Here is a 72,089-nt window from a genome sequence, read left to right as displayed (position 1 = left end):
CCTTCTCCTCCTTTCTTCTCTCCCATACTAAAATTAGCTAACAACATGAACGCAATTCTAATTTCAAACTACACATGTATTAGTATCGATAAAATAAAATCACAAAACCGAGACGAAACAAGATTCATAAGTTGATTTAGGGAGAAACTGAAACACACATAATGAAAAATTGAAACCAATGGATGTCTATTACACAGAGGTTCAGAAATGAGGCAGAGAGAGACAGAGAGAGAGTAGAAAAGGGAGAACATATAAAAATGTGGAACTCTAAACTTAGTAAGAAAAGAACCTAACATTACAATGTTCCGTTACGAGAAATCCAACAAAAATATAGAAATAACGTTTGTTTTTATACATTTTTTCAGGACTATTCCAATATATAGAGGATGTTTGAAACATTAATTAAGTCACTTTCAAAAAGGATAATATACTCAATTTCCAGTAGAACTGTAGATCTCACACACACATCTAAGATGATGTCAACAGTTTAACACATGGTTTGTTCTCGCGTGTTTCGGTTGTAAATTCGGTAGTGTTCATTGGACGTACTGATGCAAACTACATTCTAATAGGTAGCGTAGGTCATATCTTCCATTCCAGACTACTAATGCAAAGTGAACAAAAAAAAAAAAAAAAAAAGAGAAAAGAAAAAGGAAGGAAGAAAGAAAGATAAAATTGAATGAGTGCTATTTTACTGGTAAATTTTTATCAGAAATATGGTATATTAAAAGCCCAAACCGTATCATAATGAAAAGTTACAAATGTTCAAATGGAAAATTGGATGTTCATTATAGATGTAGCAGACCTTGCATGTTTCAAATTTCAACGTGAATAAATCACATTGAATTATAAGATGGAAACAAATTTGTGCCGAACTAGTATAAATAAAATTTTGTTTTCAAATAACCAAAGACGTTGCCATTTTCTAGTCTTTTCCAAAGATTTATCTGTACCGAACATGCAGCATCACTTTCATCTCTTGCGAATATAACGTTGTAATTTGCACAGAAAGAATGAAAACGCTAGAGCTCAAACGGATCATAGTCTCAGTCGGATGATGTTGGTTAGCTTATGGACCACCACTGAGTCGAAGATTCAAACCCGTAGTGACCCGGTAATTCGACTGATACTCGATAACCCAGATGATAAAAAATATATTTTGCTTATTCCCATTCGTTTAAACAGCATTTCTTTCAGAGATGACCAGGACTGGAGATGTTATCCCCAGAGCACGAAAAACTCGACGCTGAAGTTGCCAGTTAATTACATTCTCCAGACCAGGTCTATCGGTCTCTTGCTCCGTTTTAACTTTGGAATACGCACACGCACATGAAGTGCGTGTGTACGTGAGAGAGAGGAGGGAGAAGTGAAAGATGGAACGATAGGATAGGGAAACATCAAGAAACAGAGAGAGAGAGAGAGAGAGAGAGAGAGAGAGACACGAATATAAATATGAAACATACTTATCATTACAGGGTGTGATGAAGAACGCACACACTGTTTATTCGAATTCTCGCCAGTGATGCTTTGTAAGTTCTCCAACAGAAGATAAATATCTGTTTGCAGCCATTATTTTATGCAAAAAAGTTATATTACCTTGTGGGGAATCGAACCCAGGTTTTCCGATTGGAAGTCTGTTACTTTACCACTACACCACTCAAACTTCGTTCAAGAAATGCTGTAATATTCCTTTCCGAGAACGATAACACGAAAACTGTTTACTGCAGATCAATGAAGTGTTTCGAATATCCTGGTAAATCCCTTGCCCTTTCCCAACTAACATTCGTAAATTGTCTGTATCATGATAAAGGTGTTTGCTTCCACATTCTTAAGCATTGCAAGTATAATATGAGAAATCGATTCTTTCTTGCTACTTTGTAAAAAATGCAAACTTGGCGTGAACAGGAGTCGAACCTATGCTGGACAGCTGTATTAATCGCAACTCCATTACGTTACCGCTACACTACCATGCCACCTGAAGCTAGACGTCAATTATTACTTACTTTAGCCTTGATTAATAAAACGATCAAGCTTCTTCCTGTAAGGTTATTTGCACCTAAGTGCACAATGAAATTCATTTATTCGACGACCTAGAGAGAAATTAGTACACACTAATAAAGAAAACCGCATTCAATCCAGAAAAAAAAATACAGAAATGAAATCATATTATGCAGTAATTTCGCCGTGCAAATTCAAAAGTACGCCAATAATAATAATAATAATAATAATAATAACCTATATTGTAAAATTGAAAGGGACTGTGACTTATAGTCTTCGACCACCCGACCGATCTCGATCAAATATTCTCATGTGGTTCGGATTCAACGTTAATCAGTAGGCCCACGTCTCATATAGCCTCGCTGCTGAACGGGACGTTAAACTCAAAATCAAATCAAAATCAACGTTAATCAGTAGGTCCACGTCTCACATAGCCTCGCTGTTGAAAGGGACGCTAAACTAAAATCAACTCAACTCGATCAAATATTCAACATTGATAATGCTCGTACCTGGGAGTATTTTTATCTATTCGTTTTGATGGTGTTACTTAAGGCAGAGGGAGGATGGAAAAATATAATAAAAATAAAGAAAACTTAATAAGTCTTGAATCAAACGACCGAACTGGATGAAAGTTTCAACATAGAATATGTTTGTGCAGTGGAATGCTTTTAATCATTTCACTTTGATGGTGGAATGTAGGGCAGGGGAGGACGGAGAGTTATACAAAAATCAATGTAAATTAAAATAAAAGTGACTATGTTAATGAGTTAATAAGTCTTGAACCACCGAACACATCTGCATCAAATTTTCAACATGGATGAAGTTCGTTCCTGGAGTGGTTTTCATTTTATCACTTTGACGGTAAAACTTAGGTGAGTGGAGGGAAGGGGAAAGATATATAAAAATAAATAAAACTTTATAAGTCTTGAACCACACGACCTTTCTCGATCAACTTTTTAACATAGATGAGGTTCGGGCCTGATATGGTTTTTATTATTTCACTTTGACGCTAGAAATTAGAGAAGGGGAATGCGAAAGGGATATATATATATATATATATATATATATATATATATATATATATATATATATATATATATATATATATATATATATATATATATAAAATTTAATAACTCTTGAACCACCGTACCAATCTCGATAAAATTTTTAACCTAGATGAAGTACGAACCCGAGATGGTTTTCCTCATATCATTTTGATGGTGTAACTAATTGAAGGGGAGGGATAGTAACATTTAAAAGAGAACGAAAAATGACCGATATTAGTATCGAATCTATAATTTTTGGAGTCGCTGAGATGAACAGTGACACATCTGATGCCGTTTAAATCCAAATTCAGCCCGCAACATGGAGGAGGGGCAGACATATAAAAATGATCAAATAACCAATATCATTGTGGAATTCATAGTTTTCCGGGTGGCTGAGATGAACAATGGCACTGAAGATGCCGTGCTCCGCAACATGGGAAGGGGAGAGGATACATAAAACTAACCGAAAATGACCGATATCAAAGAGCGCTTTAGTAATAGTAAAAAGTGACTGAATAACGGAGCATATTATTATTTTTTTCTAAATTTAGCCCAGCAAAGCGGCCAATTGATGCTGGTAATAATAATAATAATAATAATAATAATAATAATAATAATAATAATAATAATTATTATTATTATTATTATTATTATTATTATTATTATTATTATTATTATTATTATTATTATTATTATTATTCGCGTACGTTTGAACTTGCAGGGCGAAATTACTGCATAATATGTTTTTATTTCTGTAATTTTTCCTGGATTGTATGTTGTTTCCTTTATTAGTGGGCACTAATTTCTCTCTAGGTCGTCGAATAAATGAATTTCATTGTGCACTTAGGTGCAAATAACCTTACAGGAAGAAGCTTGATCGTTTTATTAATCAAGTCTAAAGTAAGTAATAATTGACGTCTAGCTTCAGGTGGCATGGTAGTGTAGCGGTAACGTAATGGAGTTGCGATTAATACAGCTGTCCAGCATAGGTTCGAATCCTGTTCACGCCAAGCTTGCATGTTTTACAAAGGAGCAAGAAAGAATCGATTTCTCATATTATACTTGCAATGCTTAAGAATGTGGAAGCAAACACCTTTATCATGATACAGACAATTTACGAATGTTAGTTGGGAAAGGGCAAGGGATTTACCAGGATATTCGAAACACTTCATTGATCTGCAGTAAACAGTTTTCGTGTCATCGTTCTCGGAAAGGAATATTACAGCATTTGTTGAACGAAGTTTGGGTGGTGTAGTGGTAAAGTAACAGACTTCCAACCGGAAAACCTGGGTTTGATTCCCCACAAGGTAATATAACTTTTTCGCATAAAATAATGGCTGCAAACAGATATTTATCTTCTGTTGGAGAACTTACAAAGCATCACTGGCGAGAATTCGAATAAACAGTGTGTGCGTTCTTCATCATACACTGTAATGATAAGTATGTTTCATATTTATATTTGTCTCTCTCTCTCTCCCTGTTGTGGCCCCGCGTAGCGTAGTTGCTAACGCTCTCGCCTTTGGTGCGAGCGGTCCCGGGTTCGATTCCCGGTGGGGGCACTCGGTCGAAAAAGTGTAACAGCTTTTTTAGACCAGCCACCGTGAATGAGATTTTCCTGGGTTTTCCTCATTCACACCAGGCAAATGCCGGGGTGGTACCTAACTTATAGGTCCCCGGCCGCTTCCTTCCTTCACTTTCCCCGGATTGTGTGCTCGCCGAGGGACGTCATCCCTCAAATCGTGAAGGGCTAAATGGCTTTATATGCCGAAAGCCCAGAAATCCAAAATCCTAAATCCTAATCCTCTCTCTCTGTTTTTGACGTTTCCTTATCCTATCGTTGCACCTTTCGCTTCTCCCTCCTCTCTCTCACGTACACACACACTTCATGTGCGTGTGCGTGTTCCAAAGTTAAAACGGAGCAAGAGACCGATAGACCTGGTCTGGAGAATGTAATTAACTGGCAACTTCAGCGTCGAGTTTTTCGTGCTCTGGGGATAACATCTCCAGTCCTGGTCATCTCTGAAAGAAATGCTGTTTAAACGAATGGGAATAAGCAAAATATATTTTTTATCATCTGGGTTATCGAGTATCAGTCGAATTACCGGGTCACTACGGGTTTGAATCTTCGACTCAGTGGTGGTCCATAAGCTAACCAACATCATCCGACTGAGACTATGATCCGTTTGAGCTCTAGCGTTTTCATTCTTTCTGTGCAAATTATAACGTTATATCCGCAAGAGATGAAAGTGATGCTGCATGTTCGGAACAGATAAATCTTCGGAAAAGACTAGAAAATGGCAACCTCTTTGGTTATTTGAAAACAAAATTTTATTTATACTAGTTCGGCACAAATTTGTTTCCATCTTATAATTCAATGTGATTTATTCACGTTGAAATTTGAAACATGCAAGGTCTGCTACATCTATAAGGAACATCCAATTTTCCATTTGAACATTTGTAACTTTTCATTGTGATACGGTTTGGGCTTTTAATATACCATATTTCTGGTAAAAATTTACCAGTAAAATAGCACTCATTCAATTTTATCTTTCTTTCTTCCTTCCTTTTTCTTTTCTCTCTTTTTTTTTTTTTTTTTTTTTGTTCACTTTGCATTAGTAGTCTGGAATGGAAGATATGACCTACGCTACCTATTAGAATGTAGTTTGCATCAGTACGTCCAATGAACACTACCAAATTTACAACCGAAACACGCGGAAACAAAGCATGTGTTAAACTGTTGAAATTATATTAGATGTGTCTGTGAGATCTACAGTTCTACTGGAAATTGAGTATATTATCCTTTTTGAAAGTGACTTAATTAATGTTTCAAACATCCTCTATATATTGGAATAGTCCTGAAAAAATGTATAAAAACAAACGTTATTTCTATATTTTTGTTGGATTTCTCGTAACGGAACATTGTAATGTTAGGTTCTTTTCTTACTAAGTTTAGAGTTCCACATTTTTATATGTTCTCCCTTTTCTACTCTCTCTCTGTCTCTCTCTGCCTCATTTCTGAACCTCTGTGTAATAGACATCCATTGGTTTCAATTTTTCATTATGTGTGTTTCAGTTTCTCCCTAAATCAACTTATGAATCTTGTTTCGTCTCGGTTTTGTTATATCATTTTATCGATACTAATACATGTGTAGTTTGAAATTAGAATTGCGTTCATGTTGTTAGCTAATTTTAGTATTGGAGAGAAGAAAAGAGGAGAGAGAGGGGTCTCTTTATCAGACACGATTATTGGATAAGAAGGTGTATATTGGGTGGCCTAGCTGCACGGCGTTAGGTATCGCAATTTTTTTGATGCGGAGTGTACATGTTTCATGAACCGTCTCAAAATTTCAACGTACGTAGGAGCATTCAATGTTGTTCCCTCAGGTAGAAATTCCTTGTGGATTATGTCATTACTGACAAAAATAAAGGTGATTAGCATCACTTTTATGCATCATTCTTCTGCTTTGACCTTTTTCCGACGAGGTGATGCAGGAGAACGCCATTCCATGCCTTGGTGTTTTGTTTCCGGATCGTACCTCACACATCAGGATTCATCCTCAGCAACAATACAGTTCTAGAAATTTGGATTTTCATCCACCATAGCGATAAAATCCTGTGAGGCAAGTACACGTGCGTAACGTGTCATGAGTCAAGTAATGTGGCACGAGTCGACAACACGTTTTCCTTTTCCCTAAGTCATTGTTGAGGATAAATCTCGGAGATTCACGGCTAATGTTCAATTCCAAAGCAATCATTCGCACGTTAATCGGTGCTAGTTCGTGATTAATGTCCTCTCCTTCCCAATGTTTTCGTCTGTGCGAGAGCTTGACGGCCTTCCGCTACGGGGGTTATCATAAACACTATCCCGCCCTTCTCGAAAAAGGTCGAACGACTCATAAACACACTTCAAGCATACTGTTTGATTTTCATAAACCTGTACCAGCATATCATGGGTTTCTTTCGGTGTCTTGCCAAACTTAAAACAAAACTTCAAATTGATCCTTTGTTCGTTCATGTTAATGTTATCAGTTTTAATGTTATCGGACAGACTAAGACTCACTTGATATAACGCGTCTCACACAGATCACAGTTGACTCACAACTGAACAACAGTGGGTCCACAATGGCGGCATCTGTCGCTACTCGTGTGCAGTTTCCTTACTCCAGTATTGCAAGGTCGAGCAGAGCGACTTCATTCACCGAACTTTATTGCCAGAGGTTGTATTTATTTTGAGGGAGGCAAGTTTTCCTAAAAATATTTATTTTCTACTTTTGAGTCATAATTAAGTACATCTTTATGGAGGCATGTCGTCATTTTATTTTTAAAAAAATATTAGTTACAAAATTAAGTACAAAATTATTGATTTCCTCGAAACTACGCATGAACTTTTATTCTGACTACATCATTTTGTTCTACCCGAATGGATCTATCGCTTGGTAGATGTGGGATCTTTAGACGTCTTTTTTCCGTTAAACGCTGACATAATATTGGATACTTCATATCTCTGAACAACATATCCTATTCCGTTATGCAACCAAAAATGCTTTGGAGTTTGCATGTGCAGTATAACATCCAGGGGATCTCCATAAATTACGTTTCAGATTATGAAAGGCTGATAAAGTTTAACCCTTTATTTACTAACGGTACAGAAAATAAATCATTATGGGAAAGGACTCGTACGTTGTGCTCGAAAGGTACTCCTTGGAAACATTGCAAATCGACTAATAACTGGCAACATGATGTAGAAGAAAAATATTTCCTGCTAAAGCCATTTTGTTTCAGATAGGCAAAAGGGCCGAGTCGCTATTTTCACTTTCCAGTGTTTGAGAGACCTGCTAACTTAACCTAATAAAGTTAGGTGCTTGGATATATTTTTTTAAAATTTTTATCTACACGCTTGGTATGTGTTCATTGTTAAGTTTCGGAATTCCTTGAATGTTGTGTGCGATAGAGCTAATTGCTTTTTTTTTTTTTTTTTTTTTTTTTTTTTTACTTACTGTTAGAAGTACCGTCCTGCTGGTAAGGTAGGCCCTATAATTTATGGTTCTTTTTATTTCTTTTCTGATTTGTTAAAGGAAGAATGGAAAATACCCTTCTCCACGAACTGTATTTGAAACTTCTTTGAATAATTGAAGCAAATATATATCTGACTCAGATGTAACCAGTGGCGCACTTAGGTATAAGTAAGGGATCATTTCTCTTCGTATTTTTTTAAAACACATAATGTTTGAAAGATGGATACCAAACATGTAACGTGAGGGCTTTCAGTAAATGAAAGTAAATATTCATATTATTTAGTCATAAATTGATGCATGTGATAGAGCATAGAGGGTTGAATAGGACATTCTTCTGCCATATTTTATTATAGGCCTTTTTTCTAGTCATCAAATGGATCCAGCAGTATGAATGAAATTTGCCATTATTTTTGCGCCAACTTTGCACCGCTGGACCCATCTGATGAATTGTGTGAATTTTTAATACATTTGGAAATTTAGTAATTGTAACCTGAAGCAGTGTTGCGGTGCACCATACATTATCAACTTATTGTGAAAAATGGAAGAAACAACTTAGGCATAAGAAAAGAGTATCTATAAAGGTATGGAGCAATTTTTCTCAGAAAATTCCTTATTACTAATATTGAAAAAGCAGAGAAACAAATACCAAGCGTTACTCAGTATAAAATATTTCAGTCAATTGTTAACAATGGCATGAAATATATGAAATGAAATGAAATCTTTGAGTTTTACGTCCCACGGTTATGCCGGTTAGGCTAAAGGAGACGGTGATTATGAGAAATGAATGAAAGGGTGGAATGAAGAAAGTGGGAGGAAACGGGAGAACCCCGAGAAAACCCACGCACACGGTGTTTGTCCACCACAAAGTTCACTTGGCGAGGGGCATGAAATATATGTCGTATTCTTTGTATGAAATAAAAATTACGTGTGGAAGCAAGCGGAAGGGAGGAGGGCAAGTGGGAATGTCTAGCAGTATTTGGATGTCCAGAAGCTAAATAAATTTACTTGCACGATATTTATGTAATTTCTGTAGGGTCGAAATTAATATTGATGTTCGGCATTATTGCTTTCGGTACTTGGCTTCTTTGGCCTGTTAGTAACGTTCAAATTTATTTCTGAGTGCTAATAAAGATCAAAAGTTCATTTACAATGTCATAATTTAAGAAATACAAAAAAGTAATGTTTATAACAATATTTGGAAAATTTGATATTTCTACCCTGACAGTACTTTTGAGTCAAAGTGACTTTCAAAAATTCAGGACTGACTTTTTTGCAAATATTACGCCAAAATATTTCATTCATTAAAACAATAAAATTAATGCATTTTTAACATGCACAAAAAGGCAGATTTCTTTGTGGTTAACTGTCTACGACCATAAAAAACTTTGAACGGAATTGATTATAATGGATTAGAGCGAACCACTTAAGAGTAACGAATGCTTTTATAGTCTTAAACACTTTTATTCATTTCATTCACAAAAAACTCGTATTTCTTTTGTAATTTTTAAATCGCTCCTTCAGGTAGACTACAGTGTCAAAAGACACCGACTCTTAGCAAGCATGTAGAAAAAGATACAAACAAAATTTCATGATAGAAAATATATTTAATTATCAATGATAAGTAGAAAATGAATTATTTTAAAACATGCTTTCTTTATTTAAAAAATCAATGTCGCGCCGTGGGGAGGGGCTAGCGGGACGACTACCCCGGGCGCTGTAGTAAAGGGGCGCAAATTCAGGAAGAAAATGCATGTGCACATATATAAAATGGAAGGAAAAAAATAATAAAAAGTGCTCAAAATCAAGGAAAACAGAGTTTATTTTTGAAAATTTTCTTATGGTGGCGTTTTGCAGCTGGTCTCACTGTCGATCTCACTCATATGTCCGGGGGCGCCGTCGTATAATGTCGCCCCGGGCGCTAATTTCCTATAGCATTGTATTGAAAAAATAACAAAAATCATACTAAAAAGTGAAAAAAAATAATTATGTTTTCAAGAAAATTATCTATATACATATATAAATGAAAATGACTGTTTGTGATTTCATATCTCTTGAACTACCTGAAGAATCTCGACCAAATTTTTAACATAGATGAGATTCGGGCCTGGCATTTATTTTTGATGGTACAACTTGGAGATGGGAGATATATATATAAAATGAACGAAAATGACCGACACTAGTGTCGAATCCATAGTCTTTGGGATTCCTAAGTTGATTGGTGACAGTTTTAGTGCTCTTTATGTCTAAAATGAAACGTATTCTCTTCGTGTGAAGAACGGGCATTTACTAGTTTCTTATAAAAATCTATTTATGCATGACTATAATGAAAACCAGGAGGAGCGCTCTCATATACAATGAATTTATATTTTCCTCAGTTCTGATGTAATATTATATGTAAGCATGCCTTAATTTATATCAGTAATAAAAAAATATTATAAGAGTAATGTTATAAACTTTTTCCTCCGACTAGCAAATGTTAGCTGCCACCCAAAGAGGGTTACGCCCTCTATAAGGGACACTGGCGTCTCTGGCATGTAAAATTTGGGGGGACATCGAAGAAAGTGATTAAAATGGTGCTACCTAGCCCAACATATTTAATATTTTGTACTTCAAAATATTGGGGGGACGCAACCCCCTCGTCCCCCGCCAGAGACGCCTATGAACATCTTATAATATCACATCAGCTGTTGTCATGCATAAATAGAAAAAAAATCATAAGTAATTTCCTTGGAAACATATTTTTTTTACTTTCTAATATAATTTGTTTTATTTTCTTTGTTAATTTTTAAAAGAAATCATTTTTAAAAAATCTTTTTCACGTTGAAATGTTCGGGAGTACATTGCTCCGATCTTTTCTTGCGCAAGCCGCTACTGGAATGCGGAAAGGCAAACTATTTGTGGGAGAACAGAAATTTATATCCCCTTGTGAGTGAAGACAATAAACAAAGTTCTAAAATTTGCAATCAGATTTTGTAGATTTTGAAACCAGGTACAGCTGATTCAACAGCAGTAACTGAATGGCGGCAGAATGGCGTACTTACAGTATATGGGAACGGAATAGGAAGAACACAATTTATTTTTCTTACCTAGAAATGTAGGTGTGCCTAGCGTCCAACCCCCTTGCACGGCATCTTTTTTCATTGTTAAATCGAAGTTTTCTCTTGAAAGTAAAAATAAAACAGTTCTTTAAAAATAAAAACGTCTGACGGATTCCTTTGTTCATTCATGATCTCTCGGAACGAGCATCTCATTAAGATATTTTGGAACTCGGAAATTGCCTGTTGCATGTGACTTCCTGTAGGAATCTGGTCATAAACGAATATTACCCTTCAATTGATTATACTCGGCACTTGCCAGTTGTTTCTAAGAACCAATATCAAGTTGCGCACATTGTTCTGCGAATACCTTGAACGCTGTGACCTCGATTGGAACGGCGCGGCGCGGCGAGTATGTATGGAACCGATGGACAGGCGGCGTTGTGTGTGTGACGTCCTTAGTTGCTTTCCACCTTAGTCTGTGGCTGGCTGGAAGTTGACGAACTGCTTTGGCGGAGGTGTGAGGTGCTAAGGCATTGGATCGTAAGAATGAAAGAAGGTGTCTGGAATGCAACGGGGAGTTAAGTTGTTGATGGATTAAGATTATACCAGTTTCTCATGCATTTGTGGATGTGCTTTTGGCTCTCAGTGGACGTTTTTGAGAGTAATAACAATTGGATTTTGACAGAAGTGCGAACTAACTCAACAGAATGGTTATCAGTGCCTCGAAAAATCAGTGAACTTGGTTAAATTTGTTTTTGTAGAGACAATTTTAGAATGGCTGGGCGGGGAAGAGGAGGTTTTAAAGTATGGAGACTACAGCAAGAAATATTTTATGTGCTACTGGGGTCATTGATGTGTGCGATAGGGGTGTGGGCTGAAAATTCGTCAATGGACATTAGCTGCGCTTCAGTTCGCTACACGTATCGGGATAAAGGATTTAATGTAGGGAAGATTCCAAAGGATCCTGTTTCAGGTGAGGAAGATTTAAATGATTTTATAAATCACGAAATTCAATGTTTGAAAATATTCATTCATGGTATTAGTAAAAACGTTCATACATTGTATTCGTAATTAAAGATACCGGTAATAATATTTATATTAAGGTTTTGAGTGCTGGGACTGATTATTGCATAATCTACAGTAGGTATTTACATTTTAATAAAAATAAATCACTAGGATCGTAATTTCGTGTAAAGTATGCAATATATACACTGTTTAAACAATAAAGAACTAGGATGTATTTTAATACTTTTAAGTTAATATTTTAGACTAACTTTAGAATGAATTTATGTATTCTTACCAAAAGGAAAGGATATGAATTACTCAGCGGAGAAAAATGTTATTTTTCTTTTATCCCGAGGCTTTCCGCTGATGTACAGTATGACAATATACTGACACAATGGAAATTTGCAGGTGGCTATAATTAAAATACGTCAAAAGAAATGAACGTAAATAACACAAAGCATATTTAAGGGCAAGATTTTACTTTAGGTAGTTTATCCGATGGTTCGATTCCTTAAGACACTTAAGACCTAACCTAGCCCAATTTTTCATTGCTGAATATTTATCTGCTTTAATAGCTATGAAATTACCGAAAATAGTCATTATAATAAATGAATTACCTAAAGTAAAGTCTTGCCAATTTAAGTTAGTATTTAAAGCGCTATGGTCCAACAACCTCATATTTTCTAATCTGACCGAATTGTTATTGATACGACTCCTTTTCCTTGGGCGTCCTAACCCTCTGTGATAACTACATTCACTCACTTTACCGTGCTATTCTCTACTGGCATTAATGGTACATTGGACAAAAGTGCACTTTGAACAGAACATGGTAATAGTTAAGAACAGCTACTTCTCATCTCCCGTGCACGAGGATACATCTTACTGTTGCACTACCTAAACACACTAAGTACAAGGGCAAGGACTCAGTCTATTACCTACTTTTTAACATCCTAAATAGTCAATGAATAATTCCTGAAAGTATGGCGTTTCTCGTCCTTCCCTAAATGGGAAGTACGGCTCCTAAACTATAACCCAGAACATCCATAGGAACAGATTCAGAATAAATAGCAATACGATGAATTACCGTCTATTTTTTTTTTTTTTTTTAATAGGTTCAAACTTCCCTAACCCTAAGCTAACCCGACTAGGGTTGCCAACTGTTTGATTTTTCACCGGCCTAGCCGGACATATTGCTGTTATTTTCATTAAAGCCGGTGACCGGTACAAACTTCTTGCCAGCCCTTTCATGACCAGTTTTTGTTTCAAATTTGTATGTAGTTCGGAACAATTTCACATAGTTCGAAGTATAAATTTAAAAAGTAACTTTCATTCTGTAAATCCAATACTGTCACCTTTCACCATCTATCAACGATTAATATATTTTGTTCATCAGTTTAGATAATCTTAAAGAGATGACAGGGACTGTACCAGGCAAAATTTGACATTTACTTGTAAGGAATTTTATACATTTATTGAGAGTAGAAAAGTACTTTTTAAAGCAATTTGCTGTAGTTGAAGTATAAAGAATAAATTTCATTTTCCAGATCCAAAATTGTCACGTAAAGATTAATGTACTTTGTTAATTTGTTTCGATAATTTTAACGAAGTGGCAGTTACTGGTAAATACAATAAAATGATCAATACCGATTCAGTTTCTCATTTATAGCACAATGTATCTATTAAGCTTATTAGTGAATGTACTAAGGGTATTCAGAATACAGGTCCTAATACACTTGTGTTCATGGTAGTATATTTCCTTCCCATAGGTGGATCCGATCACATTTAGACGTATATCATAGGGAATTTGAGGGGCTACCAGTTTATTTTCGAGAGTTGACAACGCTAAACCCGACCCTACCCTACTTATCTCTACTTTACCTTATGTGAACAATGTCACCACATCCTGTGACAAAATTACTTGTTCTGCTCAAAGTGCACTCTTACCGTATATTCATTTGTTTCATCGGGAAATTCACTGTATCAACCCTAGAAAGTGATTCTTGAAGAAGTTGCGATGCTCAGTGCAGATTCACTTTAGGAGGTCTTTGTGTATAAATACCGGGTTCGGACATAGGCCGTAAAATCTACAGTGCAAAACCCACAAACTAGCGTATGCTAGATGGTCAGAGAAAGCATGGATGCTATATAGCCGATTCAGTGCAGAGCGAAGCTGATAACTGCACGGGGGTTTCCGTACGGAGCCGGCGCGTCAATGTCTATGAGGGTGCGTCTCAAGGATATTTGAAATACACTGTACTTATTATCTTACTAGATTGTGTATCTGTAAGACAGCTTTCTCGTTACGGATCGTATTTTAAAAGAGTACATTGACTTAGGCATTGACTGCATCAAGGCTTTGTTACAATGATCTATTACAGTGCTCTGAGACAAATTTTGCACGTAGTAACTTATGCCTCAATAGTCGCTAACACACACACTTTCTGTGCCCCTACTCCGGGGTTCGATTTCTAGTAAGATAGTAAACCTTGGATAAAAGCCGGAGTAGTGGCTCAGGTACCACTTCAGAGTAAGGTCTCTCTGATATCTCAGTGGTAAGAAATGAAACATTGATCTTCGATCAGTACACAAGAAGCTTTATAAATGTTGTTAGTGTTATTAATAGTCGGTTTCTTTAGTTGTAATGCCTCTTCTTTTGCACCGAGGGTATATAACTGATGAATGTGCAGCTTAACATAGGGTTTTAGCCACTTTAGTTCTCACCGAGGATAAACTCTTGCGCTGATGGTACGAATATTTTATTAACATCGAATTTCGTCATTCACTGAATAAGGTGAAAAATGTCGAACTTGAATAACCTTCCAGGACTGGCGCTGTAGTAACAAACGCTAGAACAGACGCGTTGTACTTTTTGCAGCACTTAAATTTTGGTTAAATTGCTTTTTAATTCGTATTGTAATGTATTTGTTCTACCTTTATTGACATTGACATTGTTATCTGGCTTATATAATTATGTTTTACTTTACTTGATAAGATACAGTGAGTCCCGATAATCCGGACATCTGGCTAATTCGAACAGGTCCGGGAGGAAAATTTATTTACTTTTATTTTGTTTTTATGGCGAAAATACACAGTTTTAGGAAATTAATAACTAAAAGGATCAAAATGGGTTCATGTTTTCGTAGTAAACAAAGTTAAATTTTGTTTAGAGACAGTTTTTTCTTTAATATCTGTATTTAACAGGGTTCCCACTCACCTGGAAAACCTGGAATAGTCAGGGAATCCAGCTTTGCACTAAAAAGTCAGGGAATTTCATATCTTATTGTTTAAATTTCATTAAGCTACAGCAGGCATTTCTCATGTAATGACAAATACTTGAAAGACATGGCAACTCTTGCTACTGGAGCCAGTGGTTTAATATTTCCACTTTTAAAAAAATATAGTAGGGTATTTCCTGGGTTAATTAACAGGGTCATGAATGTGTTTGACTTTTGCATTTCTAATGCATACTATACTATCATAAATTCATTGGCAACATTATTGACTAGAAAATGTACATAAATAGCGTAAGGTTATTTTATTTATTTATTTTTTTTTTTTTCTTTTAAGTTACCATATTTCACTTTTTGCTTTATCCGGCTATTTGGTAGGGGACAATTCATAATTTAAAAAAAGTTTTGTCTCTTTTCCTTCATGCGCAAATTCTATTTTTCTATGCACCGGTACAAATATGTGCTACAAAACGATGTACCTGGGAATTTCTGAGAAGTGACCTGGAAAACCTGGAAAAGTCAGGGAATTTGATGTTGGAAAATGAGTGGGAACCCTGTTTAAGCCTTAACCCACTTTACGATAATTACACAAAGTTTGAAATAGAATACAGTATTGTAGTGGGGTAAGTACTGTACTGTAACATAAAACTAAACGTACAATACTGTAACTACTGTACGTACTATAGACCCTTTTACCCGCTTCAAACCGCGATTTTACTGTTATTCCGGTTAATCTGAAAAATCACTTAATCCGAACATGGTTCGGTCCCAATTAGTTCGTTTAAGGGGGACTCCACTGTATGTGTTCTGTTATTACACTAAAATACAATCAACAAAATATAACAGACAGACAGATGGCGTAATAACAAACTCGAGTACAGGTGCGTTTTTTTTTTTAATTAATTTATTTTTATTAACAAGGGAATTTCGATGGATAATGACACCAATTACTAGTACATCTGATTTAGCTACATATTGTATATTTATTGACATGTTGTGCTTGTTCTTACATACACAAGCTATATCTGGGTGTCTAGTGGTCACGAAATCAAGAAAACGGCCCTGAAAGTCAAGAAATTTAACTTTTTGGTCACGATTACTTTTATCTGTACAGATATAAGTACAGATTGGAATAAATGTTTTCTATAAAACTTCAATATTCATCACCAGAAATGTCTATGATCAGCTTTAGACGCTTTCAAACAGCAAGCTTCTATCATATACGTGGTAATTTGGCTTAATTCGCACCCAGATTTGTTCTTTAGAATGTTACGGAATTTTATGGTTTGGTAGAAAATGAAATGAAATCTTTAAGATTCACGTCCCACGGTTATGCCGGTTAGGCTAAAGGAGACGGTGATAATGAGAAATGAATGAAATGGTGGAATGAAGCAAGTGGGAGGAAACGGGAGAACCCCGAGAAAACCCACGCACACGGTGTTTGTCCACTACAAAGTTCACTTGGCGGGGGCTGGGATCGAACCCGCGACCCCAAGCACCAGAGGTGAACGCAATATGGTTTGGTAAAGGAAGGTCACGAAATTTCATTGTGGAATTTTAGTAGACACCCTGTATGTCCACACTTTTCGAAATATTCCATGAGAACGGGCGCGTTGCAAAACGTATAATACATCGCAATACTGTCAGTGCGTCAGCTTATTACATACTAACGAAGTGTTTGTAGGTGACGCTACAGTAGTAGTAGTATTTCGACGAGGGTTGCCTTACAGATTATATAACGGGCGGAGCCAGTTTTCTGATAGCATCTGTAAATTACAATAGAAATGACGTAGTACTTTTCATAACTGTGTCCGTAGTAGAGTGTTGAAGAATAATACTGAAGCTAGCTTGACTAGCGTATGCATGATTATCGTAAAGCATTATAGGAATTACGTGCTATGCTTTATTGAACACATCTTACTCTTTAGAAGAGTTCGTCAGCAGAAAAATACATCAAAATAATGGTATTTCAATGATATGCACATTAAAACAATGATGTCATACAAACACACACACTAGAAACCTAAATAAATGAAGTTAGGCCTAAGTATCTTTGGTGTGTGGGCGTTCGTTTGCCTAAATTTAACGAGTATAGTGTGCTTCGTATGTTTGGGGATGAAGTAGGTCACCCATGATGCTGTCGTGATGTGTCAAGCTTCATTAACAATATTGCATATGTTAATTGATATAATGTAGTGGTTCAAACTGAAATGTTTACGTTGACAATATTGTAATCAATCGTTTACGTGTATGTTCGTTTAAAGTGGTTTAATTTTTATTTCCTTTGTTCCTCAGCACGGTGACTCTGTGGTAGAACGCTCAACTCCGGCATTAAGATGAGTGTGGTTCGATCCCAGACGATGTGATGAACAACGTCATGTCATTGTATTCCTTTCTCAAAGTATTCCTTTCCTTGCATTTTCTCGTTTCATCAATTTTTATAAATATTCATCTGCTTGACCTTACAGGGCATAAGAGTGGAACGATTCATTTCCCCTCAGATATTGATGCATGTTCTAACATTTCCCGACATTACTGACAAATTTATAAAGGAAATAGGAATTGTTCAGTTACTTAGTTAAGAAATGATTACAACAACTGATTTCTTTTCAATTACTAATTTTTGCAATAGGTAAAATTCCATTAAATTTGAAAACTGGGATCGAATCCGGACCGGTACTACTCATTGCCTTCCGGATCAATCACACCTTTTCTCTCCTCAATGTAACTTTATCTACAATAAAACGTGGTTGTGAAACTTTTCGTCCCGTGGCTATGCCCATTTCTTGCAAATCTAGGATGTACAACTTTGGTATGTTGCATTAAATCAATAATATGAACTTTTCTCTATTAATAATTTCTTGAACGTTATTATAATCAATAATGAACTCTACACTGGTGATACGGAGTGGGAAATAAGCGGAAGGGGAATAGGATTTTGAACTACTCTTGGATGCTTAAGCGGGAAACGGGAAATACCAGCAACCGAAACAGCACTAGGAGAAAACATGGGAGATAAGAGAAAGGAAAGGTTTTAACAGGTTAACAGAGTGACTACTAAACATTTGTCAATCGCAAATATGTCATGATTTGCAAATGTAATTCTGTGTTATGTGTTAATGAGACAAATCTTTTTGACAAATCAGTATATTATACACCCGTATTTTGAAAGCAAAATGTATGTGATGGGAGAAAATGGAAGTGATTTTCAGATTCAACACACCTCGAAACATAATAATCACTGAAAAAATCCATGCAGCTGACAATAAATAAGTAACAAACTAATTATCGAGGCATCCCTTTTGTCCTCAACATCCGATAAAATCCTCTCAACCATTCTGTTAGCAAGGTTGACACCATACACAAATGGAATTATTGGAGATGGCTGGCACGTGTGTCTTTCATTCATATGGTCTTAAGCGTGATTCCCGGAGCTCACAATGATTCATTTTCAGTAATTATCCGTCTTCTTTATCGTAAAATGCATAACCGTCGGATTTTAAACTAAACTAAATAATAATAATAATAATAATAATGATTTTGGTTAGGATTTTAGGCGAAATCTTTGAACTATCGACCAAATGATTACCATTCGCCAAATACTCGAAATGAATACATTACCACGGTACATCGATTATTTATTGATTTCAGAAAGGCCTATGATTCGGTTAGGAGGGAAACCTTGTACAACATTCTTACAGAATTTGGTATACCAAAAACGCTAGTTGTGTTAATTCGAATGTGTTTAAATTAAATCCAAAGTAAAGTTGTACTTCTCCACGAACTTTCACCTTGAAAATGGTCTGAAACAGAGATGTTATTGCTATTACTATTGAGTTTTGTCCCGGAACACGTTATAAAGAAGATTATGATTGAGACCAGAAACCTAAAGCTGAATAGCTCTTACCAGGTTATGGCTTACTTTAAAATGTTGATCATATCAATCTCATAGAATGGTATGAGTACAGTGATAAAGGAATTGAGAGATTCTGCCAAATGCCTACAGGAATATGGGTTCAGAAGTAACTATTGATAAAAATAATGGAAATTCTAGCTGACCGTAATACTGCAGACTACGGATACGTTAAAATATCAATTAATACTTTCGACGAAGTGGCCACTTTCAAATATCTAGGATACATTAACGGACCAAAGCCCTGTCCATGAAGAAATTAAATGTCAACCGAATATCTTTTAAGTTTTACGTCCCACGGTTATACCAACTGGGTTGAAGGAGACGGTTATCATGAGAAATGAAGGAAATGGTAGAAGGAAGAAAGAGGGAGAAAATAGGAGAACCTCAAGAAAATCCACGCACACGGTGTTTGTCCACCACAAAGTAAATGTCAATCGAAAACAGGTAATTCGTATTGTTATTTAGTCCGAACTCGTGCCTTTGCTGATTCAGTCGAAGAATTTTAAGCTTGAAATATATAAAACGATAATTATGTTTGTTGTGCTGAATGGTTTGCAAAACATGGTCACACATTTTGAGGGAAGAATTCAGACACAAAGTAAAATCTTGAGATTAATATTTTGACTCACGAGAGAGGGAAACTAGGAATACTAGGAACTTCATAACGGGAATCAATATAATTTATATGTCTACCAAACATTGTTAGGGACATCAAGTCTAGGAGGCAAGTCATGTAGCCAAAATAGAAGAAAGCAGAGACGCTTTCAAAATTTTAATTGGAAACGCAATCGGTAAAAGACCAAGGAGACTTAGGCGCAGATGGGAGGATAATATTAGTAAATGGGGATACAATGTAGTATCTGGATCCAATTGGCTAGGGACAGAAGTCAATGGAGAGTTTTCGTGAATGCGACTTTGAACCTCCAGGTTGCATAATTGAGTAGTTAGTATAATTCGGAAACCCAGGCCCGATCTGCGGTCTATTCGCACATTTTCTCTTTCAAATAGCGTTGTTCCCATATGTTAAACATGCTTGTATGCTGGCAGTTGTACTTGTCTTAGTGGTTGTTATTCCGTACCTTTACTTCACTTGTTTTCATTTCTTCATTTAAATGTTATCAATATGTATTCATGTGTGTGTGTGTGTGTAGGACATTCCTTTCTATTCATTCTGCCTCTAATAATAATTACACAAAGTTTCTCCGTCCCAAAAAGGAAGAAGAAAAAATACTATTTCGTGTGTGTACCCAAACTGTATATCTTAGAAGTAATACAAACAAATTTTATCTCATTATATTTATTGCTTAGTTTGATAAATGTTTTCTACTTATAGCATTACGAGAACACGTTCTGTTTTCATTATTCCTGCATTCATGATATAATAGAGATACGCTTTCATATGTAGAGTTTCAGAAATTCAAAAGTTTAGTCCCCTTTCCTTGTACCCGAATGATGCCAAGAACTAACCCTTCTAGCTATCTGTCATTGTTTCTTCTAACGTAATGTTATGTCGGAAGCAACTATAGCACCTTTAACATTTCGGTCCAAATGCGAGCAGATCTCGGGGTATTTTACTAACGCAAATGGACGATGCTGTAATCTTACTTCGTAACATTGTAGCAATCCTACCCAACAATACCAATAAATGTTGTGTACGTCTTGAAATAGAATGTATTAAAGGTTTATTTGCCATACTTGTCACATGTCTGCCTTTCTCTGCTACCTGATAACCATCTTTTAAAAATAACAGGAAGCTGAAATTTGTTATATTTTCCCAGGAAAAAAGTGTTAAAAAATGAATAAGAAAATCACAATCTTTAAAGCTCTTAGACATAAGACAGGTGAGATCATGTTCATCTTTCATGTTCTTAAAGAGCATTCTTTTTTCTTTAGTTAGAATGTACTGTTTAGCTGTCTATCGAGAAAAGAAAAGTGTAGAAATTGAAATTTACATGTGTAAAATTAGTGGCTGGAGGGAGATATGAATCTGTGTTTGTCATGTGGTAACCACTGTGGTATCCAGCCTATTTTGTGATCACTCACTCAGAGCACAGATCACTTACTTGAACTCAAGTATGAAATTGTGTGACGATTTGTGAGAAGGGAAATTGAGTACCATAGTTGGTTGCTCACCGGTACGATAAATCAGACGCAGGTTCGAGTCTTTCTCTATTCACGCATTTTACACCCTTTGAGATTCGATGAATTTGTATCTTTGAAGGACGTAGTATGATGAAAGATCTTCATTTCTTCCGTTTATCATATAGTGATGAAAATTTTTAAAGTGAACTGACAAGTTGGCTTATTTTGATAAAGTAAAGGTCTGACAACTTTTCTTAATTTTATGTCAGAGTTTGTAAAGTGAACAACACGAAAAGTTGAAGAAACACCGGAATGTTGTTACTTTGTTGTTTATTATCCCTGTGGACATACCATTTGACGGAACACTTTGTTATTATGCACAGTCATTTCGTGAAGCAAATAGATATTTTGTAATAAAAGTTTTCATTTATAGTGTGTTTAGGGTGTGTGAAATTTTCTGAACTTTTTCACAATTATTAAATGATAGACAATCTTAGGACTTTGTAGAGCCTCCTTTTACCGCCTGAAAACTTGAAATGAGGACGAGAACGACGATGAGAAGCCTTTTAGAATGAGTTAAACACAAAATTCAGTTGCTCAAAAGTTTCATTCGGCAATAATTCTGCAACCTTGAAGTGACACAACACAACGAAACGATATTTAAGAAGAGTTAGTAACGCAGAACATCCTGCTGCAGAGACTGGAAACCTCGGCAAGTCTGCACATACGTTGTTTCAGCAGCATAATTCAGTGTTGCCACTGTAATTTGATTCTTAGCGTATACGCCCGTGAAAGGACCTCTCTCTTATAACGCCCCCCATCATATTTTTCTCTCATATTCTGATTTCCAAACTGCCCGTGTAAAAGCCGCACCCCCGGTTTGAAAGAACAGAAACGACTGCATACTGGTGATTCTGTGTGTGGTGAGAGCATGGGGCTGTGTGTGCGTGCCTCCGTGTGTGGTTCTGGAGACAGATATGTTGTTTTTTTTAATTTCTGCCGTTGGGATTAAAAGTGTTTATTTCTTGTTTGAATTAATGACAAGCAAGAAACTTACGGTACTCTTCGATAAAAATCTTTACGGTTAGAATGTGAGTGTTCTATGATATCGTAAGCATGGAAGCACCTCCTCTCTCGAAATTTAGTGAATTATCCTGTGAAAGCAGACGTTTTGTGGACACTTGTTGAGGCACCAACTTCATAAAGTTCAGCATGCATGTAATCAGGAATGCTCACGAGGAGGATGGGATTCGGAATATGTCCATAAGAATTTGGGGGAGTTCAATACGTTTTTATATGTATATATACAGTTGTACAGAGGACCGTTAAAATTTATAAATTCGAGTTAATCTGACAGGTATAGTATTAAATAAAAGTGTAATGAGGAACGAATGAGTGTGCGAATTAAAGAAGAGGGTACTCGGGATATCTCCGTGGCAACTCTCTCTGTACATATAGATATAAATATTGCCTTTATATGCAGCTTGTTGAAATCCGTATGTTATTGTTAACCCCCCCCCCCCCCCAGGGCTGAAAAATAAAGAAGGCTTATATAATGGCCGTTTCGTTGATTAACTTTGCGCTCGCGAAGAAAAATCCGACTTGAAAGGCTCATGTAAGAGCTCCGCCCTTGAATTTTGAGGACAAAATCCGGGGGGGGGGGGGGGGAGATGGGACTTTTAGGGGCGTATACGGTATTACATCTAAGGTAAATCATCTTTAAATAGGCTTAAGTTTGGGTTTTCGAGCCTTGTGCAACACCAAGGTTAAGAAGGGTGAGGGCCGCGGTGGCTCAGTGGTAGAGCGTTCACCTCTGGTGCTAGGGATCTCGGGTTCAAACCCTGCTCCCGCGAAGTGAACTTTGTGGTGGACAAACACCGTGTGTGGGGGTTTTCTCGGGGTTCTCCCGTTTCCTCCCACTTTCTTCCACCATTTCATTCATTATTCATTATCACCGTCATCTTTAGCCTAACCGGCATAACCGTGGGATGTAAAGCTCAAATTTTCATTTCATTTCATTTCAAGAAGGGTGAGTCCTACTTTTAACGTAGACTCCGATCCATGACGTGCATTTGGCGGGTAAGCAATCATGTAAGATCAGACTTCACAATATAGGCCATTTCCCACCGCACTATCTTCGCCTCCAAAAGAGCTGGATTACAGAACCACACTAGTGGACCGGGCTATAAATAAAATAAGGCTAAAATTGCATTAATGCTAGTGCTCGAGACGTTACCCAAGAAAGTCGCAATTTATCATATACTTATAGGGGTGCATGGTTTTTTTTACCAGTAATGGAGAAGGATCAATGGAAGATATTTTAGATCATATAATCCTTTCTGGAAGCGCGGTGAGGCTAGTTCATACTTTCATTCACCCTGAGGTCATCCCGAAATGAGTTGTCTGAAACTGATTTTCTTCAACTGTAGATTCACCATGTTGCACGATATTTATTAGGACCTCTTGAAATGATTTTCCGACAATCATCCGGACTGGCTTTCCAGATAGATTGGAGGTTCTTCCTTGCGAAGACATAGATTTGCGACGTTTCACATAATTGAAAAAGTGAAATAAAATCTTTTTGAGTTTTACGTCCTACAGTTATGCCGGTTAGGCTAAAAGAGACGGTGATGATGAGAAATGAATGAAATGGTGGAATGAAGAAAGTGGGACGAAACGGGAGAACCCCGAGAAAAACCATGAGCACGGTGTTTGTCCACCACAAAGTCCACACGGCGCGAGCTGGGATCGAACCAGGTACCCCAAGCACCGGAGGTGAACGCTCTACCACTGAGCCACCGCACCCCCCTTTTACATAATTGAATAACCACTAAACGTTGATAAGAAGCGAAGAGAGCTATATCAGTAAGTTTCAACACGCACAAAGTTCGTCGTATTTTTGTTAAGATCAACAACCACAAGCAACGTTTTTCAATTAATGTCTGGCAGATGATAGCAGTAGTAGTTGTTGAAACGATACATGGATAGTAATCATGAAAATACGTATCACAGGAACATTAGAGGTTGTATATTATAGCAATAAATAATCTGTATTTTTCACATCAGAAACAGTATCTGGTTTCATAATTTTCAGTATCAAAGTCAAAAGAGGTTGGAGCATAATTTGAAGATGATCGAATACATGGGAGATCAGTTCGTCTACCAAAAACAAAGAAATTACTTTTAGTGAGTTGATTGAATGATTTTAACGTCTCTTTCAGCAGCGAGGCTATATGAGACGGGACCTACTGATTAACGTGGAATCCATACCACATAAGCTCCCGCCGGGAATCCAACTCGGGTCTCCCACGCCAAAGGCGCGTACGCTAACCGCTTAGCCACGGAAGTACTCGAAGTTACTTTTAATAGTCTTATCTCCTATTGCTCTATTGCTAGAGATGTATACCATGTTTTGACGATACAGGTTCTCAAAATATATGGGTTTATGTATTTCGTGGGAAGAGGATATAGAGAACTAGTCATAAAATAGTGTTTTAGTTATTTTATGTGGATCTGATGTATTCAGTCCTGTTCATCTTTTCTCTTCTTTTTTCAGTCGTTGATAGTGCTGGTCTCTTTCCAGCAGATGTTCAAAAAGCAAAACCAAATCAAATTATTGAGTTAAGTTTAGCGTTGTTTTCAGCACTGAGATTTGAATGACACATCTACCTTCCGTTTAAGTTGGAATGGGAACTCGAGACCTTGTGCAGCGAAACTGTGCGCGTTATCCACTAAATCAGCGGGGAGATATTATGTATCATTTGACACAAGGGCAGTACTTACCATAGCAGCTCGTTTATATTTCATAAACTATGGTTTGGACCTACTAATATCAGCTACGGGTCAGGGTAAATGCAAAACTAGTTTTTAGTTTCTCATTACATGTTATGAACTTCACACTCACATTCTATACTCTCGGATCGGCCAGAGTATTCCAGTATATACACATAATTTATGTACCCTGAGCCCGATTGATATAAAAGTATAAATGTAAACGTGAAGTAAGTAACACGTATGAAGCAGCTCGAAATTAGTATTTGTTACAAACGTAACATACTAGATCATCTCAAGAGGAGATCAAAATCATAGTTAAGAAAAATGAGAGGGAGGGCAGTGGTGAATATTGCTTTTTTAATTTGTATATCAGTTAACTTATATATGATAATTGGACTTTTTTTTGTACCGATTCGTTCGTAGGTGAGAATTCAATTATAGGCTATATAGAAAGTTGAAAAAATGAACGACTGGGCCTGTAGTGAAACATGGTCTTTGGCTTATCATGCCGATGACGTTAATCACTACGCCCCTCAGTCAGCTTCATGGAGTCATTAACCACTTGTATATCATTGAATTCGCATATAAAGAGGAATTGATGATATAAAATCGATTATTTCTTCCAAACCATAAATAATATTCAGCCGTCAGCAGTGTTATGTGGACAATGGGTTGTCCAAACACTACAGAAGTTGTGGTACAGTCTGTGTGGTCTGAGAGGCTGAGTATAAGTGAGTGAATATATGGCTCTTCAGGAGGCGGGCTTGGTATCTTACATATCGGCACGGCAAACAAAAACCAGGTTCTTCTAGGTTCTTCAGCAGTGCATTTCTACTCTTTGTGTATCAATTTATAGAATACCTGTTGTTAATCTTTTCACACCTGTGCCCTGTTGGTCAGTTCTTGTAGATTCTGAGCGTGATGGGGTGTATCCTATAATCATTCTGAGATTCCAGTGGAAACACTGATTCAGTAGTCTTTGAGTTAAATAAAACAATATACACGTATTTAAAAAATTAAACTTATCTTGTAGCACGGTTTGCTTAAGACACAAGTAAGTCTCGTAATTATGTACCCTATAACTTTAATAACAGTGTGTCTATTGGTCACGAAATTTAACTTTGGGGTCACGATTTTTTTTAACTGTACAAATGTAAGTACAGATTGGAAAACTTTGTTCTATAAAACGTTAAAATTCACTACCAAAAATGTCTATGGTCGGCTTTAGACGCTACCAAATCGCAAGCAAAGTACGTTTCTATAGCATGGATGAAAATTCGGCTTAATTCGCACCCAAATTCGCTCTTGAAAATGTTAGGAAATTTTATGATTTGTTAAAGAAGTCACGAAATTTCATTTTGGAATTTTACTAGACACCCTGAATAAGTAGACATATTCGGATCTAGTTAAAGGTGCTATAGGATAACAATAGAATAAGCGAAAAGAATTTCTTACCATAGTATTCAGTTTAGATACTTATATAATTTCAACACTCACTGTTGTGTTCATCAGTAACTGATGCCTCTGTACATACCAGACTTTTGAAAGAATTTTCTGTGTCCTGAAGTAGTTTGAGACATGAATAATCGGTAAACAAATGTACTGAGTACAGAAAAGCTGTGATCGCTTTTCTTCGAACTTAATAGTGAGGTAAGAAGTTCTTTTCTAGTGTATGCGTAGTTTCATTTGTTATTGTAGTTTTATATAGTATATAGGTAGCTAACATCAGTAATATTTTCTTGTGTCTCAAGGTTTGTTTTTTATGATATTTCATATAATTCAATCCTTGTATCCTTTTTCGAGTCGAGTTGGTAATATCTTAAAATATATCAGGTGTTCTAAAAATGGCGCCCACGAACCCAGAGCATTATTCTATAAGTCAAAGTAAAGCAATATATATATATATATATATATATAAACCTTTCGAGTCCTCGTCTGGAGAGACAAATTGCACTATGTGTCAACGTCGCAAATTAAGAACCATAGATTAGATCTACCAATCTATCAAATTAGTTATATTGATTCCTTACAGATGGCAGCTAAAGTCAATTTTGATTGACACTAGCATCACTTATTAGTGTTGCAATCGATTCAACTGCTTGTTGTATTCGTAGAGTAATGCTAATGGCTTCAAGTAAACTTGCGACGTTGCCACATTGTGAAATTTTGACTCTCCATAGCGGCTGAAGGAAGCCCCAGAGGGCATACCATCATATGACATTGTCGCTTTATTTTGGCATGTAGAATAGTGCTCTGTGGTCCGTGGGCTCCATTTTTTAGAACATCCGATATAGATATATTGATAGCTATGTGAAAATTCTTTATTCAACCCCTTTTCCCTTTTATAGATACACAGTTTTCTATTACTGTTCACGAACACAGCATAGTGTATCTAATATAAATAGTTAGTCATGCGTTGTCCGGTGCTAAAACTACTTTCTGACTCTTCATTTCTTTGTTTTCATAGGTGAACACCTGCGAGTGTGCCCTCAGGGTCTTACGTGCTGTACTGAAGAAATGGAACATGAGTTGAGTTCTCAGAGTAGGCATGAATTCGATCGTGTTCTGCAAGATTCCCTCACAAAATTATCAACATTGATAAAGACTCGAGCACAGCGTTTTGATGGTGAGTATTATTTATTTACCTGTCTTAACACTTCGATTCCCTACTTTCAGTTTATAAATTGGAAGTTAAACGTGTATACAACAATGTGGTCAATTCAGTTTGACTCTTGAATTATTTTTCCTCTTTCCATAATTTAAAAGAATTCAGCAGATGAGCGGAAGCCTCTCATTGCAACAGTGTCTAGTTTCCGGTGCAGCGAGTTGACAACCAGGCTATTCTTGATTTGCTTCGTAGCTCTCAGTTCAAAGATAAAAGTTAGCACTGGGATTGTTACAAATATAATTGCCATTTCCTTGGTTTTTTAAACTAGTAAGTTCCGGAATTAAGCGCTTTTCTCAGTGGAGTATTGAAGAACAGCTTCATATTGAATTCTGTGTTTTGGTGTTATTCTGTGAAGAATACTTAATACTAGGGCGTAAACTGAGAATCGAACCCTTGATCATAGGTCCTCAGTCTATATAATTCTTAAGCTGATTTTTCACAGAATATTGCCAGAAAAAGAAACAAACATGAATTGAAGAGAATAGGAAACTGGTAATTGAGTGACAGAGTAGTTTTAATTTCATTACTTGCTCTTATAACGTGTATGAAGGCTGTGCGTGAGATACCAAGCAAGGAATATGGAAGTATCAGAAAAGGTTAATATGAAAAAGCACTTACATTGTGATCCTTGTAGTAGTTGAAGTAAACCTCGAAGGCTCTTCTTGACTTAGGTAACTTAATGTAACTTCTAGGCGAATGGCAAGTCTAGAGCTGAGATAATAGACTTGAAATGTGTGTTGAGTGAAGGTAGGTGGTCCTTTTATATGAAACTGCGGAATGCAATCCGTATGCCTTTCATATTTTCTTGTTTGGAAGTTCCACGTGTATGTCTGATAGAATAAAAAAAAGTTTTGGTCTTATTTCAATAAAGCGGACTAGATCCTGGAAACAACGTTGACTTAATTCATTCAATTCAGACAGTTAATATTTTGTTCTCAAGCCAGGCTTGAATTGTTTACATAGGTTTTTACAGAAGTTTAAATATTTGCAATAATTTCTGGGTATTAAAATTTGGTATGCTACAATAGGTTTTCTGCCTGCATGACCATGTCCAGATGACGAATTTGTATGGGACCGAAATGGTGTTCCCGTAAGACTAGTGTATTAGAACCTTCTGACTCCATTACCCCTCCTTCCACCCAACGTTTATTATTATTTATTTATTTATTTATTTATTACTAGAAAGGTATTTTAATTTTTTGAGATGATCTATTTAGGGTCAAGAGATATGTACTAGATGTTCGGGCTAAATTGGACACATTGTATGGTGAAAATAAATATGTGGTGTCACAGTGTACAGTCTGGCCAGAAAGTCCTTTTCCAGCTGAATTAAATATATGTAACAAAATAAGGTGTTAGGATATTTCAGATTTGAACCTCCCATCCTGATTATTGATAAGGCAACATTGCTCCTCACGTGAGTGCTCGTAGAGAGAAGAGAATAAAGTCCGTCATTAACCAGTTCATTGTCTCGCTTTTCCGTGTTTTGTGAACAACAATGGAGGTTCCAGTGACCTCGTTTTGGAGAAGCGCTTAATGGGAAGTGTTGGTGGATCCATGAACGAAAGCACAACGAAAATATACTGCAGGTGATGGATACGTTTCGTGAACCAACAAGTCGTCAGACTTCGATCACGTGGGAGAAGACAGCTTTACGTCTGGGAAGTGTTTTGGATACCCTTCGTTCCGGTCGTCCATCATACCGAAAGGAAACATAGGCCCACGCTCATTCCGGCCAATGGCCATCAATGATCTAACCGACGATGACTTAAACCGCTGGTATGAAGCATGCAGAATCTTGCTGGAGGCCTTCCCCACAATTCCTGGTCGAAATTGCGTTTCATACCTTTGATGAATGTTCTATTTATCGAAGTTTGCAGGATAGGAACGTCTTCATATTTTTGTTAAGAAATTGATAACAATCCTCCGCATGCCATGCTTTGGGCGGAAATGGCTGAACAACACATCTTTGATCCGTACGTCATTGAAGGTTCCGTGACCCAGGTTACCTATTTGGAGATATCGAATGACTGGCTTCTTCCACAGGTGCAGAATCTGGGCATCAACGGTTGTTTACGAACACGCTGGATCACCTGGCCGGTGGATAGGTCTTAGGTCCCCAAATTAATCAGCTCCTTATCCTTGACCGCTTCGAAATCCGGACCTTATGACACCAGATAATACCCAGTGGTATCATCAGATCACACGTCAGAAAGAAGCGGTACATAAACAATGATGCTCTTTGGGCAAGTGTGCTTGAAGCCTTTCAGTTTGTGACGTCGCAACTGCTAAACTGGATAAGTAGGAGGACAATGAAGCATTTCAAGCTGTGCAGGGATAATGGAGGTGCACATATGAACATTTTGGACAAATACTGCAAGTGTTATTAATGTAGGAATGAAGTACAGGAGTTAAGGAACTTTTTGGCCACCGTGTATTTGTCAGAATCTAAATATGTTTTTACTCTGCCATTTCAAATATACACATAATGTCCAAATGAGTGGGAACCAACGGAACATTGGAAATGAGTTAACCTGCGTCATAAGGATTCGTTCCGGACAATCAAGGCAGCTGCTGTATGGTACATGAACATTGTGAAAGCATTACGAGTGAAATGCAGAGGTGCGATGAAAACTGCAGCTTCCAGAAGAACACAGAGACGACGTTCCAGTTGCCACTCAACACCAGAATTCATCTTAACAATTGCAGGACAAAGTGACGAAAAACAAATGAATGCGAGCTCTAGCGTGGGAAATGGATGTTACAGCGTCTGCCATGAACCTGTTGTGAATGAGGACCTCTGTTATCACACCTACAAGGGGTTTTAAAGGCTGGGCAAAAGTCTCGAGCAAACCGGCTAATCAAAGGAGGAAAAAAAAACTTTAAAAATGAAGCATTTCGGTAAACAGGGGCAAAGTTTTCTAATGAAAAGAAAAAGAAGGAAAAAAAAAAAAAGCTTTTGTAAGGACCTGGTATATAACTCCCAGAACAACAGATGGTTTGCCTACAATCCATCGATTGTTCGTCGTGTCATGGTTACAAGAGTTCCCAAAAATGTGATGGTGTTTGGATGGTGTGTCTGCAGTAAGGGTGATGGTGTCTTTCAACAGGAACTCAGGCTTAGTTCGAGTGACTATGTAGAGCTCTTGTACACCTTGGCCAAGCTTTGGGCGGAGAGGGCGGTTTCTGGAAAGCTGTATATGTGGCAGGAAGATACCACTGGGAAGACTCAGAAGTATTTATCACTGTTTTTTTAAATCATTTCACCGTTCTCTACATGTGACTTCCTAACTCACTGATTGCAATCCTATGGATTATTCTGTGCGGTATGTGGTTGAGCAAGTAACTAACAGTATTTTTCTGTTACACAAAAACTCATTTGATCGACAGGAACTGGTACATACGGTTTCTCCCTCGGGAGACTGTGTGTGCTGCATGTACCAGATTCCAGAGTCGAATCCATACTTTTTTTTTTTTTTTTTTTTTTGAGTGATTTCAATTTTCGTGTTATCATTTTTATATCACTTTTCCATGTTTGCAATATATTCCATTTTGACTAAGACATTCCCTGTTGTCTTTGACCAGTAAATATCAAATTTAGCCCGAACACCGTGTATAGTTCTATAAGTAATATCAACTGCCTAACCTTGATGGGTAGAATCTTGGTTTAGGCTAGATATTTGTACAATTATTTTTTTCAAAAGAAGAGGGAGCGAAATTTTTTTCGGAAAAATTTATGTTAACATCTTCATATCCTTTCACTTCGTTTACGTAAGTAGATTGTATCCCTCTTTTTTTTTTTTCTTCTTTTCTAAGAGGAGCCAAAACTGTTTCTTTACACAAGTGTTGTTGAAATACATTACTCAGTATAATTCATCAACTATATCGGTATATGCATTTAATAGTAATATTTCTTTATTGGTGTAGAGTAATACTTTTGCTCTAATACTTTTTCAGGAATATACAGATGCAGAAGATAATGAATAAAAGTGATTATTCGAATCAAAAGATTGCGTGCTTATACATTATAACAGAGCCAGTCTCCTGACTAAAATTAAAAATATATTGTTTCTGTAGTATGAAATATTTATCACGTAAAATTATCAGAATTCAGGAACCTTTACTGTAGATAATACATGCGAATTTCTAGCGTAACGTACCATATAACATCTTTTAAACTAGGCAAAATTTCTACTGTATCATGTAAATAAAGGAATGTTCATTTATGTCCTCTACCATTTTATATTTGTTTATGCATTGATGATTGCAATATGCTAAGTTGGAAGTCCGTCCTTGCTACCTATTCCGCTGAGGTAGATCCTTCCTAATTTTTGGAAATTGCAAATAATAATCCACTCTCTTTTAATATTTCAAAGACTGTATAGTGAGTTCTCTCTTTCTGTCTATCTATATATCTGTGTGTCTAACATTTTCTCTGAAGTGAGTTTTGAAATATTTACTGTGCTATACATTTTTTGCACCTATCATGATATGTAAAATTATTTGAATAATCACAATAATAAAGGACCTTCCCTGATTTTCAAAAATAGAATGGAGCAGGTGTATGTGATATCTATTTGTGAAAAACCATGTCTTTGCGGGTTCGATTCATGACGACAAGCAATCTAAGGTGGCGCCGAGCCAGCTGGCAGATTTCGAACTTTATTATTTTGCAGATGTAATGATTTATTGGTTTGCGGGGTGGGAACCAAAAGAGGAAAGAACACCACGTTATATGGTCAGTCGCAATGGAGCATTGGAACACAGAACATCGTGTTACCTCAGTTCGTAGTTATTACGAAAGTAAATCTGGGACAGAAGTGCAAAACTTTAGTGTTGGTCGACATGGTAAGGTTCTGTCTCCATACCATATTGGCATGAGTCTCCATACCATATTGGCAAATTTGAAGATTGGTAGTGTGTTGGATTGAAACATGGAGCTCCAAGAAGAGTGCGAACTCCTGAGAACGTGGAGAGACCAACATTAAAGTTTCGTCTTAAAAAAATAAAAAAAGTTAAAAAGTAACTACAAACTGAGGTAACACGATGTTCTGTGATTCACTGCGACTTACAATATAACGTGGCGTTCTTTCTCTCCTGTTTCGGTTCCCGCCCGCCAAGCAATATAAGTTATTATGCCTGCGCAATATTCAAGAAAATCAGAGGTAACTACACACTGATCCCACTTTATTTGATTAAAAAGTCGTGTTGTTACGTAAGGCCCATCGTGGTTTGTGAGGAATAAATCCAAATCACAAGTTGATAGGAAACTGAGTCAACACATATGAACACAGCATTCGTCTTCAAACACAGGCAAAGGAATTTAAGTGAAACGTTGAATGATGATACAAACAGATATAGAGGCCGTATATTTGAATCGCGGCTTTATTCTGGGTGTTTTGCCTTCTGCTGCCATTCCCTGTATAGCATGATTCCTCCTTGTCTTATAATGTGTCTGATCATTCTATCTCTTCTTTTCGAAATATTCTTGAGTTATTTCGCTTTTCTCCTACCATTTTCAGTACTTTCTTATTTGGTGCCTTCTCTACGGATCTAATATTCAACATCCTCCTGTGCACCACATTTCTGAGGCCTTCATTCTCCGTTTTTGCTCTTCTAAGAATCTGTCCCTCACATTATTATAAGAGTCTATCCATAGCCTTTTCTTGAGTTTTGTGTCGTTTCCGGTTAGAAGTTTTTGTTTTTCTTCTCCTGAGCTATTACGGATTTTACATCTCGTGTGGACCTATTATCGCTTGGTATTTTTCCACCAAATTTATCTCATTTTGATCTTCATTTTTTTGTGTATGTTTGTGTGTGTGTGTGTTCCTTGCACATCTCATAACTTTTGTTTTGCTTTTGTTGATCTTCATGTTGGATTTGCTGCTAAGGATTTGTTGAATTCCGCTGTCTTGTAATTTTTTCTTACTGTCTACCAACATTGTGATACCTTCCCCTAATCTGAATGATTGTATTTCTGCCCATGAACAGTTCGTCCTTGATTTTTTTATTGCTTCTTCAATGGAGAAACTGAAGAGAGTTGTTAACCATGAACATCCTACCTAAGAAGAAAACAAAGGTTTGTTTAAAGGCGAATAAGTCAGTGCCATTGTAAAGAATCAATTACTACAAATTATTTTTCAAGTTACAAATTGTTTGAACAGGTTTTGAAGATACACACCCTAAAGAAAGGAATCTCAATAATAATAATAATAATAATAATAATAATAATAATAATAATAATAATAATAATAATAATAATAATAATAATAATAAAATGTAAGAAATAGAAATATGTTTAAAAAAGAAAGAAAGGGAAAGTAGCAATCTGTACTTCCGGAGGAAAGAAGGCATTATATATATATATATATGTATAATATACTCATATATATATAATACTTCAGATGGTTATGTGCTTTATCGGTCTCCAAGTAACATAGAGGTGAGTGAGAATAATTTAGATAACTGTTCCTTTCGTTCTTTAAGCAGCTATAAAAGCAGGAAACGTTAATTATAACAGTGGCTTTGAAGTAATGATTTGTTTAAAATCCTTTACTAAATTAAAATGAAATAGCAGACACGGGGAAAGAGTCTTCAATTATTTATTAACGTCTAGAATATAGATTATTTATTATAGAGTTGAGAGACGATTCTTGGCATAACAAACTGAAAAATTACGAAATCCTAATAAATTCTTAGCTAATACACTAGAATGAAAATGGAGGCTGAGTTTATTGTAATTCCAGAAAGTTCTTCTAAGTACAGAGTAGTTAAGACATATTTCCTTTTTGTAATAGCACAAAACCAAAAGTATACAGAGGTTTCATGATGTTAGCGACAGAAACACAAAACTTTAGTTAACAGGAAGAAGGTTCTGCTTTGGATCGATAGCTCCCTGTGCCACCAGTCACGGTAACTACGCGAAGACTCCAAAGATTCGAATTAATACAGCACTCATGCGGTCCATACATTCTCCTGCAGATTATAGTTTGTTTTACTCGTCTTGCGCATTTTCCACATGACGACTATCGGAAACAGTTGACACTGTGAACAACGGGGTACGCAAATATTTGGCCTTGAAATCTGCCAAATGGTGTCGCGTATGGTTCAGGTTTTCGTGAAACGTTGACAGAGGACCATCAAATACAACAGACTTTTCAGAGTAAGGTAAGCCATGACAATGCCTTTAGCATAAGTTTCAAGTAATATATTGTCGTGGCACGACACTGATGCCATAATCAAAGTGTCAATAGAAATAAAAAGGTAGTGTTGTGTGTAAAGTGGTTTTGGATGGACGATACATACAAGTGCGCCTATAAACTATAAACTATATTTAAGAAAATGTTATTTACAGTTCTACCATTTAAAATTAGTGTCCTTCTTGACATTAGTGTCTTATTTTCCAGAATTCTTTACCGATCTATTGGCGGAATCAAAGAAGGATTTCCATGACATGTTCATCCGCACTTACGGCATAATATACGAACGGAATTCCTACGTGTTCACGGACTTATTCGAGGAGTTGGAGAGGTACTATGCCAAAGGCCGAGTGGACCTAGAGGATGCAATGGAGAACTTCTTCAATACTTTGTATCAGAAGATGTTCACAGAGTTGAATGCACAATATCGTTTTGACGAGAGGTAAAGTGATTTATGTATGTACGAGATTCTTAGATGTAGTTTGTCATATTTTGTATATTGGTTTGATGTTTTTGTGGTTAACGTCCAGGGGAGCGCAGAAGCAATATAAACGTGGTGCAATACTTTAACATAGGATCCGAATGACACGAGCGTCTGTCGGGAATTAAACTCGGGTCTCGCGCTGAAACCAACTAACGGGAAGCCAATCATATGGTCATCAGGGAGCGGTGTATAATAGAGAAGAAGAGGCACAATGAATCATTGATAGAGTAAATTGGTATTCGTTTTATTACGTCCAGTCTGACAAAGCAATATCAGTGGTGATATTATTGCTAATACTGCTAAAATTATGGTAATATTAGTGCTATAAAGTGTCCCGCTCGTTGCTGAACCTGCCAGTATTTTAATAATTTCAGCGTTGAGAAAATATTGCAACGAAATTAGAAGCAGAAGTACTTCATTTGTAAAAAATTAAAAATTGCCATGATTTGCGACCAGATAATATTGAACCCAATGCAACTTTATTTAACAGTTTGACAGCCAAGGTGATTTGAGGGTACTGCCCCCAGGAGGCCATAAATTTCTTCTTACCTTTGGCTCAATTATGGATAGTCATGTCACGGTTTTGTCGCGATATTTTGCTTCTCCCGAAAATGTACCTATGGGAACCGAGCACCATATGTCATGCTCATGGTCTCACAGTAATTTGTGACAATGAGCATTATATATGATGCTCAAGAACCTGAATAGGTTTGTAATGTGTGATATCGAGCATCAGCATCATATATGGTGCTCATGGCCCCACAGAAAAATAAGGTGAATGAGCATCATATATGGTGCTCATGGCAGTCAACCTGTTAACGTTCTTCCAGTACTTCCGCTGCTATCACCCATTATTAAAAAAAAAAAAAAAAAAAAAAAGCGTGTGCGGTGGATAAAGCCTCTTGATGTCCAAAAATGTACCGAATTTTGGCCATGATGTGTGACGCTTCATCCTGCTGAAGATATAGAGACGTTTCCTTTACTGCAATTTAAGCCTTGATAGGTTTATTTTATTCATCGATACACATCCTGAAATAAAATGAATGAGCTTGTTTTGTTTTTGATAGTGCTTATTTATTTATTTAAAGAAAGCAGTTGGCACACATTTTCATTACTGAAGTTTAAATTACAATCTACCAACCAACCAGGTGTATTTAAAACTATTTTAGACATTCTTGAACTGGTATCAGTTGATTATTTACATTACCTACAAAGCCTTTGCGATAATGACAATCATTATAATTATTTATTGTTTTTCAGGTATTTAGCATGCGTGAGTGAACACATGAAGGAACTGAAACCATTTGGCGATGTCCCGCACAAGCTCTCAGTCCAGATAAAGCGCTCTTTTGTAGCTACAAGGACTTTAGTACAAGCTCTTAATGTGGCGCACGAAGTCGTCTCTAAAGTCGCTACAGTAAGTACTTTGTAGACGATTGTAGTCATATCTTTTGTAATAGCTTTAACTCTTTCGCTAATTGAGGTACGAGTTGTGACAACTTAATTCTTTAAATGCATTGACATAAAACTTAGTTCGGAGCTATATATTAATAGCGACTAGGACATGTACGAAAGATGAGCTATAATGAAAATGGTTAAATAAAACAGTTCATTAAATTTTTGAAAGGATAACAGGAAACCAATCGTAGTGAATCATTTGTTGTTGATAATTTTTTGTTCTGATGCCTGTCTTCGAGTTACTGCAATAAAAGAAAATCTTTTAGTTGCCTGTTTGCACAAGAATTTGTATTCGAAGTATATGGAAGCAGTAACTTAGTATGTTTTGGAAAAGCCATTGAGTAATTAGCCTAACTTTGTAAAAATTTAATGAAGTTACTTTTTGGTATTCGATTCAGTATTAGAAGATTGCGAAATTTTTGGTATTCGATTCAGTATTAGAAGATTGCGAAGTCTTTGGTATTCGATTCAGTATTAGAAGATTGCGAAGTTTTTAATATTAGATTCAATATTAGAAGATTGCGAAGTCTTTGGTATTCGGTTCACTATTAGAAGATTGCGAAGTCTTTGGTATTCGATTCAGTATTAAAAGATTGCGAAGTCTTTGGTATTCGATTCAGTATTAGAAGCTTGTGAAGTCTTTGGTATTCGGTTCAGTATTAGAAGATTGCGAAGTTTTTAATATTGGATTCAATATTAGAAGATTGCGAGGTCTTTGGTATTCGATTCAGTATTAGAAGATTGCGAAGTCTTTGGTATTCGATTCAGTATTAGAATATTGCGAAGTCTTTGGTATTCGATTCAGTATTAGAAGATTGCGAAGTTTTTGGTATTCGATTCAGTATTAGAAGATTGCGAAGTCTTTGGTATTCGATACAGTATTAGAAGATTGCGAAGTTTTTGGTATTCGATTCAGTATTAGAAGATTGCGAAATTTTTGGTATTCGATTCAGTATTAGAAGATTGCGAAGTTTATGGTATTCGATTCAGTATTAGAAGATTGCGAAGTTTATGGTATTCGATTCAGTATTAGAAGATTGCGAAGTTTTTGGTATTCGATTCGGTATTAGAAGATTGCGAAGTCTTTGGTATTCGATTCAGTATTAGAAGATTGCGAAGTTTTTAATATTGGATTCAATATTAGAAGATTGCGAAGTCTTTGGTATTCGATTCAGTATTAGAAGATTGCGAAGTTTTTAATATTAGATTCAATATTAGAAGATTGCGAAGTCTTTGGTATTCGGTTCAGTATTAGAAGATTGCGAAGTTTTTAATATTGGATTCAATATTAGAAGATTGCGAGGTCTTTGGTATTCGATTCAGTATTAGAAGATTGCGAAGTCTTTGGTATTCGATTCAGTATTAGAAAATTGCGAAGTCTTTGGTATTCGATTCAGTATTAGAAGATTGCGAAGTTTTGGTATTCGATTCAGTATTAGAAGATTGCAAAGTTTTTGGTATTCGATTCAGTATAAGAAGATTGCGAAGTTTTTGGTATTCGATTCAGTATAAGAAGATTGCGAAACTTTTGGTATTCGATTCAGTATTAGAAGATTGCGAAATTTTTGGTATTCGATTCAGTATTAGAAGATTGCGAAATTTTTGGTATTCGATTCAGTATTAGAAGATTGCGAAATTTTTGGTATTCGATTCAGTATTAGAAGATTGCGAAGTTTTTGGTATTCGATTCAGTATTAGAAGATTGCGAAGTTTTTGGCATTCGAGTCAGTATTAGAAGATTGCGAAGTTTTTGGTATTCGATTCAGTATTAGAAGATTGCGAAGTCTTTGGTATTCGATTCAGTATTAGAAGATTGCGAAGTTTTTAATATTGGATTCAATATTAGAAGATTGCGAAGTCTTTGGTATTCGATTCAGTATTAGAAGATTGCGAAGTTTTTAATATTAGATTCAATATTAGAAGATTGCGAAGTCTTTGGTATTCGGTTCAGTATTAGAAGATTGCGAAGTTTTTAATATTGGATTCAATATTAGAAGATTGCGAGGTCTTTGGTATTCGATTCAGTATTAGAAGATTGCGAAGTCTTTGGTATTCGATTCAGTATTAGAAAATTGCGAAGTCTTTGGTATTCGATTCAGTATTAGAAGATTGCGAAGTTTTGGTATTCGATTCAGTATTAGAAGATTGCGAAGTTTTTGGTATTCGATTCAGTATAAGAAGATTGCGAAATTTTTGGTATTCGATTCAGTATTAGAAGATTGCGAAATTTTTGGTATTCGATTCAGTATTAGAAGATTGCGAAATTTTTGGTATTCGATTCAGTATTAGAAGATTGCGAAGTTTTTGGTATTCGATTCAGTATTAGAAGATTGCGAAGTTTTTGGCATTCGAGTCAGTATTAGAAGATTGCGAAGTTTTTGGTATTCGATTCAGTATTAGAAGATTGCGAAGTCTTTGGTATTCGATTCAGTATTAGAAGATTGCGAAGTTTTTAATATTGGATTCAATATTAGAAGATTGCGAAGTCTTTGGTATTCGATTCAGTATTAAAACATTGCGAAGTCTTTGGTATTCGATTCCGTATTAGAAGCTTGTGAAGTCTTTGGTATTCGGTTCAGTATTAGAAGATTGCGAAGTTTTTAATATTGGATTCAATATTAGAAGATTGCGAGGTCTTTGGTATTCGATTCAGTATTAGAAGATTGCGAAGTCTTTGGTATTCGATTCAGTATTAGAAGATTGCGAAGTCTTTGGTATTCGATTCAGTATTAGAAGATTGCGAAGTTTTGGTATTCGATTCAGTATTAGAAGATTGCGAAGTTTTTGGTATTCGATTCAGTATTAGAAGATTGCGAAGTTTTTGGTATTCGATTCAGTATAAGAAGATTGCGAAGTTTTTGGTATTCGATTCAGTATAAGAAGATTGCGAAACTTTTGGTATTCGATTCAGTATTAGAAGATTGCGAAATTTTTGGTATTCGATTCAGTATTAGAAGATTGCGAAATTTTTGGTATTCGATTCAGTATTAGAAGATTGCGAAATTTTTGGTATTCGATTCAGTATTAGAAGATTGCGAAGTTTTTGGTATTCGATTCAGTATTAGAAGATTGCGAAGTTTTTGGCATTCGAGTCAGTATTAGAAGATTGCGAAGTTTTTGGTATTCGATTCAGTATTAGAAGATTGCGAAGTTTATGGTATTCGATTCAGTATTAGAAGATTGCGAAGTTTATGGTATTCGATTCAGTATTAGAAGATTGCGAAGTTTATGGTATTCGATTCAGTATTAGAAGATTGCGAAGTTTTTGGTATTCGATTCGGTATTAGAAGATTGCGAAGTCTTTGGTATTCGATTCAGTATTAGAAGATTGCGAAGTTTTTAATATTGGATTCAATATTAGAAGATTGCGAAGTCTTTGGTATTCGATTCAGTATTAGAAGATTGCGAAGTTTTTAATATTAGATTCAATATTAGAAGATTGCGAAGTCTTTGGTATTCGGTTCAGTATTAGAAGATTGCGAAGTTTTTAATATTGGATTCAATATTAGAAGATTGCGAGGTCTTTGGTATTCGATTCAGTATTAGAAGATTGCGAAGTCTTTGGTATTCGATTCAGTATTAGAAAATTGCGAAGTCTTTGGTATTCGATTCAGTATTAGAAGATTGCGAAGTTTTGGTATTCGATTCAGTATTAGAAGATTGCAAAGTTTTTGGTATTCGATTCAGTATAAGAAGATTGCGAAGTTTTTGGTATTCGATTCAGTATAAGAAGATTGCGAAACTTTTGGTATTCGATTCAGTATTAGAAGATTGCGAAATTTTTGGTATTCGATTCAGTATTAGAAGATTGCGAAATTTTTGGTATTCGATTCAGTATTAGAAGATTGCGAAATTTTTGGTATTCGATTCAGTATTAGAAGATTGCGAAGTTTTTGGTATTCGATTCAGTATTAGAAGATTGCGAAGTTTTTGGCATTCGAGTCAGTATTAGAAGATTGCGAAGTTTTTGGTATTCGATTCAGTATTAGAAGATTGCGAAGTCTTTGGTATTCGATTCAGTATTAGAAGATTGCGAAGTTTTTAATATTGGATTCAATATTAGAAGATTGCGAAGTCTTTGGTATTCGATTCAGTATTAGAAGATTGCGAAGTTTTTAATATTAGATTCAATATTAGAAGATTGCGAAGTCTTTGGTATTCGGTTCAGTATTAGAAGATTGCGAAGTTTTTAATATTGGATTCAATATTAGAAGATTGCGAGGTCTTTGGTATTCGATTCAGTATTAGAAGATTGCGAAGTCTTTGGTATTCGATTCAGTATTAGAAAATTGCGAAGTCTTTGGTATTCGATTCAGTATTAGAAGATTGCGAAGTTTTGGTATTCGATTCAGTATTAGAAGATTGCGAAGTTTTTGGTATTCGATTCAGTATAAGAAGATTGCGAAATTTTTGGTATTCGATTCAGTATTAGAAGATTGCGAAATTTTTGGTATTCGATTCAGTATTAGAAGATTGCGAAATTTTTGGTATTCGATTCAGTATTAGAAGATTGCGAAGTTTTTGGTATTCGATTCAGTATTAGAAGATTGCGAAGTTTTTGGCATTCGAGTCAGTATTAGAAGATTGCGAAGTTTTTGGTATTCGATTCAGTATTAGAAGATTGCGAAGTCTTTGGTATTCGATTCAGTATTAGAAGATTGCGAAGTTTTTAATATTGGATTCAATATTAGAAGATTGCGAAGTCTTTGGTATTCGATTCAGTATTAAAACATTGCGAAGTCTTTGGTATTCGATTCCGTATTAGAAGCTTGTGAAGTCTTTGGTATTCGGTTCAGTATTAGAAGATTGCGAAGTTTTTAATATTGGATTCAATATTAGAAGATTGCGAGGTCTTTGGTATTCGATTCAGTATTAGAAGATTGCGAAGTCTTTGGTATTCGATTCAGTATTAGAAGATTGCGAAGTCTTTGGTATTCGATTCAGTATTAGAAGATTGCGAAGTTTTGGTATTCGATTCAGTATTAGAAGATTGCGAAGTTTTTGGTATTCGATTCAGTATTAGAAGATTGCGAAGTTTTTGGTATTCGATTCAGTATAAGAAGATTGCGAAGTTTTTGGTATTCGATTCAGTATAAGAAGATTGCGAAACTTTTGGTATTCGATTCAGTATTAGAAGATTGCGAAATTTTTGGTATTCGATTCAGTATTAGAAGATTGCGAAATTTTTGGTATTCGATTCAGTATTAGAAGATTGCGAAATTTTTGGTATTCGATTCAGTATTAGAAGATTGCGAAGTTTTTGGTATTCGATTCAGTATTAGAAGATTGCGAAGTTTTTGGCATTCGAGTCAGTATTAGAAGATTGCGAAGTTTTTGGTATTCGATTCAGTATTAGAAGATTGCGAAGTTTATGGTATTCGATTCAGTATTAGAAGATTGCGAAGTTTTTGGTATTCGATTCAATATTAGAAGATTGCGAAGTCTTTGGTATTCGATTCAGTATTAGAAGATTGCGAAGTCTTTGGTATTCGATTCAGTATTAGAAGATTGCGAAGTTTTTGGGCGAAGTTTTTGGTATTCGATTCAGTATTAGAAGATTGCGAAGTTTTTGGTATTCGATTCAGTATTAGAAGATTGCGAAGTTTTTGGGCGAAGTCTTTGGTATTCGATTCAGTATTAGAAGATTGCGAAGTCTTTACATTAGGTGAATAAAAATATTGAAGCTGCTTAAGTTTCAAAGTTGATGTAAACTCAAGGTAAAAACAGTTTATTAATATATTCTTTACTTTACTTGTAGAATAACAATATTCCAAGTACTGTTATTGTTCCTATTTGGAAATCAATTGTTCCTGTTATATTTTTCACGATTATAAAATTATGACTTGTCGCCAGAGCTGCTGTGTTTGTTACAGAGCCTTTGACGACAGCGCCAATAATATTCGATGCGCTCTACCGAACTGTCAGAAGCTAGATTTTGTTGCACAAACAATCGTTTTAGGAACAGCCAGGAATTACAGGGGTTGAAATCGCATCAGTGAGTGACTGGGATCTAATTTGGTAATCGATTCTTTCCCCGGAAGCACGTTTAGGATGAGCGAGTTAACGTGCTATTTGAAATGTCGGTTATTTATTTGTACGCCAAATTTTACGAATAGGAAGCTATATGAATGATGTTTATCTTATCAAAATATATAATCTTTATTTAACCTATATCAATTTGCGATTCTCAACTATAATATGTAATAAGTAATTCACTTGAATTTGATTTTTTCTGTCTTTTTTTCGACGAAAGTTCGATTTCAGAGAATCACAATAGCATACCTCGAAGACATTTGTGGTCCACGGACCATAGCTTGAGAAATGCTGAATTAGCTAATCAAATTTGCAGTATAGACTATGTGATGTAAAGAAAAGTCGGTTGAATCAACTACTCCTAATGTAATACTTCAAAATGACACAAATAATTTTTCTTCTAGATGTAACATGGCTCGTAAAAGTGGATCCCAATAAGAGCAGATCCATAACATTTTCCCTAAAGAAATATATTGTACACAACTCATACAGCATAAATAGTTCACCCATCACGAGTGTCAATAATCAAAGGATCTCGGAGTTAATTTTCAGACAAATAACTTTTACAAAACATAAATACTATAACCAAGTAATCGATGCGCATTCTAGGACTTCTGTACAGATTGACAGAAATACGAAACCTCTCTTCCTTAGCAATCTTCTACAAGGCAATAATCTCTTCTAAATTGGAATATTGTTCACCTGTCTGAACAATGGGAGCTCCTACAGACCTATCCCGGCTCAACTCAGTTTTTAAACATTCCCGGCGGGAGTTCACGTGGTTTGGATTCCACGTTAATCAGTAGGTCCACGTCTCATATAGACTCGCTGCTTAACAGGACGTTGAACTCAAAATCAACTCAACTCAATTTTTAAACCTCTTCCTTGCAATAGTACGTTTTAGAATACCTCACACACGTGTGATGATAGAACACGAACTGTTACAAACACTAAATATTCAACTACCTGACACTCATCATAAAATAAGTGATCTCAAATATCTATACAAACACACATTTGCCAGTTGAAGTCCGAAACGCTACTCTCAGAATTGTATTTCCGAATTCCATTCTCACAAACACATAAAACACATATTTTTCATATAGTACCACCTAGACTTTCAATACTGTACGTTCTTTTTCCCATTGGCTTTCTAGTTTATACAATGAAAGATCAATACACTCGTTGATTTATTTAATTCTGAAGCTGCATATAACTGTCCATTACTCATTTTAATGTATAAATTCTAGTTCGCTATTGCCAACCTTTCTCGTTATTACTTTAGATTTATTATTATTATTATTATTATTGCATTATGTTATTTAGATATTCCAGAGTAAACTGGTGTTTACCTGTAATTATGTTTGTAAATAAATAAATACATAATATCTAGGCCTTTTTTAATTTACAAAAAAAAAAAAAAAAAAAAAACTATTTTCATATGCTAATGCAAATACAAAATGGCGGTAGTTCTAGTTTATACAATTTTGAAAAAATAAGAATGCTGATACAGTACTATATAGTCAAAGCATTAAAATAGTAATAAAATAAAATTTATTATTATTATTATTATTATTATTATTATTATTATTATAAGAAGAAGAAGATGATGATGATGATTAGAATGTTATGTTGTATTATTTTTCATTTATAATTGATTTTTTCTACTTCTACATGCATGCAAAATATTTCTGTAATTGGATTCGTTAGACGAATAAAATCTTACCTTTCTTTAATGTGCTCTAAATGGCCAATTTATTTGGAAGTTTTTAACAAGAGAATATGGTGGCTGTGTGTATAAAGTTGTAGTGGGGCTAATGATATCAACACTTACAGGTATAGTAGTTGCACAACTTCCATGCAGAGAATTTGAAGACTGATGTTTGCGATGTCTTTATTTCAGAAATATTAATTCTTTCCTTTCAGATTAGTCCTAGTCCTGCGTGTATACGAGCTGTAATGAAGATGACGTACTGCCCAGCGTGCCAGGGTCTTCCAGAACTGAAGGCATGCAATAATTATTGCATTAATGTTATGAAGGGTTGCCTTGCTTACCAAGTCGAACTCAACACTGAATGGGAGAACTTTTTAGGTAGGAAATCACTTTTAATTTTACGTAATTCGCAAAATAACTATCAGCTTCTTTGTGCTCGAATATATTGAAAATTTGCAAGTTGCTAGCGTAATGGAATGAAAATAAGGCAAATCGCTATTACTCGTTACACCTTGAAACTGGTATTTCCCTAATTCGTCCAGTTGTTCTGTGGAAATTCCAGAAAAGCTACTGTATTTCGCTTATTACGAGAGGGTATCAAAAAGTTTGTGCAATAACTTAAAAGGTGACGAACTATGAACCCCCTCAGACATGCATTTTATAATTAGGTTCTCGTATGTTACTCATGCAAATTCTGGACTCGTTAGAACATTTTTTTTCCCTCTACCTAAATCACTAAAGATGCTATGATTGACAAGCTTCAGGCACGTAACGTTATTAAGTTCCTTTATCTTAGGGGAAATCAGCAAAGCAGATCCACGATTAGCTGAAAAACGTCTATGTGGATGAGATTGCATCCTATGAAATGATATCGAAGTAGGAACGGCAACCAAACTGGACACATGGCTACCGCGGACTCCTCTAGATCTCGAAGATCATCTTTCACTGATGATGCCACCTCGACGGAGAAAGTTGAGAAGATCATAATGAAAGACAGGAGGATAACCATTGCATATGTGTGCAATAGATATGAGTCTGCTTGAAATATCAGTCCCATAACCAACTGCATCTACACAAAATGTTATCACAGTGTGTCACAACTGCTGTCACTCTTGCAGCAGAGAAGTCGCGAGGACGCTGCAGAAGTGTTGCATCACTGTGAGATGCATGAAGAGGATTTTTCCGACAGACTAGTGACTATGGATGGAAGTTAGGTTTATCTTTATGACCCAAAAACAAAGGAAATGAGCAAACAGTGGAAACACCTCTCCTCCCCCACTTAAAAAAGAAAAAACACACACACTCAAGTGCAAATTTCTGTCGCGAATGTGATGTTTTCCGTTTTCTGGGATTGTGAAAGGATCATCATGACAGATTACCTAGTACAGGGGCAAACTATAACTAGTACCTATTATTTCCATTTCCTGACTACGTTACGAGGGACTGAAGAAGAAACGTTGTGGATTGGTCACAAAAGAGGCGCTGCTGTTGGCAGACAGTGCACCAGGTCATTCCGCCCATGCAGCCATGATAAAGGCAGTGGGATTAGAATATGAAATATTGTCCCATCCCATACTCACCGGACCTAGCACCAAGTGACTTCTTTCTTTTCCCAGAAATGAAGCTTCTACTCAGAGGACGCCATTTTGACAGTAGGAATGAGGTTATTTCTGAGGTTCAATTGTGGTTTCAAAGCTAAACTGCAGACTTCTACAAAATGGGCTTACGAAAAGTGAAGAAGCGTTGACAAAAATGGTCGCTAGGCACGGTGACTGTGTAGAGGACTAATACCATCGTAGTGTGAGAGCTCGAGAGTGGATTTCTCCTAGATAATTGCATGAACTTTTTAATACCTCCTTGTAATCATATTGGGATATAACCAAGTTTGTTGTAGCTAATATTCAAGTATCTTCACCATTAAGCGTTTCTTACATATAAACACTAGCAGAAATGTTCTGAATAGGTTTATGGAAAGTATTTGAACCCCCCTTCTTCCCTCCCCATAGGATACGCATGGGGGATCAATTTGGAATTTTAACTGCATCCGGAGTGTCACTATTCATCTCAGCGACCTCGAAGACTATGAGTTGGATACTTAATATCGGTCTTTTTTATTATTATTATTATTATTATTATTATTATTATTATTATTATTATTATTATTTCTAAATGTCAATCCCTTCCCTCACTCTCACGAATTTGGAACTTGTGCTTGTTTCTTTTCGAACTTTTTATAAAGAAGTCACAGGATTTGTTTTATTTCTATTGCACTCATTATTTCAAATTAAATCATTCTTTTTAAACTTATTGGTATATATAGAAACTTAAGGGATTATGTATTTTGAAAATATGGTGTATTATAATTAGTAGTTAATTTACAATGCAGTGAAATGGTACTTAAAAGAACGTGAGAGTATAAAGTCAATAATACGCCTTTGAGTTTCTTCCTGAAATCGTTTTTTCATGTACAGGTATAATGATTATACGATCAAATATATAAGCTTTGAAATCAGAGATATGATCACTCGAGACTGTACCGGTTATCTCAAAAGAATGCAGTAAAGAAAGAAAAAAAAAAGAGATGCGACAGTGTCATTCGCTTGAATCATTCAATGCAAATCAGAAATGAAATGAAATCTTTGAGTTTTACGTCCCATGGTTATGCCGGCTAGGCTAAAGTGGGAGGAAACAAGAAAACCCACGGATCCTATTTGTCCACTATAAAACCCACTTCGCGCTAGCTGGGATCGAATCAGGGACCCCATGCACGAAAGATGAACGCTGTACCATAGAGCCACCGCGGCCTTTCAGTGCATATCAAATCAAAAACGACCATCATAGAGTTTATAGGAGGCTGGTAGATGTTAAAGTTTGACAGCTGATCATCTTTTCCAGTATTATATTGTATTTTACTCTTCCTTCCATCTTTCTGCTTCGTTCCATTTCTCTCTTGTCCTAAGGGTGGGCAATGATTTGTTACCGTAAATATAATTATGTGGTTAGTGTTGTGATTTGGAAAGTTGGTGCAGCAAGCCTTCAGTTTTGATTCTGAGATTTCCTTGTTAGCTTAGTTTGTGCAGAATAATCTGATGGCTACTTTAATCGAGAAAATCCTCTACTAGAGATCTGTATGAAATAATAGATACGCATGTGTAAATAATAGATAGAAAGTAAACTAAGATTCTGATACCTTGCCATGCCACTAGTAACTATGTTACAACAATCCCGGTATTCGATCTACGTTCCAGCCATATGTTTTTCACTCTTTGTATATCGTTAAAGTGGCATCAATAGAGGAATTGGCGTGATATGAAGTCGGTTGTTTCTTCCGTTTATCAAATATAATACAGTAAAAGCTGCATTGAAGATAGATTTCCGGTTAACAAAGGTAGGCCTTTTGCTAAAGAAAGATAAGTCCATGCCTATAGTGGTCATACTGAGATGAAATAGAATGCCTTCGTACCTCAATCAATCCGCATTGTTCATTTCTACTACGAATTCATTCATGTAAAATTTACAATGAACAGAAAAATTATTGTACAGACGTTAACTTTATTTTTTCCAATAGTCAAGGAAGGTTCTTTGTACACGTTGCTATCAGTGTTATTTCACTGTAAGATAAATTGTGGCAGTTTCTTTAAACTTTTGACAGCATTTTCATAAGTATTTAGCATACACTCTTCTTCCAACTCAATGCCATACTCCTCCTCATCCTCTTTCAGACTCTCCGTATAATTCTTAGGGCATCTATACTATTGTGTCCCTTTCGGTTCGCATATGACTATCTATTTCACTGATAACATAATGTATATACGCGAACTCTCATCGGATGTATGGAAATTTTCTAAACACTGCATTCCGGAACTTGAAATCTTCCATTAAATGGCTTATTTTGATTTCCGGTTTTCGCGTAACATAGTTTCCATTTAATAAAGAGAATTTAAACACATTTTTCGTCCCTAAATTCTTGGGATCCAGAAATATTCCGTTTAATAGCCCGTTTGAAACAAGTTTTACTGTATATAGTAATTCAACCGTCAAAGATACTCTGTAATGCAGACACTGAATTGTCCAAATACAACACTATGGTCTAGGGGCCGCGGTGGCTCAGTGGTAGAGGGGTCCTCTGGTGTGTAGGGTAGAGATGCAAGGGCTCGGAAAAAAACCGGCTTTTTGGGAAAAAAAACTCGGTTTTTTCTGCTTCGCTTTTTTGCTTGGGAAATTTTGGGCTTTTTTCAAAACTCTGCTTCAAATTCATTAAGCAGATTTTGTTTCGCTTCTCTATAACACAAAAAGTCATTTAATTAGTGGTTGATGTCGATAATAATATAAAACCTCGAAAATAAACCATGAATTTCGAAAAGATATTTCAAACAATTTTACTTCTCAACATATTGACATTATGAATTGCAAAGGATTAACCAATGTATATAAGATTTTTTTAACCTCCTATATACAAAAGTAAGCAGGGTTGGCAAGAACCATGGTTGTTTTTGAAAATGCCAAAAAACCCGTTGTTTAGGGGGAGTTTAAACTAGGTTTTTTTTTGGTTTAAACCAGGTTTATTGGATTTAGGTATTTTTGCTTTATGTATTTATATTATATATTGACAGAAATAAGTTTGATTCGCCTTGGTGTTATTATGCAACAACGGGGTTATGCTGGAAGAGGTCACATAAGCTTAAAGAAGTCCGGCCAGTAAATTTCTTAAATTGGGCAACTCCCGCCCTAGCCATCGGGAAAATCCCGTCATTATTCTAAATGTAAAACAATAACGGAAAAGTCCTGTTATTGCTTTGCATGTAAAATTTAAAGGTCAGCGTATCATAATCAGTACGCTAAAACAGGTATTAAATTACAAATTTAATATGTAGATATCATTGAAAGTCTAATCCAAACTAATGTTGGAAGCTACGTAGGCAATCGGTAAATTTTGCCAATTTCTATCAATATATTTAAGCAACCTTGTCTTCTTTATAAAACAGCCATTCAGGCATGCAGAAATATACAATTTGGTTTCGTTTCGTATGTTCAGGCTTAACATACTTATGTAATGCCTAGGTCATCAAGGAGAAGACTTTCACTTAAAGTGACATCCGAACCGCTACTTTGTTTACGCATGAAAGAAGGGTAGTGGTTCGAACGATAATTGAACATGGGACACCTTGATTAAAAGGTGAAAAGGAAATAAAACTAATGCAGATGGTTTGATGTGTGGAAACGTCACTATGAAGTTCACACGATTCGCATTTATCGTTCTTTTTATTTATTTTTTTAGTTTAAACCAGTTGTTTATTTTTTTTAAAAGAATAAACAGCTGATGTAAACCAGCCAAACCTAAAAGTAAATACTTCTTTTAAAAAATACACAAATAACTAGCAAAATTCTATGTAGTATTTTTACTTCAAAATATACCATACCCTCTTTTTGGAACAAAATAAAATTAAAATAAAACATAAGAGAAATACTTAGATCTATATGATACACTTAAAGGCTGCATATCTAGAGCTTTTGGTTCTGTATATTCTTGAAATTCTACAGTTTTATATAACTACCATCACGGTTTACTCAGTCAAGTTCTCTGAATTTTTAACACGAGGGATTCAACATATGGAAGGTGTGAGGCAAGAACATGGAAACCCACAATTTTACTATTTTAAGAAATGTACTGCTGCACAATCCATTTTGAAAGTTGGAAAGCTGATTTTTCACATAAGACTATACATGAAGGATTAAAAGAAGCGGTATGCGTTGCTGTCTATCTGGTGCTGCAAAACTCAGCAATTGAAAATTTGTTGGCTACCATGTTCTTTGCTCACACCCTTCAATTCATTACGGAACTCTCCTCCCCCTTCCCCACCACCACAAAAAAAGGAATACGGAAGACATTTAAGTTAAGATAAATACAACTGCACAACAAACGTAACTGAGTGGAGCTTTTGCGCTTCTATAAGGGAAATCCGGGATTCAACCCAGCATTCAACCATTCTGACAAAGCTTTTCTTCATTCCATCTGTAGAAATAGTGCGTGTACTGTGAGTTGGCCGATTTCCTTGCTTACTGTTTTTAAATTGTTATTATTACTAATTACCAGCAGTGACGGTTTTGCGAAGGTTAGGGGGCTGTCTTTCGGACTGAAGCCTGTTCCCCCAAATTACGGAATGTCTAAAACAAACGAAATATCTATTAGTTATGCCTTTACTCATAAACTTTAAGCTCCCTTCAAATAAAAATTACGAATGTTTAGAAAAACTAAACATTAGTAAGAAAATCCTCTCTCAAAATACTTTTCTAAATCCAGTATAAAATGATCTTCAAGGTTGTATTCGGAAGATTATCGCTAAATATATAAACGAAACGAAATATTAATTATGCCTGTACTCATAAACTTCAAGCTCCTCACAAATAAAATTAGGACATTTTAGAAAACGAAACAATCAGAAACCGGCCCCAAAGTACGTTTCTCCGCTACTGATCATTTGTATAAATTAGTATTCAAGGTTGCATCCGGAAAATTATTGCTAAATCGTTGCACAGCTACAGTATAACAGAAATGTGGAAGTAAGGTTAGACGGATATATTGAAAAACGTACGCTTTGACGGATATATAGAAAAACATAAGTTCAACTTTTGCGCTAAAAGCTAGAGTACTAAGCTCATGGAAATGAAACACTGATGACAAACTAAAATGATCTAGAGAAGAAAAAATGTCGACAACTCAAAAGTTAAAATAAAGTTAAATAGCCTCTAAAATTACCCTCAAATACTACATTCTTCATGTTAGCTTTAATTCGTAAAACATGTCCTCCATTCATTTTGATGGTGAATTTCAGAGCGAAATATGGCATTTAGGTCATGGAATTCTTATCTAGTATAGAATATACTATAAGAAAGCTATTTAGGTAGAAAAATCATGAAAATGAAAAAAGCCAAAATTTCCAAAATTCTCGTTTTTTCCCTAAAAAGCCGGCTTTTTATGTGAAAATAACCATCGATTCAAAAAAGCCGGCTTTTTTGCATCTCTAGTGTAGGGTCCTTCGTTTCGATCCCAGCTCGCGCCAAGTGAACTTCGTGGAGGACAAACACCATGTGCATGGGTTTTCTCGGGGTTCTCCCGTTTCGTCCCACTTTATTCATCCCATCATTTCATTCATTTCTCATCATCACCTTTTCCTTTAGCCTGGACGGCATAATAGTGGGACGTAAAATAAAGACTTCAATTTTTTTTTAAACACTGTGATCTGACTGACTGATCACCGACTTTAACCCTTCTAAATTCTTGCCTTTTTCGGCGTTTTTCTTGAGTCTCAGATAAGCAGCGACAGTGTCATCCCTATTTGCCTTAGGATCATGGTTCATACCTCATTTTTCTCAGAATGGAACAGCCTTTCAAACGGTACCACTTACATGTCCCTATGATGTACCAGAAGGGAATTATTTGAAGGAAAATCGTGATTTTTTGCCAAAAATAACTTCTTCAAAGTTTGGAGCCTCCTGAGGCTCTACCGGGTCTGCGCACAAACCTCCAGAAATTTGGAAAAATACTACGTAGTGTACTAATTACTTGTGACAAATTCGAATTTCCTGTCTTGAATAGTAAGGGCGGGAAATTTTTACCCATGTTGAGAGAGCATAAAAAAAAAAAGCCCAAAAGTTCCCTAAAATGCACCCTACAAATTAAAAAAAAATTCTAACACGTCTCTAAATATCGTAAAATTATGGTTCATACGTCGTTGTGTTCAGAATGGAGTAGCCTTTCAGATGGTATCACCCGTATGTCCCTCGGACTTCCCTAAGAAGGGAAAAATTGAGGAAAATAGGAATTTTTGCTGAAAATATCCCTTTTTTTCCGGTTTGGAGCCCTCTGGCGCGGCCCTGGGTAAACATAGAGATCCAGAAATCACTTTAAAAAATACTACGTAGTGTACTAATTGCTTGTGCCAAATACCAATCTCCTATCTTCTACACTAAGGACGGGAAAAATATTTTCCTCTTCTGCGAATATTCCCAGAATGTCCTAGAATACCCTATATAAATTTCAAAAATTTCTTGACTTGTCCCTAATTATCGTAGGATCACGATTCATACACAATTCTCTTCAGAATAGAGCAGGCTTCCAGATTGTATTACCTTCATCTCCCTCGGACGTCCCTAAGGAGGGAAAATTGAGTAAAATAAGGATTTTTGCTGAAAAATCCCTTTTTTTTTTCGTTTTGGGGTCCTCTGGTGTGGCCCTGGGTAAACATAGAGATCTGGAAATCACTTTAAAAAATATTACTTATGGTACTAATTACTTGTGCCTAATACCAATCTCCTGTCTTCAATACTAAGGGCGGGAAAAATATTTTCCTTTTCTGCGAATATTTCCGAAATTTCCCAAGGATACTATACAAACTTCAAAAATTTCCTGACACGTCCCTAATTATCGTAGGATGATGATTCATACGTCGTTCTCTTCAGAATTCAGTTGGCTTTCAGAAAGTATCACTCAAATGTCCCTATCATGTAGCCGAGCGGAGCAAGAATCGCGAAAGTGAGATTTTTGGTCAAAAATATCCCTTTTGCCCCTCTGAACTCCCCTTCTATGTTGACGAAGAGATCCGAAAAAATTCTCATAAAAACTAATGGGTCCACTGATTGTTTAGGGAAAATGTTAGGATTCTAGGATTAAAGAGAAGCTCACCAAAAATTGTTGAAGTTAGACCTCAGTTAAAAAAAAAAAAAAAAAAAAAAAGTAAATTGACGACGTAATACCCCCCCTATGTTCTGACGCTCGGAAGCGTATAGACCCTTTCAATGCTTTCTTGAATGCCTCCTCTCTTGGAAAATAAATAAATAAAAAATCATTCTTAGTTCTCTTTTAATCGAATCTTTAAGACACTACAATATCGGTCGAAAACGACCGAAAAACTTAAAAGGGTTAAAAGTGATAGAATGTGTAGCTGTTCAGGAAACGGATTGGGTAGCGTAGTGCTTAATGTATCTGCACGGTGAACCAGATACACCCGTGTTCAATTCATGGTCGTCATGTACTTTTCTTTTTCTGTCTTAAAATGTCATTGAATTTCATCTATAGAGAAATTAGTATTTTCTTCTTCTTCTTGATCAAATATGTTTTTCTTTCAGATGCGTTGACAAATGTGGCAGATCGATTGTTAGGACCTTTTAACATTGAAACTGTTGTAGAGCCAATGGATATTAAAATATCGGAAGCCATTATGAATTTTCAGGAGAACAGTAATGAAATATCTCAGAAGGTAAGAAGACTTAATTTTAATGTATAGTAGTAAAAAGTGGCAATGATTAGTTATATAGTATTCAGTGAGCAGAATTTTGTAGTAGCATTTTCGGTGATGTATCCACCATTTACATTTGAAATACCTGGATAAACTGTAGTGACACTGAGCTAGCAACTATTAGTAGTTTTCCTAAGGGCATCCACCCACTGCTTGGTGACGTGTTGGGAGAAGTGTATCGAGGGACAAGAAGAACATTAAAGAAACAACCATGTTCAAGTATAAAAAGTGCAAGGTGTTTCAAAATGAATCTCGAGGTTTTAAGGCTATATGGTATTTATTACAATTAATTTACAATTATAAATAATACATTAAATGAAAGAACAAACTCAATCAATCTTGTACACACGCATGGGCATGCGCTATTTCCTCTGTCTGCCGTTAGAGAGCGCTAGTAGCAAAGAAAGCGACTAGTGAGTAGAAAGCTTTGTATGTTTTACATTTTGCAAAAACTGAATCTGTAGTTGTAGTGCAACCATCTGTGTGAAGAATTTTAAGGAGACGCTTACAACTACGTCCTTATCGTTTGCAGTTGCTACAAGCTCTAAAGCCTACAAACTACTGTTTACGTGTCAGCTTTGCAAATGAAATGTTCTTGCATGACGATGAAGATTTTCTGGATTGTATCATCTTCAGCGATGAATCGACATTTCACTTAAGTGCCGATGTTAACACTCATAATGTTCGCATCTGGGGGTCATCAAATCCCTATGGCAGCGTTTCCCAACCGGTGTGCCGCGGCACACTGGTGTGCCGCGAATAGGTCGCTGGTGTGCCGCGAGGAAATCGAAACAAAATTGTTAATTCTATAGAAATCAAATTGCAAGACATAGGGAAAAATGTATATTTGTATTTCACATTACTATGAACCTCTCTTATGAATCTACAAAAGTTTCATACTGTGTTACTTTTCTGTACATTTTTAATGTTGAGAAAAGTATTTGTTATCATTGTCATGACCATTATTGCTTCATTGTTGTTGCAGTTTATTTTGTAACTTGAAATTTTAAAGTATCATTGAATCCTTTTGACGAAGCAAACATGCGGAAAAATTACCTACATTTATGTTTTAAAAGTACAAGAGATTTGCTTATTAGTTCGTTATTTAGTGATCTTCCCTTTTAGTGAAAGGTTGGATAGATTTTTTGAAAGAGAAAGTGGATTTTTAAAAAAACCCGAGTCCTATATTTCACTGCAACTGTTTCCTATTTTTAAATTAGAATGAACAATAAGCATAATGATTTACCACAAAAGAAAACCAGTCATCGAGCTTTCTTCTTTGTGAGATCAGTAGGCCTAATCACAGAAAAAAATCATGATATTTCATATTATATATATATAATATATATGAATGTGCCTCGAGAATTCAAGTTACACCTGAGTGTGCCGCAACTTGAAAAAGGTTGGGAACCGCTGCCCTATGGCATGGTACAGTTGCAACAAGACTCCTCTAAATTGAATATGTTTTGTGCTATACCCCGGCGGAAAGTTTATGGGCCTTTGTTGCCTATCGACTCGATGTGTGTCGTGTGACAAATGGTGCTCACGTTGAACATTTCGTGCTCTTGCATTTGATATATTATTTAAAATTGTGCGTTAAATGTAATGAATACTACAACGCCGTAAAACTCCTATATTTATTTTGAAACACCCTGCACTATTTTAAAATCTTGCATCTATATTAGTTGATTACATCTCTTCCAGCACTGGAATTGGAACCACTGCTGTGTTTTTATCCCAGGCCTATTACTATTTTCCCGATTGAACCATGACTACGTGTATTATAGCCACTTGAGTAAGTATGGGCCGTTGTTGTATGCTTAACATGCTTCGTGTTTATAAAAATGTTCTTTAAAGAAATAGTCCTTCAGCTGTGATATTGAATTTTCCGTTGTGTAGAAAAGAGAATATGACGATATATTCTTTTTGTTTGTTTGCTGAAATTCAGCGTCCATCTTCAGCGCCGAGACTGTACAAGACGTGGACGTACAGTTTAAGGTGGAATCCAAACCACCGTAATTTGTTAACGCCCTAGATCATTCTTACTGGGAATCGAACCCAAAACCTGAGCTCCTCCGTGGCTAAGCGCTTAGCGTACGCGCCTTTGGCGTGGGAGACCCGAGTTCGATTCCCGGCGGGAGCTCATGTGGTTCGGATTCCACGTTAATCAGTAGGTCCACTTCTCATATAGCGTCGCTGCTGAACGGGACGTTAAACCCGAAATCAATTCAACTCGAACCCAAAACCACGTGCACCGAGGTCGCATAAGCTAGTCATTAAACCAACGAAGAGGTGATAAGTATACTTAGTTTAAAGATCAAATAACTTAATTTTTTTAGTGATTTTGTTGATGTGTCCAGTTCAACATAAGTAAAATTTGCAATAAGTTTGTTCTTGTAGGATGGTGCGGAAGAATTTTTCGTAAAGACAACATCTTTCATTTGTGTTTGTTTTGGCGTAAGGTGCTGCTTGTAAGTAAGTATCATTTAACGAAGTACTTGAAAGCGCAAAAGTGCTGAGCTCTTTTTTTATTGTTGACAATGTAATGGTTTGGGAATCCGTCAATTTAAGGATTGCACTCTTAATTATTACATTATAATGAAATTGGCTTTTTTCAGGTGTTCAATGGGTGTGGGAAACCTCGCCTTGGGCGTAGAGACGCCACTGAACTCAAGTTTGAAACGTTACAGTTCGATCGGTCAAGAACCACGGATCATCAGGGTGGGCCAAAGATCAATCGTCTCATCAAAGATATCAAGCAGAAAGTAAGTAGAACTTGCATATCAGCTGGATAATTGAATGTAATTACTTAATGTATTATTTTATTCTATTGATTTTCTATGTTTATATATACTAATTAGAAATATGTAGATTTTTGAATAATTGTATACTAACAACTGTAATGTGGTATCAAATAGGGTGCTGCATTCGTTAATTCCGTCTGTGCTTCGGTGATTTTGTGCAGTTTGTTTTAATATGTGTATGCAAATATTTTTCCTTGAAAAGTATGTGAAAATTCACTAACCAACAAGAATAGCGAGTGACATTTATTTATTTATTTAGAGATACGAATATTACAATAAAGATACCCATTTACAGTATTCACGAAAACAGATAAAGATATAACAGTAGAATAAACAGGCAAGATGTAGTTTTAATGACTGGTTAATCATCGAACTGGCATTTATAGAATTTACTGCTTTTTTTTTTTTTTTTTTAATTTATTGCATATATTAATATTTGGATCAACCACACACAGTTTGTTGTAGAGGTCACACATCCTCCAAATTAGGTGAGCGTTTCAATGTATTGGTTTTTAATGTTCTACAGTGAAATAAGCCAACTTTTGGACATCTTCTTACGTTGGGAACTTTAAATTTAAGAAGTACATGTAATTGCAACACTTGGATTTTGTTGTTTAAAATTTTATATAGAAGGCAGAGTAACCTTTAGTGTACAGGCATTCCCATACTATGTGTTCCATGATTGTTGCATGATATATTAGATTTGCAACTGCGGATGTGGCTTCTCTATTAAATACAAAATTTAAAAATGGGCATGTAAATGAAAACAAGTATTTAATCAAGACTAAAGAATACAAACGAAACATATGAACCCGCATTCGAACGTAAATGTGGCTAATTTAGGTTTTATACAAATATTTCTCGGTAATTTCTTCAAATGCCACTAATCAAACAAATACCTGTAATCTTCCACAGTATAGTCATATAAAAATTAAATCATCACTTCACAACACTTTAGCACTTGCCGTTTCCAATCGTTTTCCAAAAAGTTCATATTTAGTTTTAGTTAAGTCACTTTTTACGAAGAAATATTTGTTTTAATTTAATTCCGACTAATAGGTCCATTATTATATAATTTTGAATATAATTCCAAACACTGATCACATAAGTTCAATTTAACAGTCCACATTAACATTGTAAATTATAAATTTGAAGAAGACTTTCCATTTAGATCAAGTCGGTTCCATGTTCCTCCGTCGTATGAAGTTTTCGTTACCTATTTTCCCTAGATTTTACTTTATAGATGTCAGCACCTGTTGGACTACCACTACCACCCACCTGACCGCCTGAAGGCCAAGATCAAGGCTGGTTAATATGGAAACAAAAGCTAACTAAACAGTTCTCTTCAACTTATATATATATTTATATATATATAGGGTCGTCAAGTCTAGGAGGCTTAGGTGGGCAGGTCATGTAGCTAGAATGAAAGAAAGTAGAAACGCTTTCAAAGTCTTGACTGGTAGACTCATAGGAAAACGACCATTAGGAAGACCTAGGCGCAGATGGAAGGACAATATTAAGATGGATCTCGCAGAGATAGGAATACAAAGTAGAAACTGGATGCAATTAGCTAAGGATAGAAGTCAGTGGAGAGTTTTTGTGAACGCGACACTGAACCTCCGGGTTCCATAGGCCATAGAGTTAGTTATATATATATTATGGAATTAAACAAAATCGCGCAACATATGGAACTTTAAACTAAATATTCCATTTTACTACTAAGAATACCAAAAATAACATTTTTGTACAAGTCAGTCTTCTCTTGTAGTAGCCAGTGCTTATTGTACTTGTCACTAGTAGTTGTAAATATCCAACGTTTTTTTCGCCTTTGTTTCAGATGAGAGTAACTCGACAGTTTTGGGTGCAACTGCCATACCAGATTTGTAGCAATGAAAATGTTGCTGCCAGCCCTGTGAAAGATGACAGTTGCTGGAATGGTCTTAAGAAAGCTAGGTTAGTATTTGTAATCCAATAGTTTATTTATTTTGCATAAAATTTCAAAGTTTCTTTTAAGAAAAGCGGTAATTATTCATAGGGTGTCCCCGGTACCTTTTTATTTTTCTTCCTATCGAACTGTAGTAAGTTATTCACAGAAATGCAAATAATGGATTTCCCATTGCAAGTCGATCTTGCTGATATTCAACCATTTAATCCACATTTCCAGGAGTTCAATATTTTGTTTTGTTTCAAATGTACAGTCAGAAACAATAAGTATAAGAGATGATATCTCCAACCTATACTTAATATTATTTCTAACCGTATGAAGCTTAGGGGTCGCGATGGCTCAGTGGTAGAGCGTTCACTTCTGGTGCTTGGGGCCCTTGGTTCGATCCCAGCTCGCACCAAGTGAGCCTTGTGGTGGACAAACACCGTGTGCGTGGGTTTTCTCGGGATTCTCCCACTTTCTTCATTCCATCATTTCATTCATTTCTCATCATCACCGTCTTGTTTAGCCTAGCCGGCATAACCATAAGACGTAAAACTATATTTTTTTATTTATTTATTTATTTTTTATTTATTTATTTATTTATTTTTTTTTTTGTACGAAGCTTGCTTGTAGGTAACTTTTTTTGAGAGCATTGTATACCCAAATCGAGTGCAAGCAACTACTACTAGCAAATTTCTCTTTTAATCGATAAAAATGAAATATTAAAATATTTTCCAAATTGCTTGAAGTATTTTATGAATCATTTGGCAAATGAATAAGTTGGATGTTGTTTAAATGAACTTTAATGGAAATCATTTTGCTTTTATGTACTCTCTTATGGATTTGTTCATATTAAACGTTGAAATTTCGCTGAATGTTATCAGCATTGTTAAGTTATACGTATGAAAATAGGATATTAGTAGAGATATAGAATGAATGACAATGACACAAGGTAATAACTATATTCATTTATTCATTAAAGGTACGAACAAGAGATAATAGGTGATGGAATAACCAACCAGCAGAATAATCCAGAAGTTCAAGTGGACGTAAGCAGACCTAGTAGTCTTCTTAATGAACAGATTTTTGTGTTGAAAACTATCACAAGCAAGTTGAAGAACGCTTATAATGGGATGGATGTAGAATGGATCGACTATGGTAATTATATCAGTTGAATTGTAGTTTCAGAGGTTGATAGATAACTATCTGGACCCCTGTTTTTCGCACGGGGGAAATAGGTTTAAGCGAAATATGTGAAAGGTGTATATGAGCTTCCTTTGCCTCCCTAACCCTCTTAGAAAATATTGTAAGTGATGGAATGGTACGGAAATGGGTTAGAGCTTTTAAAGATTGCAAACGAGTATTTATGATGAGGAACGAAGTGGGCGACTTCTATCATCACTGAAGACTTGGTGCAGAAAGTTGACGAAAAAGTGAAAGAAAACAGATATTTTACTAATCTGGTGATGAATTTCAGCGTCTTCCATGCCTTTATTACTAATAAAACGAATCACAGCGTGTGTTTCACAGTCGGTGGAGGTATTTTCACTACTCACAAACAAACGTAAATACGGTCGAATGCTTTTGCAATCGCGTCTGTGACTTGCCAACATATGTAGGTACACAGGACGCATGAGCGGGATGCCGACTGCAGCGCTGCAGCGGCCGAATTTCAAAACGGTACTTAAAAAGCACGCCTCATATTATAGTTCATTATTTCAAGTTTGACTATCTGAAATGCTCTGTCTTTGCACGGGAAGAATAGGTTTACGGAAAAATATTTGAAAGTTGTATTTGAACGCTCTTTTCTTTTTACAATGTGTATCTGAATCAAAATTAAATAAAGAAAACAGATCGACGCTATGTTTGTTCATTTTTTTTTTTTTTTTTTTTTCAAATGGTTCGGCCTTATACCCGTGATTATGAGCCAGACACCCTCGATGTCATTTTTATATATTGAGAGAAAATTATAGAAATTGCTCCCCCCCCCCCCCTTTATCCCATTAAAAACGGACTTTTTAACTTGGGACACATATACGCGTATTTTCAATGAGGAGTTTCTACCGAGTTTCAGCTCCCTAACTTGAGAGGTCCTTGAGACAGGCGGAACTAGAGGGGGGGCCAGGGAGGGCCGTCTCCCCCCAAAAAGCAAAGATTTTCCCCAGAATTTTCCTATTGGACGAAAATAATGTTATTAATTTACCTGATTTTACGAATAACAATTTTAGTGATGATTGCATTCGACATATTTTCAGGTTTTTTTTTTTTTTTTTTTTTTTTTTTTTTTTTTTTTTTTTTTTTTTTTTTTTTAAGATGGCCTGGTGCTTTGATGTAATAAAATTCCTGGACCAATGTGATAGTGGGCAGTGTAGCGACCTCTCAACTAGCACTATATGCGTTCTTTTTTATTTGATAGCTTCATTAATGTAAATTATTTTTGTAATATTTCAAGTAATTAACATATAAGTAAGTTTTTTTTTGTTCATATAGTATGTATGATAAACCAGTCTTAATGTTATTATTTTATTTATAACATAATAATATTTGAATAATTAAGATTCTCACGGCAAATTATTAGTTTACATTTAAAAAAAAAGAAAGAAAGAAAGGAAAGAAAGAAAAAACCGAATTCTTTAACTGCTAAACTCAAGTGATTGTTGCCTTCTACATACATGCAATATAACACTCATTCAAAAGTCATAATGTTTGTTGCTTTATTATTATTATTATTATTATTTATGAACTGAAGTTTGTAGTTAGATTCTTAAGGTATAAACTGGAACCTGGCACGCACCCAGAAATTTTTGTGCAGGGTGTCGAAAGTTGGGAGGGGAACAATATTACAAGACACAGACACGACGTTATTCTGCACCCGACTAAACAATAAATAAATTTCAATAGCGGAAGTCGTGCATCCCAGGAACGCTTCTTATATTTTGCTTTTGAAAAATGAGTATATTTATGGTATGCTAAAGAAAAAAATAAGTACCTGATAACCTGATATTTTAATTTCATACTGTAAAAGTATATGCGTATTGCAGCAATAACAAGAGCCAGAGCAACTTTAACCGAGCAAATCATATCGTCTCTTGGTACGGGGGAAGGGGGTACTAAGGGACTTAAATTATTGTACCTAGGGACAATCATAAATTGATGATAATCGATTATTGCTAACTAATTTGTTTGTTAAATTAAACAGTGATAAATAATGTTATAACACAGAAATCATAGTTTGCTTGCATATTGGTTTTAAAAAATACAAATTCATAAGTTTTAGGGCTACATCAAATAGCTATCATCATATGCGAAGTATTGTCCCTTGGTACGTGGATCGCCCTATCTATAAATGAAAGTAAATTTAACGAAAGGAGTGCATAATAAATTAAAGTAATCAGAATGTAGAAGCAATACATAGGTATCTTAAATATGCTGGAGCATTTACTTGTGTATAAAAAATTATAATTTCTTTGTTTGCACAGGTTTGTGTAACTGAGCCACAATGCTATTTATTTGTGTTTCTATTAGACGTAAGAGTAAACTGACTTTCGCTTAGAATTGCACGAGTAAAACAGTAATAGAAAATAATGAGTTTTCATAATTAGAGTAGATTTTAAGTAGTTATTATCACAATACTATGTATTAGTAGCAACAGAATATAGGAAATATACAATTTCAAGCAAATTTTTGATGTAATAGATTTTCACTGAACTGTTACATGATAGTGTCGTGTTAGGAGAACTTGAAGAGATGATAATGAGTGCGGGTTAAGCAGGACTCAGAAGGAAATATAAAAAACATTATAACAAGGTCTTCTAAAACATTCTTCCAATTTTCAGAACTAAGGGCCATGGCCCCTCCCAGGAAAATATCCTAGTTACGCCAATGCCTTGAGATACTCTATTTTTGGCATAAATTTTGAGCCTTTTCTCTCCCCCCTTTCGCCAAACAAAGAAAGAAAAAAAAAAAAGAGAAAATAGTATTATTCGGTGTAAGATCTATACGAGAAAAAAATATAGTTGCTCGGAAGGTTATATAAACATGATGAAAATAAACTTACGAAGTACAGATCAAGGAATATGTGAGCTAAAGCAGAATACCCAGTTTCGCACTTTTGAAACATTTAAAGGAAACGTTACATAGTATTGTGGACTCAAAATTTTATTTGGAGTCAAGAATGAAGTAGAAATTCTGGTTATTGAAAATTTAGTTATTTTCGTAAAGAAATCCAAAACTTGACATCGATAAGGGTTGTTTAAGCAAGAAATGGGATACTAATTAAAAATCGGCTGCTTGAACAAAAGAGCATACAACTTGAACCTACCATTTCACAATATGCTACACTGCCATTTGACATATGACTGGCAGCATTCGATAAGGTGTTTGTAGTACTATTCGACCCATCTGAGTCTTTTTTTAATAATCGTCCGTGAACAAAGTTCCAGGGGAGAGCCGAAATCTAGGGAGTGCAAGAAGCTTTTAGAAATCAGAAGTCCAAGTAAGTAACATAAATGTTGATTTAGGCAATTTATGTACGAAATTCCAGTCTTTAATAATTTGTTCGGTAGTCTTCCAAGGCACATCAACACATTACAAGGTTCATATACAGGAAACTGAAGATGGAAGCAGATTGCAGTTTCGTTATTGTTAACTACTTGTCCTACAATGAGATGAAACATAGTTAATCGCTTCAGTTATTCTGATAACATGGAACAAGACGTAGGAAACTGACATATTTTATACAAACTTTTTAAATGTATACTCTTTATTGACCTTCTTTCCCAGAGGATGGCCAAAGATTTGTTGCCCGAAATATATCAACATGTTTTAGCTTCAAAAATATCTTTGTCATAAGTTAACCATTATCTGCTGGTTCCATCCTGTTAAAAGCCGTATTAGTATTGTTAAAATGTATCTGAGAATGCTATAATTCTTCTTTCTTTCATGGCTATATTGAAAAAAAAAAAAAAAAAAAAAATCTGCAAATATTTTGTCGTAGTGCGGATGCAAAGAAACTGAAGATAATGGAAGTAAATGGCAATCCTATTATGTTAGTAAAATACAATTGAGGTCTTACGAAATTACTACATAATAATGCAATAAATTATTGTCACGTATGTCTACCATATATACTGTAGCATACGAAGCAAAAAAATCTAATCATTATAACAATTGCATTTTCTATACCAAATTATTTAGTAATAAGCATACTTTCAAAGAAAAAAATCGTCATATTTCACAAATGTTATTATCCAATAGAATATTAATCGATTATGATGCAATGATGATAATTTGAATGTAATCTTCTCAAACTTCATACATTTCCATTTTAAAAACAATTATTTGTTAATCATTATTGTTTCTATTCTTTGTTGAAGCTGAGGAATCCGGTTATGGAAGCGGCAGTGGCTCAGGTGACGGTGACGGCGACGAAGCAGCTGGCAGTGGAGACGGTGCAGGCGCTGATATCAACTTTGAAGACGTGCTGAACGCCACCAATCGACCGAAGCTGAAAGAGCCATCTGCTCCGACGGGCGGAAGCCCAGGCGTCGCTTCCCAACCCACCATGTCCGTCACGAAGGCTGTGATGACCTACCTAATCCCAGTGGTTGTCATGTGGTTCGGGGGAATCGTCTCAGACTTCCTGTGATCGTTTTTGTCACTTGTTCCAAATAGTGCCATTGGACTCCCCACCGTTCCCCCGTTGGTGCAGTGGGAGAAGAATGCACAGGGTACAGCGTTCTTATTCGCGCTGATTAAAACAAAAGAAATTTTATTTAAGTTTGTAGAACTTAGTATTTGTATTTTTTAATATGGAAAATATTAAAATTCGTTGGGATGTACAAGCCACGGTCCTGGCAGTAAACATCCCTGAAAACTTTCTCTTTCTGAAATGGAGTGTAGGGAACGTCAGAGGAATACTCCAAGTGTACATGATTATATTCATTGCCATAATTTAATATATATATAAATAATATATATAGATGTGTGTGTATCATATGTGCGTATGCGTGTTTTGTATGTATGTGACAGTGTGCGTGAAGTGAACATGATATAAATAACTCTTCAAAAGAGATAATTATAATAATAATAATGAAATAATAATAACAATAACGATAATAATAATAATAATAATTATGTATATTTATAGACGACAGTTTTAAACATGCCAGATGGATAGCAGAAATTTCTTTTTTTGTGATTATTTATTTTGCAATGCCCGTAACATGTGATACAAAAGTTGCAGTTGGTGCTGTGGATGTTCAAATGCTAAGATAGGAAGAAATAATATTTTGCGGAGAGTAGATTCGGAATTTTTTTTTTTTTTTTTTTTAAATAATGAGAACGTGCTTTGATATTTTGACAAAGAAATCTGTTAATTTATACGAGGGTTGTATTTAAAGTAACATACACTTAACACATTGTGAATGGAAATTTTAATTAAACGTATACTTCGCGGAAAGTGAACTGTTATATTAGTTTCTTTTTTCCTCCCACTGTAATTTCTGCTTTTGAGTAACGATTATTTGTTCGTAAAAGCATAGCACTCAGGGTTATCAGCTAGACAAGACTGTGAGATACTTTACAGAAAATCTTGGTAGTGTCCAAATATCAATTGTTGCCTGCATTTCTCAAATATGTAATGGTAATCAATTTAGAAAGAAATAGAGGAAATTATCTTTTTAAAATAGAATGTGTCCATTATGCTTACGTTGAAGAAATCGCTTTTTACTCATATACAGAGGGTGTAGCGAGCTAAGACTGTTTCATTGTTTGTAAAGTTTCTTCTGTCAAAAAAATGTGCTTAGTCTTCCAAAAAACGCGGGAAATCCTCTAAATTTTCATTAAATCTAATATTTCTTAGGTTTGTGTGTTTGCACCATATTCAACGCGCGCACTGCCTAAAGAAAAAATTAATGTTGATTTTTAAAATTTTGGTGAATCATCGATCGCATTACATATAGTAGGATTTATGTAACTGTCGTGAAATAAAATTATAGACGGGAAGTAAATGGGAAGTTGCATTCACAACAAAATAAACAGATTTACAAAGTGTATTTTATTTTCTTTAAGATGACCCTCGTATATTAAGAAAAGATTCCACAAAAGTACATAGCGTACAATAGTGTTAACTTTCACTGTCAGTAAAATCAACATTCTAGCTATACTCCGTGTATTTAAGTTCGCAAAAATGAGGAAAATTATTCATTGTTAATCGTAGTGTTACTCTTCTTTAGGTAAAGAGCAGCAGTACGAATTCTTAGATGTGAAAAACAGGCTGGAATGTCGATATTACGAAAACTGGTAAAATTCCCTGTATTTTAGTGGTATGGAGATAAAATGTATCCAATCTTAAGCTTCCATGTTTTGTAGCGTGCTTATGTTTTAAGCAGGGTTAGAATAAGTCTCCTCGGACAGCTTTCCGTAAACAGTATTATGTATTAAAACTTTAGCAGTGTTTTTCTGTACCCTATATTTTTATACGTCTATCTAGGACTGAACTACTTTATTAGTAAGTTCCCGCTTTACGCATTTCTGCAAGTTATCAGCGTCACGCAGGTTTATAATAGTCTCAATTTTATTTTTTAAAAGAGTTTTCTCTGTATAAGGTTGACACAGGATTGCCACAGCTGACAAATCGGGTTAAAGTGTAAAATAATATCTTTAAGTTCACGAAATATGGCCGTATGAATCATTTCACAAAACATTTGACTACAGTTAATAGCGATCTCATTTAAAGTGGACAGACCACGCTGAAAATACATGTTGTTACGTTCCATCACATCTACGACACAAAAAAAGATATCAGACTCGAGGTCACGTAGTTGCCTCTGCATAACATCCATCATCATGCGTTACATGAAATAAAATTTGTTTCTCAAACACTGCTGACAAACTGTTTCGCGTTTGTACACAAACTCTTCTCTTCGCTTTCCACACATTTTGTTAGGAACAGCCCTACTTAGACTAAAAGTCCAGAGAATTCAGTTTAGAGCAGTCATTTCCAGCTGACTGCTCTGTAACGTCACTGCCGCTCGGATTCTCAGTAAATCACTCAGAGAACAAGGAGAAGTCAGTGATGTATAGTCGATGGCTTTTGCAGATACACCGCCTGTAAATTCATGACTAAGCGAACACTACCATTGCTCATTTTATCCCCTACCTCGTTCTTGCCTTGTTTTATTCAACCTTTTCTCGTTCTCTTGGGTCTGATTGTGAAAGCTCGCTCCTACCTCATTCATTGGCGAGAGTCGAAAATGACATGTTTTAGACCATTTAGTGCGTATACAATACTAATCAGGAACTAAGTACTTATTACCAAGAACTTTCATGTGATGCTGAAATTTCGGGACTTAACAATTATGATGGCCAGACTGTGCCTCCAGATTTCTAAGCTGTAAGAAAAATTGGAGGTAGACGCCAGATGGCTTACTTTCCAAAATCTCGCTGTTACTCATTATCTGTTCCTCGCGAAAATAAATACCACTAGAACCGTAAAATGCAATGAGCCATCCAGTGACTTGATACATCATTACAGAACGCATGAGAATGACGTAGGCATTCCAATATATTATGTTGATGTGGATATTTCTGTATCATGTGTTTGTATCTTTTTTTTTTTTTTTTTTTTAATGGGGAATCGTTCCTTATTCTATTGCGTTAGAACTTACGGAAATAATGAAGTTAAAGTCTGAAATTCAATAGTAATTCACTGAAAAGGTCGAATTTTACCACTGATAACTAGCGACATTTAGTGTCGTAAGTAGAACGTTATTGTCAGTACCTACCTCAGTGCGTGACTAAAATGTCCTATATTTACTTTAATACTCATTGCTTTTTTTTTTTTTTTTTTTTTTGGTCATTTCTAATGTTCGTTTTCACATCGTAGTGAAAAAAGGATCTCAAAACTTGAACGAGAAACTAAAACACCTAAAACTTACCGTCACGAAACATTCAAGCACAATTTTAGAAATAAACGTATATGCGAAAGTGTACCTGAACTAAAATATTAGCAAAGCACGTCATTCAGGAAAACTTACCACAAGCGCTCTGAAACGGTAGAAAATTAACAGTAATGTGGCAATTCTGTTATTCTTGGAACTTTTTTTTTATATAGTAGAGTAAGTTTATTTCTCTAACCGCATATTTTTAACGGCGTATGTGCTGTGGAAGGGAAATAGCGTGTTTCGTGTTTTTTTTTCTTACCTGGTTAGCATTTTTAAAAAAAAATTGTATATGTAAATAGCATGCCGTGAATTGTTATCCTTTATTTGCTTCTACTACAGAGGTTGATATGAATTGAAAGTCACTTTTGTATCAAGGAAGAGCATATGTTAATAATGGCCACAGTTTTATGTTTGATTTAGAATGGATAACATTCCTCAGGTCAAGATAACAGGCTGTTGCTCTCTAAAACGATAAACCACCGCAAATTCTTCCAGGCTAAGATGATGAAATGTTTTAAAACAATGTATTTTTGCCTTTAGCATTTTTAGGTGAGAGAATACTTTGTGTTTTTTATATTTGTCACCATGTGAGACCGTTGGTAACACTTTTATATTCTTTTAAAACTGAAAAAAAAAAAAAGTTTTTTGTTCTTTATTTCTTATTTTGTGTAAGTGGTGAATGCTTGTGTGGGTGTGTGTCTCGTAAAGTTTATATAATATAATATAATAGAATCATCCATTCTTATGCAATAAACTGTTCGGAAACTTTATATATGTAAAAGTGGTTCCATTGAGTATTCCCAAAACTCTTGGCTTCATGCTTGACAAAAAGAAAGAAAAAAAAAATCAACCGATCCTTTTGTCAGAACTGATTTGTTGCGAACATTTGTTTGCTGTAAGCAAATGTTGAATTTTATACCAAGTAAAGCAGCAGAATCATGTATGCTTATGTATGCTTACGAATTACGAATTTAGTCTGTTCCGTAACGTGTTCGTGAACCGAAGTTATCTTTCCTCATTGAAATTAATGTAAATACACTTAATCCTTTATTGCCACAGAGACATAGTACTATATATATTGATATAATATTTCAAGTGTTCTCTATGATGAAGAGTATACATGGAAATTAACCGTATCTTTTTCAAAGACAAATCAGCAACACTAAATTAAAAAAAAACAGTATAAGAGCTACAAAACACAACAAGTGCAAGGTAAAATAAAAAAGATTTTGATCACAGCACTATGACACACAATGTTTACGGAAAATGCACAAAAGCACTATTGGGCACATGGAATTGTGGGTATACGCGTATGTCGGTGTATGTGTGGTCGTATCTCGAAATATTGTTCATAAGCCGAGCGAACAGTTGTTCTCAAAACTTGTTCGTAAATGGATTAGATCGCCAACCGAGGGATACACTATATTAAAATTTCCAATTAATATGCAGCAATTAATACCATAAAATATCTTTTTCTTGTTGTTCAAGAACTTCTGTCTACATTTGTAAGATTATTAGTTTTCGCTGCGCTAATATACCTTGCGACTTATTGTTACATGATAACAGCTCGATTGGGAGGTGTTATGACCAGCTTTCAGTTCTGAATTCGATCGTCATACGCTATTACGCTTTTCCAACCCTAATGGTCTTTGCTCACTTTTGCAAAGTAACTTCCCTACGCCGTCCATCCCCTTCCCCCTCATGTGTTTGCAGTTTTAAGTGAATAACTTACGGCAACGTTTCTCAAAACATTTTTTTTTTTCAACTGGAGATCAAATGTTCTCAAACATTTTTATTAGACTATTCTGCGCATTATTCTACTCTTGTTCCCCTTCGAAGCAAATTTATAGTTTTTTATGCTTTGAACATATACCAGCATGCTTCTATTTTCAAAAGTAAAGTTCATTAATTTTACATTAGTTGTGATAAAATACATACTAGTTTGTTTGATTATTTCTTTTTTAATAATTGAACGCTTATAAAGTAGTAGAATTTGTATAATTAAATTCAATCTATTACCTGTTTGAGATTTTTAACTGTAATATGATACGCAATTCGCTTCAACGTGGTTTCCTGTTTCTTTTGATTATTATTATTGTTAAAACTAAAATTTGACCAAAGCAAATCACTTTCAATATTTTTTTTTATTTTTTTTAATACTAATGTTTAATCTTAAGGGTGAACCAGGTCAGACTTCGAGGATCACTTGTGGAGGGACGATGGCTCAGTGGTAGGTCGCTCACCGCTCATGCTAACGATCCTCAGTTCGATCCTTGGTCATATAAGTTGGTAATGAATAACATGTGTTTGTGGATTTTCTCGGGGTTCTCCAGTTTCCTCACACATTTTCATTTCACAAACTTATTTCATATTCATTTACTTTCATTAATTATCAGTCTCGTTTCGCCTACATTACATAAAATTTGGATGTAAAACAAATATTTTATTTTTCGAGGACCCACTTATAGTCGATGGATCACAGTTCGAGAAACACTGATCATAAATTTTATATCAAATTTTAGAAGGTGTCTGATAGTAGCTACAAAATGCTATTAAATCAGTTAAGAGCTGTTTTCTAAGGCCAAAAATGTGGATTCACAGTTTATGACTTGATAATTGGGCATTCATATGTACGCACTATACTAAAGGTTTTGACAACAGTTATTATTTTATATAATCACATTTTGAACATACTAAATTTTTCACTTCCAAAAAACTACATTTCATGTTATTTTAAAAAGAGGGAGGGGGAGCGTAGGAAAGATCCTTGAACAGAGTTATTGTGGCATCTTCTTCCCATCAAACCTAATATTGGGGAACGTATTGTTAAAACAATTCTCTTTGTCAGATGATGTGGGCTGTACTTGTAGACGTTATACCAGCACGTAATTCGAATTTGGAAATAATGTCAGGGAGTAGAATTCGCTTTTTTATTTTGTTTATTTTGTACATTGCTCTTATTTCCAATTTAGAAAAAAAAAAGTGTAAATATGGTAAATATGCATTTAACAACAATTACGTATACACCCTCTTTAACTAAAATAACTTCTCCAACTAAAACAAAATAAAATAAATGCATTTGCATAATAGTCCAATGGTTAGGAAATTAACCCAAGCAGGACCAAACGTAAATACATTTTACTGTAGACCAAGATAGAGTTTATAAAAATGTACACTGCAAGCAACTGCCAAAAACTGGATTTTTAAATCGTAAATTTATTAATTTTGTACAATTAAGAACCACAAATTGTCTTACTTTAAAATTTTCTAATGCATTTTTTTTTTTTTTTTTTAGAGAACTTAACATTGCATATTTTGAGGTATAAATTGACTGTCAAAACGTTTCCAAAACTGTGCAACAGCTCTGTCAAATAGTATCACCCATTTGCTGCAAATAGCGAAGATATATACTATCATTTCTTGATTATTTATCAACATTCTTGTCAAGCAAAGCTATATCCGACAATAGAAAGGAGAAAAAAAGTGAAATTCAGCGGAAATACGAATATTTGGACCAACAGTAGACATTGGAACATTTTTGGCCACCTACAGGGATTATTCTCTTTATAGGATTAAAGGGAATAATTCCTGTGTATGAAAAATCTATTCATATTTTGATTTTTTCTCTTGTTATTCACTAAGAAAACAGAACGAAAACATTTGTCACAAGAAAATATTTTTCACTTTCATTGTTACACAAATCTGGCGTAGAAGGTTAAATATATATTCAAGAATAAAACGTGTATTTCGAAAGTGTGGAGACATGGAAGCTCTATCACTGTCACTCTCTTTGGTCCTGCGAAAGCTATTGGCATTTATGGTGCTACAATAAAAGTACAGTTTAACAAAGTCAGTTCAATTAATAATTAACAATCATTAATGCAGTGTGTTTTATGCAACAATGAATTTGAGTAAATGCAAATTAAATGTCATACGTTTCAATATGTCTGTGCATTCCGTGAATGTTGAATTTTAGTGAAAATACCATATTAAATGTTTTTACTCGATTAATTAATGAAAACGTTTCTGTATTTGAATTTTACACAAAATATATATATTTGGAAATTGTAGTTACAAAAATCTTACAACGTGTTTATAATTTTTAAATTTGAGATTGTTAGTCACTTTTTAATATGCACGTAATATTTTTTTTTCTAAAAAAAATATTTGTAATAATTCTTTTGGTATTTTTTTGTTAGTGAAGAATGTGTACATAGTATAGCTTGTAAAGAGACATAAGTATCAAACTTGTATACGAGAAGGTATAAGAAGACGAAAAAGTTTGATTTTTAAGAGTAGATTTTATAAAGTTATTTTGTATGATATCTTTATAATATTAACAATAGATCTTTATAATTTGTAATGAAGTTCTAGATTTAATACAAGTACATGAATTTGATAGATATATAATATTCAATAGTAAACAATGAGAATTCTACACAAAACCTGCTCTT

The 72,089-nt window shown here is 35.3% G+C and overlaps 1 protein-coding gene and 1 non-coding gene across 2 annotated transcripts; both read left to right on the top strand.

Annotated features, from left to right (window-relative positions):
- Positions 1 to 4,532: 4,532 nt before the first annotated feature.
- Positions 4,533 to 4,606, top strand: TRNAQ-UUG (transfer RNA glutamine (anticodon UUG)). The gene has a single exon. It is a non-coding gene; the product is annotated as a tRNA-Gln (tRNA).
- Positions 4,607 to 11,498: 6,892 nt separating this feature from the next.
- dlp (glypican dally-like) lies at positions 11,499 to 67,309 on the top strand. The gene is made up of 10 exons (XM_081770017.1): positions 11,499 to 12,073; positions 27,575 to 27,733; positions 35,182 to 35,416; positions 36,719 to 36,875; positions 44,876 to 45,041; positions 53,790 to 53,920; positions 56,578 to 56,724; positions 58,601 to 58,716; positions 59,673 to 59,848; positions 64,066 to 67,309. Exons 1-10 carry the CDS (start codon positions 11,875 to 11,877, stop codon positions 64,335 to 64,337), a joined length of 1,758 nt encoding a protein of 585 aa, XP_081626143.1. The 5' UTR covers positions 11,499 to 11,874; the 3' UTR covers positions 64,338 to 67,309.
- Positions 67,310 to 72,089: the final 4,780 nt, after the last annotated feature.

This window comes from Thermobia domestica, chromosome 8 (genome assembly GCF_964235325.1).
Source record: "Thermobia domestica chromosome 8, izTheDome1.hap1.1, whole genome shotgun sequence".
Taxonomy (NCBI): Eukaryota; Metazoa; Arthropoda; class Insecta; order Zygentoma; family Lepismatidae; genus Thermobia; species Thermobia domestica.
The sequence above is the reverse complement of the archived record's forward strand: the minus strand, read 5'-3'. Positions and strand labels throughout refer to the sequence as shown.

Bases quoted from the DNA above. Each gene is read 5' to 3' on its own strand.
- dlp (XM_081770017.1), top strand. From the start codon at position 11,875: ATGGCTGGGCGGGGAAGAGGAGGTTTTAAAGTATGGAGACTACAGCAA. The intron at 36,876-44,875 runs GTAAGTACTTTG...CTTTCCTTTCAG, and splicing joins TCGTCTCTAAAGTCGCTACA to ATTAGTCCTAGTCCTGCGTG. The intron at 58,717-59,672 runs GTTAGTATTTGT...TATTCATTAAAG, and splicing joins AATGGTCTTAAGAAAGCTAG to GTACGAACAAGAGATAATAG.